Source organism: Theobroma cacao, chromosome 4 (assembly GCF_000208745.1).
Source record: "Theobroma cacao cultivar B97-61/B2 chromosome 4, Criollo_cocoa_genome_V2, whole genome shotgun sequence".
In the NCBI taxonomy this organism is placed as follows: domain Eukaryota; kingdom Viridiplantae; phylum Streptophyta; class Magnoliopsida; order Malvales; family Malvaceae; genus Theobroma; species Theobroma cacao.
The window spans coordinates 15,386,908-15,448,779 of NC_030853.1; the positions used below are offsets into that span (position 1 = coordinate 15,386,908).

Below are 61,872 nucleotides of genomic sequence, written 5' to 3' on the forward strand. Positions count from 1 at the left end.
TCTGTCTTCATGATATATTTGGCTGAAGCAGTCTCTGTCTGTTACAAACACAAAATAAGCCAAGAAGATAAAACTAGCAGAAAAAAAGTGAGACTGTAAGAACTTACCCCAAAAATGCAGATTGCTACAGTCTTCCAAGTGATAAGACCATAGTAGTCAACAAAAGGCATCAGCTGAACGTCTCCATATGTCTTTATCTCACTCCAGAGTTCCTCATTCACTATCTGGTTTTTATGCTGCAGTATAATGCAAACATTTAGAATACCTTTCCAATTAATAGAATGAACTAGAACCTTATGGAAACTAAAAATGCAAGATGACAAAACTCATAAAGTAGTTTAGCATGTACATTAACGGCCAGAATCAACTTCAACATTGTGAAATATATACCATGAAGGAAAACATATGCACCAAATGGTAATGAAATGAAAGCATAAAACTCACCAAACCAACAAAAAAGCGTACTGCAACAGCTCCTGACTTCACAGCAGGGTACTGCATCCATGTTCTGCGAACAGCCATCCTACGCTTGAAGTTGTTTGCTGTAGAAAAGACTCCAATAAAGAGGTCTAATGGCTGGTTTGGTAGGAGAGGAACCGCTCTCAGGGAGTCCAAATCATTAATGTGCTCTAGATCCTCAGATGTGGGTAAACCACTAGCCAGGACAGAAGTCAACTTTATATCTCCAGATATCCTCACTTCAGTGACAAGCCATGGCTCCAGACCCTATAATATCCTCTTGAGAAGTCAATTAACTCAGGGGAAAACAAAGAAAATAGCATTTTAGACATTCCTATATAAAAGGAAAATTAACTAAGAATTAAGAAAGAAAAGAGATATTACTTCACGGTAAGCCAATGATGTTATATGCTTTCCATCAACAGTCATCTGAAATCCTTCTTCTCCAACCCTAAGTGTCATAACAGACAAATACCCCAGCTTAAATGGAAAGTATTGCTTGCTTCTAGTTTTGTTTTCTGCCGTTGATGGCCATAGAGAAATGACTGAAGATTCATTGGTTGCAAACCTCCGGCTATCAACTTTACCCACCTTATCACTGCATTGTTTCAAATCATCCACTGTATATCATTAAAAAAAATACAGTAAATAGATATAGCTAGCAAAGGTCTCATAATGATGATTCAAAGTTTGCACAAAAATATAAATAGAGATTTTTACTTTTAGCAGTTCTCCCAAAGTTTACATGCCTTTGTTACAATTGAAAACAGGACATAGGTAATCAAGTTTGTATGCCTTTCTTTTACAATGTTACACCATTATGGAGGCTCTAAATGGCTTAAACAGTTGCCTAGCGAGACAGAGTTGACAAACAGAGAAGGCAAAGTACCTTTCTTTTTATTTCCTTCACCTGCAGACGGGCACCGCTCTTCTTCACCCCAACCACGATCAGCAGTCCATGTGTTTTGGACAATTACAGGATCCTGAGTAACCTTATCACCTTGGAGGCGAACATTGTAATGCAAAATAGTAGGAGGATCTGGCTTCCCTCGAATTTCTTCTCCTTTTAAATCAATTCGGAAGTTTCCCAAAAGACCATCTGGAATGCCAATTATAGTGATTGCAGAGCCTTGAATAAGGCCACATGGAATTCTTAGTTTGTAATCTCCATGGCCAATATTGGCAGAATTCATATTATTCAGGAAATAGGGACATTGTTTCTCTTTTACATTCTCAAGTGAACTTTCATTACCCTCACTTTGTTGCTTCTTTGCAACGGTATCCAAAAGATTTTCCCATGCAACCCGAGCTTCTCTAACAGCCTCTAGCGCATTAGGTAAGCCTTTAGTATGATTAACAATATGCTTCATCTGATTCGATGTCAATAAAGAAGCTTGAATTTCATGAGAGAAATTCCTCTCAAGAAAGATTCCAGACACAAACCTGTCAGCGAAAACTACTTGACTAACAGCTTCTGAATTTTGAACTGCTGGAGCAATAGTAGGTTGAATCCATTTAAGAGGAGGATCAGTCAAGTTTACGGTCATACTACGTTGAAGGGAATTCTTCCCAAAAGAGTTTTTGATCATCACATCATATCTCAATATCAGCAGCACAAGAAAGGACCCTAGTAATAGACCTCCCAACCACTTCTTCATTTTTGTCTGAACCACTTTGTCATGTAAAGCAATCACATAAAATGCTGATGAGAAAACAGAATTAAGGAAATTCAATCAAAAGTTGTTTCATTTCCTTGTAACATAGAAATAAAAAAAAAATGAGCCAAGCTGTAACTTTAAGAACAGAATCATCCGATTTAACAAGACAAAGCTGTAAGGCACAATTTCCAAGACCCTTAAGAAATCTTAACCAAACCTTCCACAGAAAGCAAACCAGCATACCAGTCAAAAGAAATCATTCAAGACAATGGAGAAAGTCAAAAAAACCAAGCACAAAGAATTTTCCAAACGCATCAACCACCACTAAGAATAATATATAAACAAATCTAACATGAACGCTTCAGAACAGACTATCATATTGCAGATGAAACAGAAAGAAAGGAAGTTATAGAACATAACAACAAAGATGAACCAAAAAAAGAGCTGACACTAAGCAGTCCAAAAGTAAGCAAATAATCATCACAATTCACACGCATGTAAAAGAATTATTAAAAACATACATATAGATAAGCTATATACTCGGTTACAAACCTGGATTCTTGATGGTTTCTATTTTGAATGGAACCTTGGTCTTGGTAGGTTTTGTGAGAAGAAGGGAAGAAAATGAGGAAAGTTGACAAGTGCAACGAAGAATAAAGGGAAGACGACGAAGTCTAAGGAGAGAGATTCGAGGAAAGCAGAGAGAAATGGAAAACAAGAATGTGAAACAAAAAGAAAAAGAAAGAAAAGAAAGGGAAGGATCTGTTATGTTGGTGGAGCTTTGAACTTTTGAACTTGAAGTATACGCCAAAATAAGAGGCGGTTGTATACATGGAACTATGCTGTTGGCTAGTCTTTGTTAAGGTCAGTGTTTGGACTCGAGCAGGAGTCTTGTCCAATATAAATACTGTAGACTACAAGAATCTATGATCCTCCGAATTACTGTTTGGACCCAATATTTTAGTTGCAAGCCCAAATTTCTGTATGCCCCATACAGTTCTGCCATATGTTACCTATCAAGAAGATTTGGTTCTGACACCTCTAAACCATTTTGTATTTAAATCTCTTCTTTTCTTCGGCATGATGATGATCGATAGCTGCATGGAGATTAGTCTTAGCTGGATTGCTTAACCAATGGTGCGACTTTCTTGAGGTATGCGTATGATGGATACTAAGCTGCTAACCCTTGATGTTTGTCTTTTGAAACTCTAGGTCAATGCCTAAGATTACTGTAATGTTTGAATTAAACTTTCATTAGAATTGTGGTATACTTAAATTGAATGACATAAATGATTTATTATTTAACATATTATGTAAAAGATGTTATCTAACACTTCATTCCATCATAGAGTGTCAGGAACAGACATAATAATTTTCTTAAGTGATGTCATAACTAAAATAAAAATAAAAATAATTAAAAAAATAAATATATTAAAATCCATAAATTAAAAGTTTTAATATTAAATGAAAGAAAATATTAATTCAATACATTCACTTACTATTGTAAAGTAAAAATATTTAAGATAACTCTAATTTTTCACATGGATTTTTCATATTTTGAAATCGATGCACGATATATAGCATTAGTAGAAACACTATCAAATTCATCCACAAAATAAATAAAAAAAAGAAACACTCATTATTTCAAGATATTATTTGACATGTAATATTATTTTTTATTAGTTAGATTACAATTATGAATCTAAGCTATCGAATTAATAAAAAAAATATTTAGACATGAAGTATTTAAAAACTTAATTTAGGTTAAAAAAATATTTACAATTGAAGCCTATATGAGTTATTTTGAGAGAGTGAAAAACGCAGCCCAGGATTGAAAAGAGGAAGGTCACTATAGGTCTTAATAGTAGGACTTGAATTTTTGGGGAAAGAGAATAGTTTAGGTTTTGACTTTTTTAATAAAATTTTAAATTATAGAAGGAAATTTTTTTTATATTTTTCATGTAGTATTAAATATTAATAAATAAATTACTTTTTATAAATTTACTTTGACTTAGAGTGTTTGATCCCACCCCCTACAAAATTGTAAAAAATTAACAGGTTAATTAGTATTATTAATTATATAAAACTATAATACAACTAGTATAACAAGTACAAATTTTTTATATTTTTTCAAATAACTAGTGTCATGTGACACTACTATATTATATGTAGGTCCGCCCATAAAGGGAGTCACTTGTTTACTGTGTAAGAAGCATTCTAAAAGTTTTAATTTAGTTGCCTTATACATGCCTTTGAAAATCCTTATACAGGGTTTTGCATGCCAAATTTGTGAATTTGGATGAAAGTCATGTCTTGGGCTACTTAGGTATTCTGTTTCTGCTCTATCAGTTCAAGTTGAAAGAATATACCCCTTTATAACCTACTACTAGTCTATTGATTAAGGCAACTAATGCTTAGATTTCCTTTTATAAAAATTGGCGACACAATATTTTCGAGGATACTTGTGATACATAAAACCTAAGCATAAATGCAAGTCATGAGAAGAGATAATTCGTATGATAAGAACCGCTCAAGACTAAAAGCTAAGAAGATAACACCTGATACAAACACCATATTCTTTAAAGCAGCAATTTCCATACCCCTAGCCATCAGAAACAGCATAAGCAATTTGGTCTTGCTTGTATTTTTGCCATGTGGATCTTAATTTTGCAAGTGCTTGATCTGTTCTAATTGATGACTTTGTTGAGCATATGTTCTAATTGATGACTTGGTTGAGCAGTTTGGTTTCTGTATCTTTAGCACTTTGTTCATTGCTATTTCTTATTACTTAGTTTATCTTTAGGCTATGCGAATTCTTATTGTAATTTTTTTTTATATATTCTTATATTATCCTTCTACATTTTTTCTTTTTTCTTTTTGTATTTTATTGGGAACTCTTGTATGTGTTAGAAACACATTGCTCATGGGCTATTCTTAATCTTTCTTTACTTCATACTTACAAAGACATCTCACTAACACCCCATTACTTCTTTTGTGGTATAGTGTACCATGAATCAAAACAAAGTGTTTTAAATGTGAAATAGTAGCAGAACTTGGATTAAGTAGCTCTTTTATAATAGGTTTCCACCAATCCTTTTCCTCATACGTTGGAGGTAATTCATTAGATGAACATGGGAGAGTTCTCTTAAGTACAACCATAAGAATACTTCATTCTTTCTCTGTCATATGGATTTTGGAAGCTAAGGTAGCAAATGCATCTGCATAACGGTTCACAGTTCTTGGAGTCTGTTCAAATCTCCTTACTTGAAATTTCTCTAACAAGGATTAAACAAAAGTTCTATAAAAAGCAACCATGGGCTCTTTCAGGGAGAACTTACCATTGGTCTGCTATACCAAAAGATTAGAATCTCTACGAATGCAAAGATTACTTACTCTAATTGTTCTTGCCGCATACAAACCTAAAGCTAATGTTTCCTCTACTTGATTATTGATGCATGGGAAATCTAACTTGAAAGCTAAAGAAATAAGTTCTCTACCTGACTCTAAGGAGTTTATCTTTAAGCCTGGAATCAAGGAGTTCTCCTTTTCACTTGACGCTTTGAATACATGAAGATCTTTTCACTCCAAGGAGATATGACTTCTACTCAAATGAGAGGAGATTAACTTAAAACTCTGTATCAAGGAGTTATTTTTTCTACTTGGTGGAATGAGAATTATTCCAACACCTCCTCCAAAACTGTTTGAAGAGCCATCAAAGTATAAATTTCACTTCCTTCTTCTGTATTCACTGAACATACCTTTTCATGAAATTCAACTGGAATGGCATCAAGAATAACTTCTTCAAATTGAGATGGGAAACATGCTAACAAATCCAAAAAAGCTTGAGACTTGATAACTTTTGGCTGAACAACTAATATATTGAATTCTCCAAATAGAGTAAACCATTTTACTATTCTTCCTAATAAAGCTGGCATAAAGAGTAAGAACTTGATGGGGTCTGACTTTGTCACTATTAAGAGCTTGTGAGCTAAGAAATGTTGTCGGAGTTTTTGAGTTGTGTACACTAAAGCAAGATAATACTTTTCCATAGGTGGATAATCCACTAAAATAGTACATAAGTTTTTCTTCTCTATCCACTTCTTGCACAAGAAAGGCACCTATTGAATATGGAGTAGGAGTCGGATATAACATCATTGGCTTTCTTTTAATATGCATGATCATCATTGTTGGAGAAACGAGAATCTTCTCGATTGTCTCAAATGCTTGTTGTTGTGGTTCACTCCATGTGAATGAAACACTTTTTTTAAGCAAGACTTGGAAAGGCACTATGATTTCTCCTAAAGTTGGAAGGAATCTCATATTAGAAGAGACTTTCCCCAACACGCTTTGAGTTGTTTTTGATTCACCCAAGATGGCATAGATTGAATAGTCTTTTATCTTTGCAAAATCAATATCTATACCTTTTCTATGAACAACAAAATCCAAAAATTTCCCAATTGTTACTCCAAATGCACACTTCAAAGAATTCATGAGAAGGTTGTACTTTCTACACCGTTCAAATACTCTTTTCAAGTCTTCAAGGTGATTAGAAGCCTTTTTAGATTGCACCACTATATCATCTACATAATCTTCCATATAATCATGCATCATGTCATGGAAGATTATTGTCATTGCACGTTGATAGGTTGCACCTGCATTCTTTAATCCAAATGGCATTACAATGTAGTAAAAATTATCAAATGGAGTTCCAAAAGCTATTTTCTCCACATCTCCTCGTACCATCTTTATTTGATTGTATCCACTGAACCTATATATGAAGAAGAACATCTTATGACCAATTGTAGCACCCACTAAAGTATCAATATTGGGAAAAAGAAAGTTATACTTTAGGTATGCCTTATTCAAATCTTTGAAATGTACACACACCCAAATTGTTCCATTCTTCTTTTTCATAAAAACTACATTTGCTAGCCAAGTAGTATAATGTATAGGTTTGATGAATCCAACTTTGAGAAGTTTGTTAATGTTAATCTCCTTCTTTATCTGACTCTCTATCTCATGAGGGAATACATAAGCATGTTACGTCATTAGCTTACTTTAATGAGAAATACGTAACTCATGAGTAATAAGGTTTTCATATAGTCCAAGCATCTATTCATAAGTTCAAGCAAAAATATCCCATAATTTTCTTAATAACTCAATTAATGTAACTCCTTGCTCACTAGAATGACTTTTGCTTATGAATAGTAGCTTATTCATCTTTCATTTTTCCACTATATTTATTTTCTAGAACTTATCACCTTGAGGCTTGGGTTGTTCTTGGAGCTGTTCCTCCACGATTAATACCTCTTATATTTCTTTTTTCTTTGTGTCCACTCGAAGACATAATGGTGATGCATCCGGTGGCTCCTAAAGTTTAAGGTTAAGAGAAGATGTTTCCCCAAACCTCGTGTCCCATCATAAGCAATACACAATTTTTCCATTTTCATGTGCATAGGAGGTTACCCTATTAGATGTCTTTTCGTCAATTACTTCCTTATCTATAGAGTGTTTCCTTTTCTTCTCTTCCCACCTCATTTTTTCTTCTTGCCACTATTCTCTCCCTTATTCCTAACATACTTTTCCCATTACAAAAGTGGAATACCTATAGGTCTAGCCATGGTAGGTTCCCCATCTTCTGCTAGATCGTCAAAGAAAGAAGCATTTATATAACTCACCTTAGGCTGTTCAAACAATGCTTTAGTGGTTGGAATGAAAATCAACTTCCCCTTCCAATGTCCCTTAATACATTGAAGGCATGAGGAAGGAATGATACTATGCATGTGCAAAAACTTTCTTCCAATTAAAGCATGATAAGCCACATTTGCATCAATAATATGGAAACATGGTTGATCTTAAATCAGCCCATCTTGAAGTTCATAGTCACTTGACCTAGAGTCATGATCTCCTTGTTATCAAAAGAAATGATGGTCATAGGACGACGTAGACTCTTCAAATCTATGTTTACAGCCTTTAAAATGGATAGAAGTATGAGTTTTATAGAAAAACCATCATTAATGAATGTTCTCTTAATAGGATATCCATTGATAGTGGTTTCTATTATGATAAGGATGAGGTGTACACATGTTTGCTTTTGTAAACACAATAGTATTTTGATATGTGCTAAGCATCTTCCCTATAAGTCTTCCTATTAAGTTGTACTTCTCATACTATTCTCTAGCTATATGAACTTGTTCTATAGCCATTTCTTTCCTTGCTTATTCTGAAAATCTAAACTAGTCAAAGAAATAGTTGAAGCTAGGTTTCTTCATGAGTGAGTTAGTAACCAATGAAGTAACCACAATAGCTTCACTTGCATCATTGAACTGAGTGTTTGAAGAAGAAGGGTCATTATGGTGAGTGTGAATTATTACGCTTACCTACCTTCGAGGATTTAGATGAGTGGGGAGAGAGTTATTTTGGACTCTATTTTTTTCAATCAATACTTCTCTTACTTGCATTCATCAATGAAACATTCTCTGAAGGTTTCTGCATTCAGCAAGTGGATGACTAACTACTCGATGATAATCATAGTACCTTGGATTGGCTTTCTCTTTTGTTGTTAGTGGTCATGGGGTGTAGGGTAAGTTTATTTGTCCATCCCTAATCCATTCTTGGAGAAAAGCTCTCATTTTATCTAGAAGTACTGAGAATGGTGGACAAAAGTCATTCTCTTCATTTGGTCTTCTCCTTGGGATATCATTTCTAGTACATAAATTTGATCAAAATGGACCTTTTGTTTTTACCTTCTTCTTAAATGGCATTTATCGTTAGGGTATTTGTTCTATCGAAACGAGTGATTTTGTTTTATCTAAGAACTATATTATTGGTCCTTCACATAGCTTCCACTAAGGTAGCAAAGGTTGGAAGAGGTAGATTCTCCAAGAATTGTTTATACTCATCAAACATCCCTTGAATGCACATATTTACCAACTTTTTCCTATCATAAAGCTCCTGTATGTCTAATACCTTCTTTCTAAAGTGTTGGATATACTCCATGAGATTTTCCCTAGATTTTTGGAACTCTCTTCCAAGATCAATGAGAGTAACTTTCTCTTGAGTAAAGAATAATCTCTTCCTAAACATCCTACACATTTGATTCCAAGACTTAATGGAACCAGGGGTGAGGTTAACATATCATGTATCAGCCTTTTTAGTGAGAGACTTAAATAACTCTTTCAACTTTAGGTCATCATCCACTCTAGCAACTCCAAGAGTCTTCACAAAATTTATGACATGTTCCCATGCTTCTCCAGTCTTTCCATTGAATTACCTAAACTTGGGGCTAGTATAATCCTTAGGATATGGTTTTGCAACTACACTGGCTAGGTCTTCCATTGCTACAAATCCTTGGGCAGGAACATGTGAGATTACTACAGTAAAGGTAGTTATTGGCGTAACTGTAGCACTAGAGTTGATTGGGTTTAGGTTTGCAACAACTACTACATTAGCTGCACCTTCGTCATTTCCTCCATTCCCATCAATATTTGCAACTGAGAGAGTGGCTTCTTCAAATGCACTCTCATTAAGGTACACAGGTTAGGCTTGAGAATGGTGGTAATAGAGGACACAAGTTAAGATATAGTCTCCATCATCTGCCTATTATTATCCTCCAATGTTTGCATCCTCTCTTGAAAAGCTTGGATCATTCTTATCAGATCTTGAATGTTAGAAAGAACATGTATATCTTGGTTACCAGTGGAACTCTCTATCTTTTCCATTAACACAAAGTTGTGATTGTAAGAGTCTTACTTAATGGAATCACTCATCCTCAGTGGAGTCACCAAAATGTAAAAAAGGTTCTTGTGATAAGGAGAGGAAGCGTTACAAACAAGTAAATGATGCACTAAAGGCGACGGATAGGAAGATCGAAATAGTTCCTAAAGTATTGAGTGTGATGGTAGATGGAAAATAGTAGGAAAAGAATAGGTAGAGAACTAGATAATAAAAGAGAATTAGAGAGAAAAGCTCTAGGTGAGAATGTTATGGCTCTAAAAAAAGTCCTCCAAATGAATTGTGAAGGCTCTATATATAGTACTAGAAATGGTAATTACTCAAAAATAAGCTTTAATGCACGAAATGAATATGTAAATGACTAGGTACATGAAAACAAGGTAAAAGGGAGAAACATTTATACTTCAAGAACAAGTTAAGAGGAAGACCTCTTAATTACCTCCATATTTGAGCCACCAAGCAAAACTTTTAAGAACGTCTCAAGATGAAAGTAACTTGAGAACCCTGTCACTTACTCCTAGGGTTGTCAATGGGTAGGGTACTTACTAATTTTGAGGTACCCAAACCCTAACCTTATAAGAAATAAAATCCCCGAACCCTATTAACTACCCAAATATTTTTGAAATTACTACCCTTACCCTAACCCTAATACATCCCAACTACCCTATAATTACCTTAACCCATTTAAAAACTCGATTATGTAAAAAAATTATTAAAATGCTATTCATGGGTATCTAATTACCTGAACTCCAATCCTTACCCGTATCCATATACAATAATATTTCTCTTACATATTTCATATAATTTACTAATAATTAAATTAATAAAAACAAACAAATAATAAAAATTAAATTTAAATAATACAAACAAATATCTCAAACATAATTAATAATTTTATAAGTTATAATTTTTGTAATGTTAACACAAAATATAAAGAAAATATGTTTATATTTAAGGGCATATATACTAAAAGTATTTTAGTATATATATATATAATAGTAATTATATTTCTTATAATTGAACCCAATGTATATAAAGTATATGTATTAAAAGATATTACAAGTCAATTAATAATCATAGTTTCATTAATTAATTTAATTAACTATATAGGCTTGGCTTTAATTATAGAAAATTAAAAAAAAATAACTAGGTTTCAAAACTATTCTAATCTTACAACTTCTCTTTAGATTTATATATAATAAATTTATATAAATAAAGGTATATATAGTATAATTAATAATTATATAAGTTATAACTTTTGTAATATTAACACAAAATAGAAAGTAAATATGTTCATATTTAAAGTACATATATATATATATATAAGTATTTTAATATATATATATAATAGTAATTATATTCCTTATAAATGAACCTAATAAATATAAAGTATATATATTAAAAGACATTACAAGTTAATTAATAATTATAGTTTCATGAATTAATTTAATTAACTATATTGGTTTGTCCTTAATTACATGAATTTAAAAAAAAGCTCAGTTTCAAAAATATTTTAATCTCACAACTTTTTTATAGGTTTATATATTTTAAGTTTATATAAACAAAAGGATATATATTATAATTAATAATTTTATAAGTTATAATTTTGTAATGTTAACACAAAATAGAAAGTAAATATGTTTATATTTAAAGTATATATATACTAAAAATATTTTAGTTTATATATAATAGTAATTACATTTTTTATAAATTAACACAATATATAAACTATTTATATTACAAGACATTACGAGTTAATTAATAATCATAGTTTCATAAATTAATTTAATTAACTATATGGATTTGTCCTTAATTTCATGAAATTAAAAAAAAATAGTTAGGTTTCTAAACTATTCTAATCTCAAAAGCTCTTCAAGTATATTTATTATAAGTTTATATAAACAATAGAATATATATTACAATTAATAATTTTACAAACTATAATTTTTGTAATGTTAACATAAAATAGAAAGTAAATATATTTATATTAAATATATATATATATATATAGTAGTAATTGTATTCCTTTATAATATGATATGGTATTCATATTATTTAAATATAATTAATAATCTAATATTTTTTAATTTAAATACATTAATGTCATCACATTAATAATTAGAGTAACCATATTTTTCATATATTTGTTAGTTTTTAACAAAAAGAATTGCTTGTAAAGTTGGTAAAAATTGCATATTTTTAATTTAATTATTAAAATAATAATAAAATATTTATAAATGGTAATCGGGTTCGGGGTAGTGGGTACCCAAGGGGTGGTATCCGAGCCTGATATGGGTAGTGAAATCACTACTCGAACCCATCCCAAACCCTATTATAGGGTACCTTAACCCTATATAACCGAGTCAAGTATTCGCAGGTACCTTGTTACAAAGTACCCATTGCCATCCTTACTTATTTCGGGTTATTTTCACTACTATCTATGTGGAGTGATTATTCTATATGAAGTAGTTGTCACATTTGCATTAGTTATTTCGCATGGAGTAGTGTTTTCTTTATTTTAATTGTTCTGTATAAAGTAGTGCTTCATTTTTTTTAATTGTTCTACATGAAGTAGTGCTTTACTTATTATAGTTGGACGAACTTCCAGCAAAACTGAAGAATCAAGTTTTTCCCTGAGAATGTTGAGTATATGGCACTATGGAAGTTGCAAAAATTGTCACAAATGGGATCATTGCAGAAGTTCATGAGGAACCTCTTTACTTTAAAGCTAGATATCAAAGATATGATTGAAAAGGATAGACTATTCTATTTCCTCGAAAGTCTGAAACCATGGGCGAATACGGAGTTACAACAATAAAAGGTACAAGATGTGACTTTGGTGATGACGACTACCGAGCACCTTACTGATTATAATGAAAACTCTAACAAAAGAAAAAACCCTTCATGCAGAACCAGTAGCTCTAGTTCAAACAATGGGGCAAATTTTCGAGAGTTTGCAAACCTGTGAGTGAGGGAGGCGATAGGATATCACCTACTAGAGACTCACCCCAATTGAGAACAAACAAGCCATGGAACTTCAAGCCACAACTTTTGATATCTTTTTTTCTATGTAAAGAACCATATTGAGTAGTTGATTGTCCTCACCAAGCAATTCTCAATGCGATATGCACTATCAATGTTGAGACACCACTACTTCACACCACATTGAAGAAGCCAAGGAAGAGCCAACATGAATGAGTTCCATTCGTTTCCTTAGTGCCTTACAAGTGCAATTAGAAAAGATGGAGAATGGCCCTCAATGAGGTCTAATGTACGTAGAGGTGTTGTTGAATGAGAAAAGAAGCAAAGCCATGCTCGACAAGGAGGCCTTAAACACCTTCATTACCTAGGGAGAGACAAAAAGATGCGATCTTAAAGTTGAGAAAGACTTTGGGTAGATGAAAGCAGTCAACTCACCAGCTTCAGCTATTATATGAGCTCTAAAGACATAAAGGTTAAGATTGGCTCTTGGGAAGGGAACGTATAGATGATTGTAGCCTTTATAGATGACTTTGATTTTGTCTTAGGCTTGGATTTTATGTCGAAAGCACAAGCGATCCCTTTCCCTACTATGAGCTGTCTAATTTTTTTAGAGAATGACCGTGTGTGATACTGGCTACAATTCTACCTAAGAGTGGGAAGATGATTATATCAGCTAAACAGTTTAAGAAGAGGATCAAGAAATGTGAGCCAACCTACGTGGCCATGCCTATTTACAAAGACGAAGATAACATGAATCCAATACCCAAAGAAGTGAAACTGGTTTTGGAAAAATTTCAGGATATAATGCCAAAATAACTACCCAAGGTCTTACCACCTCGACGAACCATCAATCACAAGATAAAATTACTCCCAAGAGTCAAGCCACTTACAAAATGGCCATACAGAATGGCTCCCACAAAGTTAGCAAAGCTGAAAAAACAATTAGACAAGCTAATGCAAGTTGGATTTATCTTACCATCAAAGGCACCTTTTAGGGCCTCAGTACTCTTTCAGAAAAAGTAGGATGGGAGTTTATGATTGTGCGTGGATTATCGAGCTCTGAACAAAGTCACAGTTAAGAATAAATATCCTATCCCTCTTACAGTAGATCTTTTTGACCAATTAAATTGTGCACTTCTACAAATTAGATTTGAGATCGAGATACTATCAAGTAAAAGTGGATGAGGGAGATGAACCAAAAACCATCTACGTAATGTGGTATGGCATATTTGAATTTCTTTTTATGCCTTTTAGACTAACCAATGCTCCAACTACCTTTTTCACATTGATGAATCAAGTGTTCCATGATTATCTGAACAAGTTTGTGGCAATCTACTTGGACGATATCGTGGTGTACAATTCAACCTTAGAGGAGCATCAACGACACTTGTTGCAAGTCGTTCAAAGGGTACATAACAACTAGTTGTATAAGAAAAGGGAAAAATATGCATTCGCGCAAATACGAATTCAGTCCCTTAGCCACATAATTGAACAAAGGCATATTCAGATGGACATGTAGAAGGCGAAGGCTATCAAAGAGTGGGCCATCCCTAATAATACAATTGAGCTTCGTTCGTTCTTAAGGCTAGCCAATTATTATCGGAGATTTATGGAAGGATATTCAAGAAGGATAGTAGTATTGACAAAATTATTGAAAAAGGAATAAAAGTGGAGTTAGATGTCGTAGTGCCAAGAAGCCTTTGAAGTCTTGAAAGACCAGATGATGATAAATCTCGTTTTGTCATTCCCGGATGTTGTAAAGCCCTTCGAGATACAAATGGATGCATCAAACTTTGCCCTTGAATAAGTGTTGTTATAAGAAGGACACCTAATTACATTCAAAAATTGAAAGTTAAATGAAGCTGACAGAAGATACGCAGCACAGGAGAAAGAACTACTAGTAATGAGTCACTATTTATGGACTTGGTGACACTACTTGCTAGGATCACAATTCGTAGTTAAAACCGACAACATAACTGTAAGTCACTTCCTCACACAGCCAACATTTACAGCAAAATAAGCGAAATGGTAAAAGTTCTTAGCCAAGTTTAATTTCTCCTTCAAGCACAAAGTTAGAAAGGTGAACCGTGTGGCAAATGCCCTTAGTAGGAAGGTCGAAAACGCAACTCTAAGGGTGATCGCACCAATGACAACTCACAAAATGACCACAGATATTCGTAATCTTATCAGGGAAAACTTGCATCTAGATCTTCAAGTAATGGCCATTATGAAGTTGGTGGAGAGTAGAAAATTGAAACACTTTTGGGTGGAGAATGGACTCTTACTAACGAAAGGACCACGTATATTGGTTTCAATAGTGGAAGAGCTTAAACAGAAGTTAACACGGGAATGTCATGACACTCCTTAAGCAAGACATCCAGGTTGGCAGCGAGCCATTACACTACTAAAACAGGGTTATTATTAGCCTCATATACGACAGGATGTGATGGATTATATGAAGACTTGCCTCATTTGCCAACAGGACAAAGTAGACAGACAATGACTGGTGGGAATACAAGAACCTCTACCAGTGCCAACCAAACCATGAAAAAGTATTTCTTTAGACTTTATTGTAGTACTTCCTAAAGTGGGAGACATGACAGCAATCTTGGTAGTGGTGGACCATTTCTCCAAGTACACGATGTTCATTTCAGCGTAAAAGTTTGGCTCTGTAGAAAAATGGCTCGTACAATTATTAAACATGTGGTAAAATATTGGGATGTTCCTAAAAACATTATCAGCGACAAAAATCCAAGGTTTACAAGCTTTTTCTAGAAAAAGCTTTTCAAGCTATTAAGGTCAAAGCTCAACATGGTTGGTTTACATATAAGCGTCCACTCAAGTACCGCACAAACTATCATGTACTTAAGTGATAGAGCGTGCTCCATAACACTATGAATACTTGTCGAACATCAATAAAATAAAATGTCTTTAATTTTATCAATGATAATAATAGTAATAGTAGTAGTAATAATAAATTAAATTTCAAATTAAATTAAATAATTTACTTTATGATATTTTTCTCTTTTTCCTTCCTTTATAAATATTAAGTCTAAAAGTTAAAAAAAAAAAAAACATATGTTCAATTGTACTATCAACACTTTAAGACTCAAGGGGTGACTGCAATCACTTCAAAACAGGATTTCCACCAAGTCAACCTACTCTGCTAGCAACACAAGGTCAAAACGATCTATGCTCCATTGACAACAAACAGAGCTCACCATTGGTATTTGGTAGCCAAAAGTACCTTCTCATACTTCTTTGTAGCATTGTCCTAGTTGAAGTCTTACATCACACCCCGTCTTTACAGTCATTCCTAACTCTTTTTTTACTTGCGATAAGTTAATAAGCAGTTCCCTAATGCATGTATCAACTTGTTTGCATCCGCACTATCAAATGTCCCACCCAACTTTGACTTTTCAAATGCTTTGAAGGGCTGCACAATGTCCTTCATTCCATTAATGGCATGAACAACTAGAATTGTCCTATAGTTCATAGCATACATTTGGTTTAGTCCACAAGGCTAAAATCTTGATGGCATGAGTAAAATATCAACCCCGACTGTTATTCGATAAGCTGTCTTTACAAAGAACCCAACCCATTCCCTCACACTGTCATAATGTTGGTTTTCAAACTACCTAAGCATCTCTTCTAGGTCAGTCTGCCAATGCCTAACATGATTAATTGCACATCCTGGCCCATCATCTAGGGAATTGTCTTAGCAATTAGATCAACACCTTTTGGTGATCCAGTCTCTCAATAAAACTAATCAGTCGAACATCTTCTTGAAGAGGTAGCCCAAGCTTTTTTTGTAAGGCTGCCTTGCACTATGCCTTGCTGATTTTCATTGTTTCCAATGAGTAGTTAGTATAACCATATGATTTGAAGTGAAGAACACACTGCAAATTTCAGTCCTTTGTATCAATTCTATTCACTATTCCCCTCAATTCCACTCACTTTCATTTATTATCCCATGCAAATCCCAACCATATTTAGAAATTTTATGCTCCCTAACATACCCATGACTAACAGTGACCACTATGTCAGTTGTTTTTAGTCCTGCCGTAAAGATATTGAAGTGGTCACCTTCAACGGGTTCATATAACTTGAAAAGGTCCATGTAGTGTTCTAAAAAATCCACATGGTAGAAATCTTCCACAAGCCCCTTCCCCTGGATGCAATTATCAGTTAGAACAAGATATAAACAAATTCAATTAAATAAATCTATGAAAGCATTTCTAGTAATAGTAGTCAAAATTTCTTCTCCAAATGATATCCAAAGTTTAAGCAGAATTACATTCTTGACTTAGAATGTAGTTGACTTAGAATGTAGGCATTTTGAGAGACAGAAAAATTAAATTATCTTTTCACCTCAGCAAATATTCCTTTTTTGGGAGATTAATTCATGCACTTAGATGCAACAAAGCAGCAAACAAATCATCCAAGTTCATGGAACAACCATAATTGCCTTAGAGATGACAGTGGATAAGGCATGTGAATTGTCGTTTGTGATTTAAAATAAGTTATATGCAAGTCGTTTTTTGTTTAATAGGTAATACAAGATGACAATTTGATATTAATATATAAAATTCTATCTGCATGCAAAAACCAAAGCGAAGGATTAAGATAAAAATGTGAGTACACTTGGACATCAGTTGTTTATTTTAACGAAGAGTAAAGCATAAATATCAATGACCTGATTCCTTTTTACCTATAAAAGATCACATCAAGTGGCACTAAGGACACACTTGGTGAGCAATCTTATGGATAACGAGAACGGATCTAGTGAACGACATCAAACCATTGTCTCGATAATACGCCTTCAAGTACATTGGCAACAAAGCAGTTTGCCAATCATTAGCAATGAAAACTAGATTTCCATCTCCATAACAGGCACCCTTACATGGAACATGCCAAGGAACTTGAAAAAACCAACTTTTTCCTGTTATGACACTAATAAGATAATCAAACAATAAGTTACCTGTCATGTGGGCCTTAAAGACCATCTTGATGAATAATTCTAGAATAAAGCAAACCTATCTGTTTTGGCAATTGTTTCTAGCAGCTGTTCTGGAAACATGCCAATGGCAAGGTCAATAGATGAACTCCAAATTACATTCACCGCGGTTTATCTTAATCAGAAGAATTTAAAGGCTATTTAAAACCTTACATGATCAACAATCCCAATCGTGTGATTAATTGTTTTAATTAAACTTCCACATTAAATGTGTGATGCTTTAAGTAACACTAAATTACTTTTCCAGCTACAACTTTGATCCATCTATTTTCTCAATCATATGTCTATCCTACTCCTATTACAGGTTGCAGGGACCAAGTAGATATGTGTAATTAAATGATATGTGCAATCCAACTTTTAAGGTATGGGTTTAGCTCATTATTAAACGATTTGAACTTGAATGTTGGATTACTAAGATTTAAGCTATTTCTTTAAGTTAGGTATTTTTTGAAAGTTAGGAAATAATTAATATTTTGATGTTGGATGTGCTTCAAGGGGAAATTGAGCTATTTGACTCGATGGCAAGATAGAAGATGATCGAAGGCTGAAGTTGAAGCTTGGCAATGGGAGCACCTCCACTTTGTCACTATAAGTGTGTTAATTTAAAATGCATGTGATGCATGATGCTTGTTAAAGGCATTGTCTTGGTATTATATTAGAAATATGTAGATATGTATATAATTGCCTAGATGTATGTGCCTAGGCTTGAGAACAAAAATGTGCATTGTGTGTGATTTTGTGCCTTGGTTCAAGCACTTAGGTGGCCTATATTGTATGAACCTAAACTAAGATGTCTAGAGAATTTGATGAGCATCTAGGAGTAAGTTACCTTAGACAACAGATCGCTTTGATAAATTATGAGCACTTAATGCCTTATAAAAGTAAAGGCACCTAAATGAGATATTGAGCATATAAATGATTGAAGCTCATTAAGTGTGATTTGTGGTGTGATGTGGACACATGGGATGTCAAAGGCATGATGGCCTTATTTATGGATTTACATTACGTCCAAGGAATGAATTTCGAACGTCAATTTGATTTGAGGTTGAGTGGTGTCCAAACCATTGTGATTGTTTATGTGCTTGTAGGGATGGTGATAAGTAAGGACGGTAGTATTTGTCCAGCTAGTGATTCCCACCTGCAGTACTTTGATGCCACCATTTTGAGAACATTCCAAGTGATGCCAATAGTTAGGAGATTAGCCCGGTCGATGGCATTCTTTCTCTATCAATTGCTTCGGCACTAAGCGTGATTCGATTCTCCACCTATTGCTTCAACGAATGCATGATTTGTTCTTCGCTAGCGACTTTGCCCTGAGCATGTTTTGTCTTCGTTAGTTGGCCACCGCGTGTGATTTGATGATGTCCAAGAAATGACCACTCTATGATTATAATGTGAATTACGAATGATGTGATATAAGCTTATATCATTTGGTCATTTCTTAAAGGATGAGCCAAATGATTTGTATGATGATATTCGGAGACTTTAGGGTTGATAATATAACCCTAACTTTAGAGTTGTTTTTTTGAATGATTAGAATGCACCAATAGTACATTAAATAATTATTTGTTTACTAAATATATATATATATATATATATATACACATATGATTTTGATTATCTGCATCCCTCATTGAGTATTAAATGACTCACTCTTTATGTACCATATACAGATAAATGGGCCATAAGACTATGTGGCAAGAGTCGCCTAGTGATAAATCGATTTTGGCATCCAGTAGGTCTCCACCCGATATGTCCACTTTGTTGTGTTTATTGTGAGCTTTCGCTCCACATTTGGTATTAGATATGTATGTAGGCACGATATGCCATTTGAACTTGTGTAAGCATTGTTATGAATGAACCCGATTTGATAGTTAATGTATGGCTTTATAATTATTATGTGAACTATAAGCCAAAGGGCAAACTAAATGTATTTGAATTTAATTATTATTTGATATATGGAATTGAGGACCCTTAGCTATATATGTTTGATTTTAAACTCTAAGACTTGCTTAAGTCTAATGGGCTTACTTGTTGGGCTCATGCGCCAATCATGGACCCTCAAGCTGGGTCGTGACACCTTGTTACCCTTCCTTTCAACATCTTCTTCGAAAACTCATACTTCTACTCGTCTCAACTTTGATAAATCCGCTTCCAATCCAAGGCGCACCGTTCTTGACTTTAACCCTCTCATGGCTAAATCTAAATTCTTTCTCACATCATTTTCAAAAACTCCTTTTGCCCTTTTTCGCCTCTTCCAACTCCATCCACCCATAATGCTTTGCCTTTTCCAACTTTGTCACTTGTTCTTCCCAAATTATCCTATAAGTTCAAGAACATTGTCAAAAATATCAAGAACTTAGTCAAAAACATGTTCAAAAATCAAGATCTTAAGGAAAAAAATAGAACAAACTATCAGAAGGATCGATAAAGTTTTACGTTATAGGCATGATATCAATGCTAGTATTCGATAGATAAATGTTACCCTTCGTGCCATTTTAAATGTACTTAAGTATAGGCAACTGAATCGGGTCAATGCTACTTCCCCTACCTCAAGTGATGCTATGATCCTACCCTACCTCTAGTGATGATCTTGGCTCAAGTGATGATTGGTTTTCTATAACTAAAAGAAAATTAATTATACTGGCTGTAATCATATTTATCAATATTGTACAACACATATCATACGATATGATACTAGTAGAAAATAATACATATCAATAATTATATCACATTTAATCAAAGTATCGAAAGCATATCGTAAGGTACATTCCATACATTTTTTATAAGCTTAATTTTAACTGATTATTAAAAAAAAATTTTGAGCTAAAATATGAAAAACTATTTTTTATGAGCTTTCAATCTTTAAGATTTAGATTTTAAACAAAAAATACTAAAAAAATCAAATTCCTTTTTTATTTCAACATGCTAAGTGTTTTTCAATTTTTAATTAATAAATTAATATGAAAAATATATATTATTAAGGAATATGTTGAAAGATTAATCATCTATTCAATTTACGCCTTATAATATTCAATTTTATTAAAACATATAACATTTTTATTTTTTTATTTTACACATATAAGTATTATTTATAATTAATTTTAAAAACTTTTACAATATCTTATGATATTCGATACTCAATACTCGATACTAAAAAATAAAATTTCAATACACGATACATATATCGATTTGACCACTATGATTTTAATACCTCTAAAGCATTTTGTATTACAATATTGTTATTTATTGAATTGTTATCAATTTATTAAAACCTTAATCCTTTTATTTTTATGGACACAATTAACTAAAGTAATTTTTATTCTTATGCTAGCTTTTTTAAATGGATCAGTCATTAACAATTTATTAATTGTATTATGATATTTTTACATCGCTCGAGTATTTTTATAAAGACGTTCTAAATCATTAATTCTTCCCTTAACTTTTTTTCACATATATTATGCAGTGAATTATTTATGTTATTTTGCTTTGGATTTTTATATATAATTTTAATTCTCAATTTGCTTAACAGTTACACTTTCTCTACACTTTTCTTAAATTTTATTTATTATTACATGTTAGTATTTCAAAATGTACTCCAATCTTACTCTTCATATTTGTAATGTATCTTGCTTTACTTGATTACAACACTATCTCTTTGATAAAGAACTCCTTTGCAATTTGTCACACTACCTCTTAACAATTCTATTTCGTCCTCTAGAGAAACCCTCGTACATTATTAGTGTACTTAAATGGAGTGAATTAATGGGACAGGAATGATACATCCTGATGCGATTGTTTAAAAATTAGGTGTTTGGACATTATCAACAATTTGTTGTGGTATTGGATGATTCTTTAGCGTTTGTTACACTTGATATGAATTGGTATCAGGGGCGACCCAATAAGTTCAAAGACTTAAAGCGAAATATTCAAATGAGGGTTTTTTTTATTGAAATTTAAAAAATTATTAAAATTTTATTCTCCTAACTTTTTGAGATGCAAAATTTTTAATTAAACTTTTATAATTAAGTTCTTCTAATATTTCTTTATCAATTGATAATATAGTCGATCCATTTAATCTTTCTTGAGACATTGTTGATCTTAAATAAGATTTTATTAATCTTAGTTTTGAAAAACTTCTTTCTCCTGAAGCAACACTTACTGAAATTGTTAACATTATTCTAAAAATATTTAACTATTATAATTATCTTATATTTTTTAAATGGCTAATATAAAATCAACAATCAAAATTTTTAATTCAAATAAATCAACTATCACATAAAATAAAAATAATATAACAATATAATATAAATCTAAATTAAAGTAAAAAAATCTGTAAAGATTAGAATAATAGTACTTAATTGTTGAATGCTTATTGCAAACCACAAATGAGGATAACAACTTCATGAAGATAATAAAAGAACAGACTTATTGTGTATTCTTTGGAGAAAAATAAAGTTAAAGGAAAAAAGAGCAAATAAGAAAAGAAGATTTCAAAAGTAGATATTATTCATTGAAAAAAATAATTGGTTTTATATATAAGAAAAAAATAGTTGTTGAAAATCATTAAATGCTTTGATTGGAAATAAGAGAAATAAATGAGAAAAAAAATAGTTGTTGGAGATAATTAAATACATACGACTGTTAGTTTATTAAAAATAAGAGAATATAGTTGAGAATTAATAACATTCTAGAAATAAGTAATAGAAAATTAAAATTTATTAGGCACATAATTAAAAAAAGATAAAAGAATAAATAATTTTATGAATTATTTTTTTTTATATATATTTTTAATATAAATAATTATATTATAATTATTATAAAATTATAAATCTTCCTTAAAATTGAGACCTCCCCAAATTGGGGACCTAAAGCCTTTGCTGGGGTGGTTTCAACCAAGGGCCGGCCCTGATTGGTATGTGGAACATTATTGGTTTGATATATGGTTGATGAAAGGAAAACAATGGCACAAAAACATGGAGCAAAATGTATTTTGAACAAGTGATGGGTTCTGGGAAGATTATTTTGTTGTACGAGTTTGGCAGGGGCAGTTGATATTATACAACCCTAAAATAAAAAGTTTAGAATGATTTTTGTTCATCATGTTGCAGATGAGTTTCAATTAATTAGTTAAGTTTTCAGTTTCAATTTTTCTTATAAGCCATATTTATTTGTTTGTTTGTTTGTTTGTCTGAATTTCTTAATGAAGGTATATATGGTCGTTTTCTTTGTCTAAACCACCAACCAGATTTCATATCATTTATAAAGACCACAGATCCATATTCTGTCAGATTTGCATCCCATGTAAATATCCATTCTTCGCAGTTTTTATTTTGTTTTTTAATCGCCGCTGGTTTGGAATGGTCATGATAGGAACTTCCAATCATCATCCTTACATGTGCTAATGCTAACATGACCAGACTTTGATCAATTGTTTTTCCAGTTAGGTTTGGTGGGATCCTTCGGAATGAGGTGTAAAAAGCCATTGACTTTGTTAATGTTTATCCAATGGTGAGGTAAGAGCTGATTGAAAGCAAGTCAAGATGCATGACATATTAATTACCAACACGGTTTTCGGCCACTGCCTGGGAAAGCTTTGTCATTCATTAAAGGCATACTTGTACCTTCACGCGTTAATTAAGCTTTCATCACGTCTTTGTTATCATCGTGGACAAAATGATAGGCAAAATTTAATAATATGAACTCCTTGCCCGAAAGACAAGCTCTGCTAACTTTCTAACTTGAATAGAACATTAACAGCTTTTCCTCAATCCGTTGGTTCATTTGCAGCCAAATGGCAGATTCACCCTTGATCACTTCTGTCAATACTCAAGACAGGAGAGGAGAATAGAGGGATTTTAGGCAAATTTGGTCATACAGTCAGAATCATTAGACAATTGTTCAAACGGATAGGATCCAAGTAGGCAAACAAGTTGTGTATTTTAATGCATTAACTAAAAAGTTAGTTTATTGTATCACAAAGTTTTTTCTGAGACAAGTTTGCTCTCTTGAAGACAGTGAAAGTTCCTTCTATATTTCCTGAATTCTGACCCATGAACTACTCTTTTTTCTATAGTGATTGGAGGAGAATTTTCCAATCTTGGCTCTTTCCTTGTCGTTTCATTCATTTGTCAGTGACCCCCCGCCTCCACCAAGTTTATATATGCTGTTGAGGGAATTAAGTTAATCAACTGCTAAAATCCCCCACAAACCACCAGGAAACAACTATCAGGCCTTCCTGGCATGAGTGTTCGGAATTAACAGGCCATGAAAAAGTACTGACCCTGACGATGGCTTACCTTGCTTCCTGTTGGCTTCTCATCGAATCTATTGTCATCCCTGATGGATATTTTCTGAAGTGGTTTTATTTGAGCTTCTATATCCATCCTGCTTTTCTTTTTGCTTGCCAGATTTTTCTATGGCTTAAATTGCTGACAAGATGTATTTTAGTTGTATTCATTTATCCTTTTAGAATCATTTCTTTTGTGTGTTCTTATGTTTATAGATTTTGTAGAAATTGTATCATCTATATCTTCTCCTTTTTTAGAGTTACCAACTTGCAAGTAGTTGAAGAGGTTGGTTCCAACTTAGAAGTGGTAAAATTTTCAGTTGGTAGTCAATATCAGCTTGTTAGCTTAGGTATTTCTTCCAGCATACTACCTTCAATTCCATGCAAGACTGAAGTGGTTGGACTTCAGAGGGATGAATTGGAAGATGCTAATGGTTGTGAAGATAATGAAATTCTTCCTGGAAGAGAGAACTCACATAAGGAAGACTGGAGCTTTTGTCTTCACAAAGACTTGAACTCGGACGAGTATTCATCGTCCTTTTGTATCTCTTCTCCATCCATTGATGAAGCATACTTGAATGAATATTCACCACTGTTTAGTTCCTTCAGCTCACCATTCATGAAAGAATATTCATTACCACCAGCAGCTTGCAGCTCTGGTTCTCCAGTTTCGGAGAGAGAAGTGATAACCAGAGCAACAGATGAGGTTGAATCAGAAGAATTCTACAAGAAATACTCTGAAAGAATGGGATGGTTCGATGTGCTAAACCATGACAGGACCTGTGGAATAAGTGGGTATCTTTTACTATCTTTTTCTATTATCCCATATATAGGGGGAAAAGAAGCATAAAAATTTATTGCAGGAGCTGCATATACCTTGTAGGCCATGTCATATATTTAGGCAAAAATGGCATGGCTAATTATTTGGTGTCTGATAAGCCAAATTTTTAAATGTTGAGTGGGGGAAAAGCCCTTGATCTTGAATTAACCTAGTAAAAATTCCAATATGACATAAGTTTTTCTAATAGAATGCATCTTAATGAGATTCAGATGCACTGACTGCAGTTCATGGTTGGCTGTTTTAGGTGCAATCTTGAATAAGGAAGAGGGAATACCAAGCTCACTGGAGAGCATCAAGGCGAAGGATTTCTCAATCCCCTACATATCATGGAGCAAAATAGATAAGAAAATGCTCTTAAGAAGTATAAAAAGTGATTTTGAGCTGGTCTATGTGGCTCAATCATGCTTAACCTGGGAGGCCCTCCACCATCAATACAGAAAGGTCAAGTTTCTCACCTTCTCCAACTACTTGTTTTCTGATGATGTAGCAGGGGAATTCCAAAACTTCCATGTACTGCTAGAAAGATTTATGGAAGATGAAAGGTGTTATCAGGGAAAGAGAGTTTGGAATTATGTTCAAAAAAGATTTGCTTCCAAGAGTCTTCTTCAAGTTCCAAAACTGTCAGGTAATTTTTAAATTCTTCACCATTTCCTCTCTCAATCTTAATTTTTATGTGATCCCATTTTAGTAGTTCATGTTTCCCTAGATTAAAGCTGTTAATCACCATGAATTTACTTATAAAACTAATCTGAGATTATCCACTTCTAACCATTTAAAGTACCATCTTTATTATATTGTAGGACTTTAATATAGTAGCCAATGTTCTTTCAAAAAAAAAAATAGTAGCCAATGTCTGTAAATTGGTTACGATGATATGGTTGTCATTTTTCTATTGGCTGAGACCACAATAGATTGTTTTCACTTTTGTCGATGTTAGATTGACTGATTCAGATGATCTTGAATTTGTAAAATCCGCACACTTGTCTCAATAACTATGTCAATTTGTCATCTTCTGTGAATGACATTAAATTCCAAGACGAAGACATTCTGCTCGAAAAGAAAAAATTTACCCACTGATGCCCCGTTGGATAAGTACATTGAGTAACATCCCAATCAATGGTTATCAAGCTATCTTTTCATACACTCAACTTGATGTATTAATTTACTTTTTGGGGGTCTTATTACAGGGTTCCTGGAAGATGAAAAGGAAAGGATTAAAGGAGAAACAGTGCATGCAAAACATGTGCTGAAGACCATAGAAGAATGCATCCGGGCTTTTGGAAAATTTGTTGCCACTGACCGGAAAAGGCTTTGGTGGAAATTTAAAAGTTCATCATGGACTTATCCCCCGGTGGAGGATCCAAGAGACTTAGAGCTCCTGGCTGACGTCACCAGAAGACTTCAAAAGGTATAGGGGAATATCTGAGTGGAAATGGTGTAAAAGTTTCCTGACAAGTTGATGTTTGACTAAGACTTTTTTGGGTCTGGGTCTGGGTTTTGGTTTTGGTTTTGGTTTTGCTGCAGAAGGAACTAGGGTTGAAAGAATTGCAAGGGAAGCAAAGGTGCTGGTTTAACAAAGCTGTGAACCCTGTGGAAGAGTCACAGAAAGAGGCAATACTGTTGACAATGATAGAAATGAAGCTGGTATCAAGGGTACTGCAAATGTCAATTCTATCCTCTGCTCAACTCAAATGGTGCCGGGAAAAGCTGGAAAACATTGAATTCAAAAGAGGGAGGCTCTTCAGGACTTCGAGTGGCCCTTTATTTCCATCTTGTTGATTTTCAGGCTGAATGAAAACAAAAAAAAAAAGAAAAATTCCCAATTTTAGGGGTTCTCATTTAAGCTAAAATCTGGTCCACATTTAAAAGACAAGCCTGAGCTTTTGTGGATGCGTTAATATGTGTATATGTACCATGTGTAAACAACAAAAGCCAAAAGGGTGTCGTGTAATAATTTCAGGTTTTTGTAACAACACCAGGGCCTGTTTTCACGGACACGTTCCCTGCTGGCTTTGAATGTAATTGAGCTTCAATTTGCTTCAGACTCTTTGTTCATTTGCACTCCCTTAACATCATATTTTTCAACTTAATAATTGGAAAAGAAATGAGCAGATGCAGATCAAAGAAACAAGGTCCTAAATCTACCTCATCTTAGTCTCATTTGATATAATAATCATTGCAGCCCCTACTGCACCATTTCTCTTAAACCATCATTAAACTCCTAGTTGTTGTAAAGCCATGTATGAGTACCGTCATTTCCACCATTATTAAATCTTCAGTAAACTTTTCATATTAAAATTTGAAAATTAAGATTTTTAAATAATAACGTATGCAAAACTATAAAAAGGAGATATCGATTGAAGTATCAAGTGAAGATAAAAAAGATTTTCATTTTGATCATATAATTTTAATAATTTATAAAAAAAATTACCAATTCTTTCCTCTTTCTAAAACATGTCTCCAAACAAAACTTATCTTATCCAAAAAAAAATATTGCTAAGGAAAACAAACGTTCTAATTTGAATCACAATACTTTATATTAAATACGTAAAGTTTAAATCATAATCAGAAGAAAAAAAAACAATTGAAAAGTGTTGCAGTTATAAAGTTGCATTCAAAATTAGAAATCCATGAATATGGCTTATGCAAATCAAAGGGGTCATTTGCTCCTGTTGATATCCCACGTTTTACATTCTTGTGAAGACTAAGTGACCCCGCTACTTTTGTCTTAAACTTTGGTATTTTTTCCAAAATAAAGTCACAGAAATTTTTTTTAAAAAAAAAGTACTCTTAAAAGGCCCAATTTTTTTGTGGTTAGCTAAGCAGAGTCAGATATCTAGTAAACTCTCCAGTTTCTGCTCCCAAATTCTCAGCAATCATAAAACCTTTATGCTCTTATGATTTCCCAATTTTTGGGACCCACTTTACCTACAACTCTCCACAGGCATTTTGCTCTTTCTTTCCATGGTTTTTCCATCAATTTCTGGTGTAAAAATCTATACTTGTCCACTTTGTAATTTGTCAATCACCCTTTTCTTGTGTTGGGAATTCTCCAATCCTATTTTCCTCACTTAGGTTCTGTTCATTTCTCATAAATCTCATCTGGGTTATCTCACTCTCATTCTTTCACTAAAACTCGTTTCTTGTTTTCTAAAGCGAGATACTTTTTTCTTGGATTTTAGTTCTTTCCACTTCCCAAATTATCTTGTAGTTGCTAATAAAGAAACTTTCTTTTTTAGATCTTTTTGGTTTATTTTCAGACATAGTGTCTAGCACCGGAAAATGGCTTACATTGCTTCTTCTTCTTCACCTTTTATCATTGAAAGCAAACGAGAAAATAGACCCGTTTTCCCTTTCTCAACTTTTAGGCCAAGAAAGAGTAAAAGCTTGGCTGTTTTGAATGTTTCGACATGTGGGTTTTCTTTGTTTTCTAATAAAGGACTGCTTTGGAGGTTTAAGCCTGTGAGAGTGGCAGGCTCTTTGGATGGTGTAGGTGGCGGTGGTGATGACTCGGAAGATACATTTCAGGCTACTATTGAGAAGAGCAAAAAGGTTCTTGCTATGCAGAGAGACCTACTTCAGCAGGTACTTTTTTGGCATACTTCTTGTTTTCCTTGGAAACCTTAGTTTTGGATTGTAAAGGTTATGCTTTCATTGAGATGTTGCTTTTGGATTAAATATGAGTCGTTAATGTAAATGATAGCTGTTTTATTTTCTGGGTCGTTACTGCTTCTTTGTTGCTTTCTTGAATGGACTTTATAAGTGTGAGAGTTTGCAGAAGATAAAGATTGCCAAATTTTGAACTCTGAACGTCATGTTGCTACCGCTTAACAAAATTTGGCAATGAAAACCTTTTAGCTTATGGAGTAATGTTAACCAGCTTTATGAATGAGTAAATTTGTGATGTCCATTCTTGTTCACTATAATACTATTAGTCAAATCTTATCTTTCAAGAGCTATAATCACTTCATCTGGCTGTTTTTATTCATAAGAATTGAAATCTTAATGGTGTTATTGGTTTTCCTTATCCATGGCAGATTGCAGAAAGAAGGAAATTGGTTTCATCCATAAAAAGTAGCATTACTGACCAAGATGAAGATGAAGTTTTTCATGAACAGAGGGATGACTATCTTCCCAAGGTGGATCTTGCTTCAAGCAGCTCTGACGGAATGGATGAAAACAAAAATGGCAGCATTCTTTTAAGCAGTCATGTTAATCTAACTATGAAGGATGTACCAGAGATCCCACCTTCTGATGAAGTTGGACAAGAACCTGAACAACACTTGGCTCCAGAAAAGGCTTCCTCTAATATAGGTCCTTCCAAACAGTTGAAAACCACTGATCATAAACCATTAAAGTCTGATGTGCTTCCTTCTTATCTCTCAAGTTCCTCTGACACTGCCCGACTTGCAGTTGAAGAGAATGAAAATTTGACTGAAGCAGGTTTGGAAGAGGTTGGTGAGGTAGATGGTCCTGCAATTGAAGATGAAAAACCCCCACCACTAGCCGGTGCAAATGTCATGAATGTTATATTAGTAGCTGCTGAGTGTGCCCCGTGGTCTAAAACAGGTAATATATCTTTGACAGATAATCTAAGATGACAGTCTCTCTTTTCTTTTCTTGATAGAGGGATGCCAGTCTCATATACCATGCCCTTTTTGTATATAACTTGGAGACTGATGTAGTCTTATTGTAGGTGGCCTGGGAGATGTTGCCGGTTCTTTACCAAAGGCTTTGGCTAGACGTGGACATAGGGTTATGGTAATATGTTTTTCTGCTTGTCATGTTAAATTGAATTTCTTAGCATTGCAACATATGAAGTATACTCTATATACTTCCAAGAGGTCTCATTAAATGAAGCAAATCATTTTTAATTTGTGGCTTAGTTGAGTTGACCTTTTATATATGTATCTATTGTTTCTCTAGTTTCTCCAGTAACCATTCTTTTACGCTGTTAGTTTATGATCCTCTAAACAGTTTGAGTTCGGCACTGAAGCATTTGCTTTATGTTTGGACCCAATAATGAACCTACATATGCCCATGACACTTTATATGGCATGATTAGTAAATTCCTTTCTTTTTTGCTTAGGTTGTAGCACCTCGATATGCTGATTATGCTGAACCTCAAGATACAGGAGTTCGAAAGAGGTATAAGGTGGATGGTCAGGTATGACAGAGCTAGTACATATTGTTGTAAATTACTTCGCATTTGATTGTTAACCAACATAAGCTAATTCCACAGCATAATCTTGATGATATGTTATTTGCAGGATGTGGAAGTATCATACTTCCAAGCCTATATTGATGGTGTGGATTTTGTTTTCATGGATGGTCCTATGTTTCGCCATATGCAGAAAAACATATATGGAGGAAACCGAATGGTAGGATATCTTTTCTTGTGTTTTTGTTATGATTGGTTAATAATTAGGATAATCATTATTGTAATGAGGCCTTGCTTTAGGTTGATTCCAGAATACATCTGCTATGTTCTTAACGTGCCAAATCTATTACAAACCTGAGAGAAAATAGAACTTAGAAAATTGGCCACAAAGTGCTTAATTTTAATGTTAATGTAAGAGTGATTATAACTTATAAGTTTTCTAAAAACCCTTGTTTAACTTCTTTAACATTTTATAATAGTGTGATGAGGTGGTTGCAGTGCTGTTAGCATGAATTACTTGCAGCACGTTAGTTGAAACATTATGTTTTTTAATCTATATTTTTGTATGAAAACAGAAGTAGCCTTACTGATTTGGGGTTGCAATAAACTCGATTGCATTTCTTGGATTACCATAGTTAGTATTTTGAATCTTAGATAACTTTAGTATTGTGGTGCAGGATATTTTGAAGCGCATGGTATTGTTTTGCAAGGCAGCTGTTGAGGTAAATTTTCTAAAGTTCCTTAAAAATTATGTAGAAATTGAATTATTCCATGGTTCAGTTTGGTAATCTCTGTTACTCCTATTTCATTTAATTACACATATCTGCCCGGTCCCTGTAACCTGTAGTTGGAGTAGGATAGACGTATGATTGAGAAAACAGATGGATCAAAGTTGATGGTAGCTGGAAAAGTAATTTAGTGTTACTCAAAGCATCGCACATTCAATGTGGGAGTTTAAATAAAACAATTAATTACAAGATTGGGATTGTTGATTGTGTGAGGTTTTAAAAGCCTCTAAATTCGTCTCATTAAGATAAACCGTGGTGAATGTAATGTGGAGTTCATCTGTTGAACTCACCATTGGCATGTTTCCAAAACTGCCAAAATTGCCAAAATTATATAGGTCTGCTTAATTCCAGAATTATTCTTTAGGATCATCTCTATGGCCCACATGACTGGTAGCTTATTGTTTGATCTCATATGGAAAGAGTTTTTTATATGGCTTCAGTCAAAGAAACATATTATAGATGGGTGTACCATGGAAAGTAAATGATGCTTCTTTTTTCCCATTCTAGAATGATCTTGCATAGATAATTCTTGGTAAACTTTAAGGTCATCTTGTGACCACTTTCTTCTTTTCTGGCATAGCCTCATTTTTGGTTAAATATAATTGATTGATTATCTTATTAGTGTCATAACGTGAAGAAACTGGTTTGTTCAGGTTCCTTGGCATGTTCCATGTGGGGGTGTCTGCTATGGAGATGGAAATCTGGTTTTCATTGCAAATGATTGGCATACTGCTTTGTTGCCAGTGTACTTGAAGGCATATTATCGGGACAATGGTTTGATGTCGTTCACTAGATCTGTTCTTGTTATCCATAATATTGCGCACCAGGTGTGTCCTATGTGCCATGATAATTCACTTGATGTGATCTTTTATTGTGACAAAGGAGTCAGGTCATTGATATTTATGCTTTGTTCTTCATTGAAATAAAGAACCGATGTCCACGTGTATTCACATTTTTATCTTAATTATTTGCAATCAGATAGAATTTTTGTATATTAATATCAATTTGTCATCTTGTATTGCCTATTAAACAAAAGAGGACTTGCATAGAACTTATCTTAAATCACGAATGACAGTTTACATGCCTTATCCACAATTATCTCTTGAAGTTCGTTTACATCAAGGACAACTATGGTTGTTCCATGAACTTGGATAATTTGTTTGCTGCTTTGTTGCTAAGGCATGAATTAATCTCCCAAAAGAGAGATTTGGAGAATGAGAATCCAAAAACATTTACTGAGGTGAAAGGTAATTTAGTTTTTCTGTTTCTTACAATGTCTAACATTATGAGTCAAGAATGTAATTCTGCTTAAACTTTGGATATCATTTGGAGAAGAAATTCTGACTGCTATTACCAGAAATGCTTTCATAGATTTATTTATTTGAATTTCTTTGTAGCCTGTTCTAACTGATGAGTTGTATCCAGGGTCGGGGGCCTGTGGAGGATTTCTCCTATGTGGATCTTCCAGAACACTACATGGACCTTTTCAAGTTATATGACCCCGTTGGAGGTGACCACTTCAATATCTTTGCAGCAGGACTAAAGACAGCTGACAGAGTAGTCACTGTTAGTCATGGATATGCTTGGGAGCTTAAAACTTCTGAAGGTGGTTGGGGTTTGCATGGGATAATAAATGAAAGTGACTGGAAATTGAGGGGAATAGTGAATGGAATTGATACAAAGGACTGGAATCCACAGTATGATGTTCACCTCAAATCAGATGGTTATACTAACTATTCCCTGGAAACACTGCAAACCGGCAAGGCACAGTGCAAGGCAGCCTTACAAAAGGAGCTTGGGCTGCCTGGTCGTGAGGATGTCCCACTGATTGGTTTTATTGGGAGACTGGATCACCAAAAAGGTGTTGATCTAATTGCTGAGGCAATTCCCTGGATGATGGGCCAGGATGTGCAACTAGTCATGTTAGGCACTGGCCAACCTGATCTAGAAGAGATGCTTAGGCAGTTTGAAAACCAACATCGTGACAAAGTGAGGGGATGGGTTGGGTTCTCTGTAAAGACAGCTCACCGTATAACGGCCGGGGCTGATATTTTACTCATGCCATCAAGATTTGAGCCGTGTGGACTGAACCAACTGTATGCTATGAACTATGGAACAATTCCAGTTGTTCATGCGGTAGGTGGATTGAGGGATACTGTGCAGCCCTTCAAGCCATACGAAGAGTCAGGGCTGGGTTGGACATTCGGTAGTGCGGATGCAAATAAGTTGATACATGCATTAGGAAACTGCTTGTTGACTTATCGCGAGTACAAAAAGAGTTGGGAAGGACTGCAAAGACGGGCTATGATGCAAGACCTCAGCTGGGACAATGCTGCTGAGAAGTATGAGGAGGTCCTTGTTGCTGCCAAATACCAGTGGTGAGCTCTGTATGTTGTCCACGGGGCGTACATAGTTTTGACCTTGTGTTGCTAGCTGAGTAGGTTGACTGCAGCAGCGCCTGAGCCTGTTCCTGTTCCTGTTCCTGAAGATGCTCAACAGTTTTTTTTTCTTCAGTTTTATGTGTTAAAAGATTTGCTGAGTATTTCATTTGATACCCTGTTCCTCTTCTGTTGTACAAAAGATCACCTGACCAGAGTTTGAATACAAAATCTAAAATAGTTTGACATCACCATGATGAAACTTGAATTCGAATTATAATTAAATGATTCTGTTTAAAAATGAATAGCTAAATAAATAATAAATACTTTGTTAAAGTAAACAATTTTAAAAGTTTAAAAATATTATTATTATTTGTAATTAGTACACAATTATATAAATCATATTTTTCAACATTAAATATTTGAATTGGATTATGAAACTAATTTAAAGATACACTAAATACGAATATCAAATGATTTTTGTTGCTAACCCTTATTATTTATAACAACTTAGTATAGACATTGATGTTATTAATTTGACATTTGAATATTTAATTTCACATTTAAATAGTAAAGTGAGAATTTGGAAATTGAAAATGTTTGGAGAGTTCTTTTTTTATGTTTGCCGCACGCTTTGTTATTATTTTAATTTATTTTCTTTTGCAACTTTTACACTAAATATTTATAGAAAGAAGAGAAAAATATCATAAAAGTGACTTATCTAATTTAATTTGAGATTTGATTGATTTATTATTATTATTGATGATAAAATTAAAGACTTATTTTATTTTATTTATGTTGGGCAAGAATTCATAGCGTCTGCCTCCTTAGTCAGCAATGTGGCTTGATAATAGTAACACCTCAGGTCCCACCATTTCTATCTTTTCATTTTTCTTTTTTGGAATATTTTTATTTTCTCTTCTACAATTTAAATTTTTCATTACTATCACATTAACTTCCAATAAAAAATTTAATGTCACATATTATTTTATACTTATTAATTTATTTTAATATAATATTCTTATTAAAAGAAATACGAATCAAATGTAGCATAATTCTTTTATTAGTTATTGGATTACAACAGAAGAGGAATGTAACATGCATCAACCAAGGAATGACAGCACCCCACAAACGTAGGAAATTAACCCACAAAATCATAAAACCCCCAAAATCATACGACTCGCAAAGCATATTTTCCCATAATTCTTAAACTCTCTCGGGTGGGAGCTCTATGTATACGAAACTCTTCTTTCCCGATCAAACTGCATATACGAACGACTTGAGAAGAGCCCTGCGAAACCCTTTGACAGGCAACCTTCAACTGCACATGGAGACTTGGAAGAAACCATTGGACTACTGTGTTTAACAACTTCCATGCAGGAGGCATCAGATGAACTACGGGTACGATTATCTTCCCTATTAACTGCTCTGTGCGTTATCAACCTGCTTCTCTTAGAACTCAACAAGTCGGCAGGGTTGGAGAAGTGTGGATCTGAGGTCTCCATTATGTCACTGTGACAACCGGGCAGCTTCCTCTTCAACCCAGGAAATACCCGTAATCCTGCCACATTATATCATTATAACATTAATTATCACTTGCTGTTTCGGTATAAGTAGGAAACTTATTTAAAGGTGAACACAAAAACTAATATTTGACATACCCGGCAATGAGTCCTCATACGTGCACGACTGGGAATCTGAATCATCACAGCTGCAGAAAACATTTGAATCTTTATTGGACCCAGAAATCCTGCAATGGAAAGTAGGGGGGTTTAAACGTCTAGCCAAAACATTACCATACAAGAGTCATCAATAAAATACAAAATTGAAAAGAAAAATCATACAAGGATGATATAAATAAATACTAAAAAAATTACAATAAGAATTTGCATAGCCTAAAGATAAACCAAGTAATAAGAAAGAGCAATGATCAAAGGAAAGTGCTGAAGATACAGAAACCAAACCTGTACATATGCTCAACAAAGTCATCAATTAGAACAGGCCAAGCGCCTGCAAAATAACCAAACTAAGATCCACATGGCAAAAATACATGAGAGCCCATAAGACAGATTTAGGAAACTTAATACCTTCAGGATCATACCCTTCCAGGTTTTCATGCACACACCGACTAAAAGCTAAAACTTGCTGCCAGGTATCCTCAGAAATATTGTGTCGCTGATTTTTCTAAGAGGAAATCTAAACATTAGTTGCCTTAATCAAGAGATTAGCAGTAGGTCATATGCAGTTATTCTTTCAACTTAAACCAATAGTGCAAAAACAGAATACATAACCAGCCCAAGAGACGACTATCATTCAAATTCACTAACTTGGCATGCACGGCTTCACATGCCCTGTATAATGATTTTCCAACATGTATAAGGCAACCAAACTAAGACTTTTAGAATGCTTCTTACACACTAACAATTGAAACTGGAACAGCAGAGAAGTGACTCCCTCTATGATGGAATGAAGTACAAGATAAAATCTTCTACCTACTATGTTAAATAATAAATCATTAATGTCATTCAATTTAATTATAAAGTAACAACTAATGCCACAATTCTAATGAAAGATTAATGCAAAGATTACAGTAATCTTATACGTTGGAACAATAACCAAGAGTTTCAAAAGATGCCTCTGAGACAAACATAAAGGGTTGGCCACTTAGTATCAGTCATACTCATACCTCAACAAAGTCGCACCACTGGTTAAGCAATCGAAACCTGCCAGCTAAGACTAATCTCCATGCAGCAACCGCCCTGTTTACAGCTATCAATCATGCCACAAAAAGAAGAGATTTAAGCACAAGACCAAAAAAATTTATCATAATTTACAGCTTACATATCCTCAATATTTATTCCAGGGATAAATCAATAAAAGCATTTGCATTTAACTAAGTAGTATGAGAAAACTTACTAATATTCTTTTGACCATTTTCCCGGCATACAAAGAAAACAAAATCATAGAAGCACGAGAATTCAGAAAAGTCTACCTACAAGAAACAACAGCAAGTCAAATTTCAGTATGGAAAACATGATATCAAAACATAAAACCAATGTAGAAAAGTGAAGAACTGCAAAGATACTTCATACTGGAGTCTAAAATTCTAGTTAAATCTGTCCCTCAAAGAACTTCAATGAAGAGGAATCTCACCATCAAGTCTAGTTGTAACATAAGCTTGAGAAGTTCATCAAAGATTGCAGTCCTGTCAAAGGAAACAAAATAAAATATTGAATAAATGCAACAATCACTAGTGTGCAACTGAATTATGACTGAATAACCAATAAACAAGACTGGCTACAGAATCTTTTTTCTGCCATCCACCTTCCTTTTGAGAAAAATTCTGTCTTGGGCCATAATATATTTTTCATTCAAATATTAGATTAAATTTTTCCTTGGTTTACACATTATCATTAATGATAGAGTAGTAGTCTACGCACATGCAGGATGTGTAACATGGTCTACAAGGGATTATTGCAACTCAGGATCAAGCTGGAGTCTTCAAAATTCAACCTTAAGATGTGATTTGTAGTTTCCAACAGTTGCAGCTAAATCAAATGTACCTAAGACAAGAACTACCTAAGAATGATAGTTCTCACATGGCATCCCTTCAATATCATACTGGTTTGTCCATGAGAATAATTGTCAAGTCTTTTAACACTAAAAAACCAATTCTCCAATCCTCCTAAGGGTAAACCAAACTCGATAAACTCCTATATACAGATTATAGATATGTGTACTACCTTGTGTGCATCCTTGACTCCACCATTTTCAAAAGCTGATTCAATGCATCCCTAGAAAATTTAGCTCTTTGTGAATTCTCATCTTGTCGATAGCCTTCTACACCACAAACATAATCATTTCCTATTCTAAGTTCTGCAAGACAGTTCAAAAGTTAAGTAAATGACAGCAAGAGCCCTTTCGAGCCTCAACCCCCTCCCTCCCCCACCCCCAAAAAAAAAAAGTACCAACCAAATAAAATTTAAAAAAAAAGAAAAAAAAAAGTGGCATCCCAATCACAGCACAAATATTCTGAACAGTTGAAAACTGTGAACATTTAACCAATTGTTTAATCAAATCAAATTACTAAAAACAAATTAACCTTGCTTAAAATTTGTTAAAACCCAATTAAATTACCCATATTTTCTTCTTCTCTTTTATTAAAATTTTCTGGATGCTAAATTACATTAATATTTTCACAATTATTCAAATCAACTAAAGTTTAAACTTAAAGAAAAAAAAACCATTTCAACTCCCTTCCCCCATAATTATTAAACCCAAGAACCCTTATACAGTTTTCGGTCTTTTACACCCAAAAAACCACCAAAAATATAGAAATTTTCAAATTCTCATTTTTTACATTACACCAAAACGCTTTATTTGTTTTTTAAAGGGATACAGCAAACGAAGTAAAATCTGGAGAATAAATAAAGAAAAGTTAAAAAAAAATTACCACAGAATCGCCTGTAAATCTCGCAGATATCAAACCCATTCGGACCCAGAGAGTCCATCGAATTCTCAACCGGCCTGGAGCTCCGGGGTGTTATGTTTTCTTCTTATTTATTTTTGTGAGTTTCAAAGAAAAACCCACAAATCTATTTTCCGGCGTCCTTACAAACTTATAGTATCCTCTCTTTCTCTCTTTGAACGTTTACTGTATTTTAACAATCAGATTTTTAAGCTTTGTCCTCTAGATTTTGTATTCAGAGAGAGAAAGAGAAGAGAGGAAGGAAAGGAAAATACTGGTTTTCGGTGAAATTAACAGGGGACTAAACCGGATCTTCCTTCCGGTTCAGGTGAACCGGGTACTGAAATGGCATGTGCTGTATCTTATTCTTTCCCCCCCCCCGCCCGCTCGCATTTTCTTTAATATATAAATAAGAAAAAGCAAAACTTTTAAATAAAAAGGATTTTGGTTTGAAACTCTTTTACTCTAACCTTGAATATATTCGTCTTGAATTTTTATGTATTAAATTAAAAGATAAGTAAATAAAAGATAGAATTATTTTTTAAAAAAAAGATGAAATAGTATTAATTAATTATAAATTATTTGGGATAATATTATTTTATTTTTTGATATAATATAACCCACCTAAACTTTTTAGGCTGCATGCCAAGTTAGCAGGTGGTCATCTCTTTCAGGCATGTGATTGTAAACCTACCCTTAGTCTAACTTATTTTACATTCATAATTTTCTTGTTACCAAGAAAACAACATACTATACAATGTATTTCAAAAGAAAAAAATACAAAACGACAGAACAATTTTATGAAATGGATATTTTAATGATGTTAGTGGAGTGCAACAACTTCACATTTACAAATAAATGTGTTTGGTACATAAGATGAAAGCTAAAATTGGGTAAAATAAAATAAAGTAGTTAATAGGATCCATATATTACTAATTAATTTCAAAATTTAATACCTACCAATTACATGTATGTAAGTTCAATTGTTTTGATGATGCTTAAATTCTTAAATTATTTTTTTAAAATTCTTAAATTATTTTTTAAAAAAATTAAATAAATTTTTTTTATTTTGGATCAAATATGTAGACTCTGACTAATAATTATTAGTCAAAATATGGCATTTACATGGTATTAATGTGTGGGGTTAAATTGTCACATGGACATGTCTCGTCACCATTTATTATGATATGACAGCATACCACGTTAATATCAAGTGACATAAAATAACAAGTAACGACTTGATAAATAATAATTAATCAACCATCAATTATAAGGGTCTATTTGATTCAAAATATAAATATAATACTTTATTGAATGCAATAAAGAAATAAAAATTTATTTGACTTTTTGTGAATAATTTTAAAACATTCTTATGTATTATGCCGAAAATATATTATGATACGAATTTAAAATTTTTTACCTAACTCTCACCCACTATTTGGAAATGGTTTCAATAATCTTTTATAATGTAATTTATCAGTTTCATAAACTTTACAACTTTATGATACTTACAAATTGTGTAATTTTAACTATTTACACATGTGATGCATGAATGACTCCTTTTTTTTTTTTTTTTTCAAGTCACATGCCTATTGAATAAAAAGGAAAAAGGAAGAAGAAGATGGAGTGGCTTAGAAGGTACTTACTTAGAATACCTTGCTTTCTCCACTTTACTATTAATTACACTTGAAAATGGAAAATGCCAAAAATAAAATGGAACAAGAATATACCATGCATGTGGTGAGCTTCAAACTAGAAAAAAATTTATTTAGAAGCTAAGTAGATATGGAAAGTCTCATCCAATAAAAGAAAAAGGAAAGTTATAAGTTGTTTAATTTAACAACTGATTTGAAAGAAAGATATGATGAGACAACTAAGCAAGAAACTTAAAACACAATTTGGGGTTGATTTCATAATTGTATAATATAATTTGAAAACAAAGAGATGAGTCAATATACAATATTACAGTAATTGCAATCAAAGCATTTTCATGCAGCAATTGCTATATATATGGAAACTTAAGATTGTATATTTGCATTCAAAATTTTCAAGCCAATTCTCATTTATTGTTGAATCAGAAAGAGGAATTAGGTAAGCAAACTTGAAGTTTATAAAACATCTTTGCTCTTTTTCCCTTTTCAAGGGAAGAAAAAACCAAAACTCAAGAGTTGGTAAACTGCTAAATCCTTTGAATTTTTTTTTTCTCACTTCATCAAATGGTAATTTCCTTATTTCCATACCAATAAAAACCTTCAAAACCAACTAGTCAAAGCGACAATTACAATTTGCAATACCTTGATGTATACCAAGTTAAATAAGCCCTTGATTTGCCTACTTAAAACCTGGGTTATATACATTCAATCTCCTATCAAGTCGAATTCTATCTTCTAATTCAATTCCCTTTGTAAAGGTGCTTGTAATTAAGCCCTACAAATATCTTCCAAGCATAAAAAACTAAAATCCTTCTTATTCAAAAATGAATTACTTATAGAGATTTTTTTATTCATGACAAGGTTTTTAGTTAGATATATATCTATATATATTTTAATTAATCTTGAAATTATAAAATCAAATTTTAGACTTTAGAATGGATAATCACACAAATAAGAATAAGTTATCCAATTTGATTTTGCAAATATAAAGCAAATTAGTTAAACTTATTAATATCTGACAATGTATAGCTTTTATAGATGAGTAGATCCCAAAATCCTGACACCTCATTAGCAAGCTATCATTTTGAAAGAAATAAAAAGTTGATATTAATTTTATGAACTTTTTATTTCTTTTAAAATAATATCCCAGGAAGAAGATGTTAAGATTTGGAGTCAATGTATCAAATATTTTTCCAAACATATGTGCTAAAACTTTAAAGCAATTCTTTCCTTCTTAGACAATATCTTCGATCAAATATATGAAGCAAACTACTTACATATTAAGTACATTCCTTTCTCGTAATTTCGTAACAATATTCTTACCATATTTTTATTTTTACTTAAGAAACTCATTATAATATGAAACAAATATATAAACAAAGTTGGCAAAGTTGATCCGAATTGAAAAAACCATTTGACCTGTCCAATTCCAAATCTAACCCAATTCGAATCAAAAAAAAAATCAACAACTCAAATTCGTTCAACCTGAATTCAAATTGATTAAAATCCCAAATAAATTGAATACAAATGATTCAAAAAATTATTCTAAAATAACTTAAATATGAATAATTCCTCCAAAACCAAATTAATTTGGTTTTTAAAAAAATAAAAATTTAAACTTAAAATAATTCAAATTAGAATTAATCAAATCCGAAATAATTTTAACTCGAAATCATCATCTGAATTCAAAATGATACAAGTAAAAAATAATTCAAATCCAAAACCATTAAAATTTTATTTAATTCAAAACAACTCGACCCACGCAATTATCGTCTTTATATATAAATAAATAATCTTTTAGTATATCTTAGGAGTTTTTTACTATCACAAATGTAAAGAAAGTTGAGTAACAATTTATGATTGAAAATTAATAACAATTCCATGAAAAAGAGAAATCATCAAGCCGTAATGTGAAACTACTTATGAGTTAAGATCACAAACTATATACTGCTCATAGAAATCAGAAATATCTTATCATTTAGTTTGAATTAAAATTGTCACGAATTCAACCCTTTTTTTTTAAAGAAAAAAACCACATTATAACTTCTAGTTGAAGTCCTTTAGGATTCCACACATCTGACTTGTCACCTCTTTGCCACGTCCCCAAATCTTCCCCGATTCCCCCGCCTTTGTCCCATGAAACTTCAACGTAATCTCGTACGACATCAAACATCCTCGTATCTACATTGTTCGAACTTTCCAGAACCGCCTCCAATCCTATATGAAATCTTCTCTCTTCTTCCAGTTTTATTTCATAAAATTTTCTTCTTTTTTTCTTAAATCAAACAAGTGAAAGAAGTCTCTTGTTTCCTCTTCTTTGTTTGCTCCTACATTCAAATGGCGGATCTTACCCAAATCCAAAAACCTCCTCGGATTGTCTTCCTCGTAATTCGCCTTGGCGACGGCGGCGCCTGCCCCGGCTTCGAAGGCTTCCATTGAAGCCATGCCGAGGATAAAAGTGAAAGAGAGTGGCAAAGATTGCAGTATTTGTTTGGAAGAGTTTAAAGTTGATGAAGAAGCTAGGGAGACCCCATGCAAGCACGTGTTTCATTCGGGTTGTGTTGAAAAGTGGCTCCGGATACACGGGTCATGCCCGGTTTGTAGGTTTTTGATGCCCGCTGAGGAGGAGGAAAGCGGAGGCGATCGCAGTGGCGGTGATCGTGGTCAGGAAAGTTTGGAAGGCGGGGAGATTGGTTCAGGATTTGTACGGTCGGTTTTAGCTTTTACTAGTTTGATGGCTATGGCGGGTTTGCATGTGGGTTCGGATCAAGTTGATGAGGATGACTGTTCAGCTCAAGACATGGATGGCAACTGAAACAAATCAGCTTGCTTTTGTTATTTTCTTTTTAAAACGAATGTATTTTTTCATTTTTACCCCTTGAAGATGGGGACTATAATGTACAAAGAATTAGAGATCAAAAGGGATTTTAGTTTCTGTTAGATACAAAAGGGAGTTCAATTATTTTATTTATTAGTCTCACTTTTTATTTCATTTTTTACAAATTATCTCCAAACACCCCCTAAATTATTTTTAAAATTCAAATAAATTTTTATTATTTTACTATTTGTAATTTTTACGTTGAACCTATTAAGTAATTACAATATCACTTATCATTCTATATCATGTGACATAACGAGATATGCTGGCATGTCATAATGAATGATATTAATATTTGATATGGCATGATCATATGATATTTTTCACCTATCGCATCAGCGCACACATTAATGTTATGTCAATGTTATATGGATATAAAATGACAAATGACATCTTGACTGATAACAATTAATCAACCATTAATCACAAAAACTTATTTAACTCAAAAATAAAAGTATATTGACTTAATTAAATGTAATAAAAAAATAAAAATTTATTTAAATTTTTGTGAATAGTTCAAGGATCTTTTCAAATATTATGTCTTAATTTTTCTTATTGGAAGAAGGAAATCATTTCACTTAAATTAATTGTTTTACTAGCATTTTTATTACCGTATTATTTCTTCAATCTTTTTTGATCATAGGGGAGAAAGAAATGAAGTAGTCCCCTTTCCTTTCTCCATTCTTTTCTCATTTTCTCCTTTGTGTTTTTCCTTTCCCTTTACAATACAGTGTTAGTGGCGAATTCTGTGGGCAGTGTGAGTTTTGGGTTTGGTTTTTGTTGGCAAATAGACGTGAGCCACTAACAAGGCTTATTCTTTAGCTTTTCTAGCAAGGACTAGACTATGGTTTTAGGCAAGTTGCATAATTGTTTGTTAAGTAATCACCATCATCTCCTGTCCTTACAGCTGACGGATAAAGGGGAAATGAACATGGCCCTTTCAATGTTTTTTTTTTCTCTGACAAAAACTGTGGCCAAAGTCTCATGGAGGTCGGCTAGACATTAACGGATAGCATGGGTATGTTCACAGGCTGTCCTAGGACAAAGACATGTACAACACGGGTTTGAGATCCCTGGAGAAAGGGAAACACGCGAATGCACATATGAATAGTGATGATAAGTGTATGGAATCATCCAAGTACTGTTTGTGACCCAAAGCAAAAGCTCTTATGGATCCACATATGGAGACATGTCCTGGAAATTTTAGTCTCCCAAAACCTGGAATTTATGCTTCATGATTGACGTATGGATCTGAGTCCTTTTTTATTCCATGAGTGCTGATCTCAGTATATGATGACTGATGAGAATCACTTATAACATGAGAATAGATTTTGATTCTCCAACCGGGATGACACAAACCAAATCCTAATTTGGTTGCAGAGTTAGATGATAGTAATAATAGCTCCAAAACAAGCAACTCTATACCTGGGATTTCATCTATCGGCCTAATTATAAAGTCAGAACTTTGACTTTGTCAGGGAAAGAGCTTAGGCTAGGGTTTTGTCTATGGTATTCTATCACCATCATTCTTTATTTTATACTACCAGCCTGAGAACAATGCAACAGAAAAGAGAAGCTACCTACTCTAAACTAAATACAACAGCCATTGAAAAGTAAGATCTTGTAACAATCTCTGCACTAGTTGTTTTAAGAGTTAGTGTCCGTCTCATGCAATTCCTTGAGCACTACCACATCTGACTCTCGGCACCTGCCCCCCAAAATCACAAGGTAATAAGGAAGCATGGAACAGACACTAACTGAATCTTATCTAAACATAATGAGTTCTTACAATGATTTAAAATTTCAGGAGAGAGAAAAACCTCCTTTCAACAATTATAAGGATTGTCCAAGTTGACATGTCTATCTGTCTGAATGGACTCTGCATTAGCAGAATACATGGAACATTACCACTCACACAGTTTTCAGCCTCTGGAAACCCCACAAAAATTGTAGCAAGGCACTCAAATCCGTGAAGATGAAAATTTGCTGCTTCCAACTCTGCCTATCCTTCACTAATTTGAGAACTTTTAGCTGCCTTCAGTTATCACTATATATCTGAAAACTAGCAACGCCTATGTTGGTTAACACAGAGAGGTGGTAAAGTTAGGCATTCTGGTGCAAAAGGTAGAAAGAGTTTAAAATTTGAAAGCATAATGTAAAATCGGATTCAATACAGAATTATTATATAAATAAATAAGGAAAGCACACAAATTCACCAAATCTTTAAAGCTTCAACAATACTTGGCTCTTTCTGCTTCTTTAGTTTACAACAACCATAAACTAACAACCATTATTCAATTGAGAAACTTTGATAAAGAAAAATATTGTTTGTGAAGTACATTTTACTTGAGTGATTCAATATAAAGATGGAGCTTTGCAATTTCATTCACTTCTGTATTCCCCTACTTTATGAGATAAAAAATTGCTTGGAATGGTATCTAAATCATTTAAGTTGGCAAAAGTACATAGCATTTGGGTGATTCAACATAAAGATGCGCTTCCCAATTTCATTGACTTGTGTACCTATCCTGCTTTATGAAATAAAAGATTGCTTGGAAGCGTATTTTTTAAATCATTTAACAAGGCAAAAATTTTGGTGTTGCATATAATGTACAAATAGAACAAACAAGGAATTTACAGAGGCTAGTCCATAAATCATATAACACTAACAGATTTCTGGTATTATGACTCAACTACAGCTAAACTCAGGTCATCTAAGCCTTAATTTGCATTAAACCAGTAACTATTACCAGTATGTTAGCGAAGACGAAAAAAAGCACTTTTGGACTTTGATAATCCATTCCATCAAATTGTTTGATTCAGCAATATCTTTGCTAAATCAAATCAACCAGCATCTTGAAATAATTATACCAAGTTAAACCTATTTAATTATCAATTATCTAAAATTTAGCAGATTTTACATTGATCAATAACTCTCTTCATGGAAAAAATAGAAAAGAAAAACATCATACTTACACTCACAAGGTTGAACTAAAGTTAAACCACGACACAAAGCAAAATTCGTTTACCCTCTAATGCTGAAAGAAAATTGGGTAAAGATATTTAAAATCCAATCCTGCTTTTGATTTTTTGTTCCAGAATTGTCACTCACAGCTAAGACTAATAAGAACCAGCTGGACTACAACAGAGTAATAAAATGCTGTTTAACCATAAAAAGGGAATAACTGAAAGGAAGCAAGTGAAATTACCTTTGCCATACCTCCACATGCTTGATCATCTTGCCCTTTTCTCACTTTAAAATATTCCAACATGACGAAAGGCAGTTTTAGCTTAAACAAAAGGCTTCGGTGACATGAAAGAGGAGACTTGTAAGCAATATAACAATCAACTTTCTTATATGGTGGTCCATTAAAAGATATGTAACTAACTAAAAAGTATGGAAGATGGATTTAGATGTGAGAATAAGAGAAAGCGCAAGAAATCAATTAGTTAATGTCCGACCAGGATGTGAAGAGCAGAATTGCTGCACTGGTATAATATGATATTCACATATTTGTTCAAGTAGAAAAGAATATGTTCTACCAACTTACATGACAATTGAACATGAAGATTTGGTAGATAACACTAGATGGACTATCACAAGAGACATTTAATCTTCTCGAAATATCTGTTCAGGAATTTACAATGAAGTTATTGTTATTTGTGAAATACTACAACGAAGCTCGAAATGTAGGCAAAGTTATGGTTTCTATGCCTCAGATGTATCTGATCAAACGAGTCTGGCATCTGTGCCAAAAACTAATTCCTCAGAAGTGGCAAAATATTGAATTAGCCGGTAAACATTGTTAGGTTTTAAAGTCTTGCACTTCCTAACAAAGATAAATAACATAGCATGAAGTTCTAGCAAGGAGAAAAGAAAAAAGAAACTAAGGCTTCTCAATTCTTGCCAGAATTACCAGAAGGAGTTCAGATCTATCAAACATAAGTTGGAAATGATGCAATCTTTGAGGAATGATCATAGGACAATAGACGCTGACTATCTGCATCGACAGTATAACACTCTCTATTGTGAGTAAAACAGATTAAAAATCATGATGCTTAGATATTCAAAAGACCCTATGAGCCCTATAGTATACCTTACTTGTTTTTATCCTGATTAATATAAAGGACAGACTACCATGAGGAAAAATATTCAACACCATGGGCTATATGGTACACCAAAACAATCACTATTTCGTCTTAGGTAGAATCAAGCACTTTCAAATATGTTTAGTTCAATAGTTACCTTAAGAATTTAACAATCTACATCTCAAAGGAAAAAAAAGTATTTGACAATCTTCTTCTTCTTCTTCTTCTCATAATTTAACACAAGCACCAATCAAATAGTTCAACATAGTGCATAATAATTTAATATCTTTTAAGTGTCAAACTTCAACAATCACCAAAATCAATAAAAAAGAAATTCTAAAAACTATAACTACATAAAATAAATTGCAACATGAAGAACCCAATACATAAGCTTTAAGAAGTAAATTACCATTAAATAGTGATTAAAATAAATGAACGAAAGGATTCTTATATTCTCCACTATAACCAACTGTATATAATCCTTACAACTTATTGCCAAGAGAGCTTATTTAAAGACAACATAGTTTCTGATTAAACTAACCAGAGAAGGCACTCCTCTCTGCATTATGACTACTTTCTGTATTGCTTTAATTCCTCTCTATATCATATCCCAAAATCCTATTTCTTGATCTTTCTTTGCTTCTTAGGCCCTGGAACCTCCAATCTGCCAACAGAACAGCCACACCTAGCTCGAAAAACAAGCACTGCTCTTCCATTAACCGGCGCCATCTTCTTTAGCTCAGCTTCCAATTCCTTATGATGATCTCGGGGCAACTCAAAAAGTCCTTTTTTAACACCATCTTTAACCAAAGTGCTGGAATTCTTCACACACTCCTCAGTTTCCAACTGAATATCAAACTCGGCTGCCTTCCTAAGCCCTTTACAATTAGGATTCCCACATTTCCTAGTTGTACACAGAAGCAAAACCCAAGCAGCTATTGCAGCACAACAAAAACCAAGTCCTATAGATCCATATATCATTGGAGTTCTCATCATTTCCTCTTTAACCAAATAAAAGGCAGTTCCAATGAATTCAATCAATTTCAGAGATATGCACTTTATAGTTGGAAATAACAGGAACCCACAAGCAGCAATCACAGCAATTAAGATAACAACATCAATGGCAGCAGATCTTGATCTTTCACAAGATGGAATTTTTAAGCAACTTGGTGAATTGAATACCTTCTGTTTCTTGTAAAAATTGTTCCTTGATGATGATGATGATGATGATGATGATTTGGTATTCATAACAAAATCATTTGAATTCACAGAATTTGCCATGCTTGTAGCTGAGGAAGCCTGGTCAACCGACTTGCAGACTGAGATTGAGCTATGGAAATAGACCATTTCAAATCAAACCCAGAATTTTAAAGCCAAAAGTAAAAACAACCCTATAAAGAAAAACGGAAACTCTATCAATTCTCCTCCAACCCAAACTCTAAATCCAGATCAAACCCACCTCATAAAAGCTCAAAAAGGAAACAACTTAATTATTTCCACCTCAAGATCAGGTGATTTTATTAGTACCCAAATGATTAAATTCCTTTCAAAGCACCACAAAGATATTGAAACTTTCAATCTCAAATCTCAATTTGAGATTGAATTATAAGGAGAAAAAGAAGAACTGGAATTGAATGAGCAAAGGCCGGCTATTGAGATTTGAGAGAGAGAAGAAAGACAGAGAGAGAAGGAAACAAAGGAAGAGTCTTTTTTAACCTTTTGGCATTGTTATTTCTTTTATCACAAAAATTTCTTGAGCTAACAAGTAAGAGCTGTGGCTTGTTTTTGTGTTATGTTTTTGTTGTAAAAGGGAGAGTCCGACACGTTTGAGGAGAAAACAATTAAAAAATAAAAATAAAGAAGTTTATTCGGTGGGCTTTTGATGATTACAATGGGCTTGGACTTTGCTTTTTGAAGACTTGAGTGTTCCAATCATATATTCATGATTTTGTGGGGTATTATTCTATGGGCTTTGGTCCACCATCTCTCTTTTTTACCCTTATTTATTGGATTAAAAATTTTCACTTACATTGAAATTAGAATTGTTTTATTAAATGAAGCATTAGAATTCTTTTAGTTAAAGATATTAACAGGTAGGGTACCTATTAATTTTGAGATACTCGAACTCTAATCTTATTAAAAATTAAATATCTTAACCCTATTAACTATCTGAATAATTTTAAAAATTACTACTCTAATTTAACCTTAATACATTTTCATTACCTTTTAATTATCCTAACCTGTTTAAATATCTGATTAGATAAAAAAATTATTAAAATCTTCTTCATGGGTACCTAATTACCCAATTAATTATTCTAATTTCATAACTTTCCTTTAGATTTATATGTTATAAGTTTCTACAAATAAAGGTATATATATTATAATTAATAATTTTATAAGTTGTAATTTTTGTAATGTTAACACACAATAAAAAGTAAATATATTTATATTTAAAGTATATATGTATATATACACACACGCATACATAAAAATATTTTAATATATATATATATAATAGTAATTATATTCCTTATAAATGAATCTAATATATATAAAGTATATATATTAAAAGACATTACAAGTTAATTAATAATTATAGTTTCATGAATTAATTTAATTAACTATACAAGTTTGTCCTTAATTATATAAAATTAAAAAAAATAACTAGGTTTTACAACTATTCTAATTTCACAACTTCTCTTTAAGTTTATATAAGTTTATATAAATAAAGTTGTATATATTATAATTAATAATTTTATAAGTTATAATTTTGTAATGTTAGCACAAAATAGAAAGCAGATACGTTTATATTTAAAGTTTATATATACTAAAAATATTTTAGTATATATATAATAGTAATTATATTTCTTATAAATTAACACAATATATAAACTATATATATTAAAAGAAATTACAAGTTAATTAATAATAATAGTTTCATGAATTAATTTGATTAATTATACGGATTTGTTCTTAATTTCATGAAATTAAAAAAAATTAGATTTCAAAACTATTTTAATCTCAAAAGCTTTCTTTAAGTATATATATTATAAGATTATATAAACAATGGTATTTATATTATAATTAATAATTTTATAAGTCATAAGATTGTAATGTTAACACAAAATAAAAAGTAAATATATTTATATTAAAAGTATATATATAATAGTAATTATATTCTTTTATAATATGATATAATATTCAGATTATTTAAACATAATTAACAATACAATAATTTTTGAATTTAAATATATTAATGTCATCATATTAATAATTAGAGTAACCATACTTTTCATATATTTGATAGTTTTTAACAAAAAAAAATTGCTTATAAAGTTGATAAAAATTGTAAATTTTTAATTTAATTATTAAAATAATAATAAAATATTTATAAATAGTAATCGAGTTCGGGTAACAAGTACTCAAAAGGTGGTACCTGAACTCGATACAAGTTGTGAAATCACTATCTGAATCTATTCCAAATTCGATTATAGGGTACATTAACCCTATATAATCAGGTCGAATATCTGCGATACTTTATAACTGGGTATCCATTACCATCTCTACTTTTAGTTTAGGAAAGGTTGAAGGAGATGGCAATCTTCCTCCTCCATCTTCTTGATAACTTGTTAAACAGATAACGCTTCTAATTTTGGATCACAAGTCAAATAATGGAAGAGAGTCAACCTTATATAAACTGGGTTTTCCTTTTTGTCACAAAATAGAAAAGAAGAAGGTTCATGTTTTATCCTACAAGCCATGCTTTGGAGTTTGAACAATTTCTTGGGAAAACTAGAAACTTGTACTTTGTTAGATGCATGAACAAAACGTTGAAATATATTCAAAGGGAAAAGATATATTCAATAAAAACAGAGCTTAATCAAGAGAAGGGACAAAGTCAAGATTTTTGGCTTGGGGGACGCCATAATAATAATAATAATAATAATAATAATAATAATATATTTAGTTATACCTCTAATAACACAAAAATTATAAAGAAATTGTCATTGATGCAAAAAAAATAGTAAAAATTAAGCATATCAAATTCAAATAATGCAGTACGTAATTAATGTGTAAACAATATAAATATCTAATTTTGATAATTTAAAAGAATATATATCATATTGCTTCGGAATTGTATTGAAAGTATATGTAAAATTTACTCAGTGTCATCGAATCATTATTGAAACATTTTATCTAATTTTTCTAAAGGGTTTGGTGTTTGATATTTTCCTGCATCTAATCTAATGACACCCATGTCGTCATTAGCCCTTCTACCTACTTCTTTTTTGAAAATATATCTAACATTGATCGAATCTAAATTGAATTCGTTTTGATATCACTTTATCACATTATTATTGTATTTTTTTCAAAAGACTAATTTACTGAAAAAGAGATTGAAAATCTTTTATATAATTTTTTTAAGGCGCTTGACGTGACACCAACACCACTTGAATTCCCTTATCAAGACCAATAAATTAAATGAGAATAGCAGGGTAAGAAAGTTTGAAAATTTATTATTTAAAAGTTGCATGTATGTTACGTTAACGCCGGTAAAATGTAATAAGTCCAAGTAGATGCGTTCGCACTAAAAGCCTTGGCTAGAAAAACAAAACAATTAAGGAGAAACGAAAGCATACAGCCAAACTTTTTTGACTCAAGAATATCAACAGTCTGAGCACATCCATTACGTTTGGGTTTGGAGCTTATTCAAAAGAATAGAAAACAAGGAAGAGATGTTTGATTTTTTATTCGTACAAATGAAGGAGACGAGCATTACATGGTGGGAATGCCTGTGCACACAAAAGTCTTCCGAAACCCTAATGCAAGTCTCCATTTTAGTCAACCCTAAATTCTGTGGAAAGAAAATTTTTCAACGCCATCATGTGCTTGCAAAGACCCCAAGCATCAAACACCACATCAGTTTTGGTGGTGGAAAATCTGAATGGGGGTTTATAGTCAGAGAGAGATATATATTTATGTCACAGTTACCCCATCATAATATTTCTTTTAAATAATTAAATAGATAAATAAAAAGATACATATAAATACATGTGTATATATATATTTATATATGTATGTATACATGATTTCAATATGATAATTCTACTTTCTTTTTAGATTTTCAAATTTGAACAGATATATATATATGATTAACTGAAATAAAAAATATTTATACATGCGCTCGATTATTTTATAAAAATTCTCGTGCTTGTAGAGAAAATTTTCTTAGAGTTGTTTTGATATATTTGATATATGAGTTTTAAACCTAGGAGTAACAACAGTTGGTGGATAATTAACTTTGTTTAAATTAGATGCCTCTAATAAACTATTGAAAATTTTTAAATGATTCAATCTTTAATTTCGATGCATATTTGCAAATCCCCTATTGGACGATTTTCAATAAAAATGTGTTGAAAATGTTAAGTAGCTAAAAGCCAGTAAGTTAGTTGTTGTATTCTGTCAATTCATTCAAGGAAAAATATGTTATTTAATTACATTAAATTTTTTTCTTTTTAATCATATATTCTTTCCTTTTTAACTTTCATAACAATGCAAAATATTAATTATAATTAAAATTATAGCTCTCTTTTACAAAAAACAAAAAATTCAAAAAGAAAATATATTTCAGTATTTAATTTTAATATCGTAAATTGATCAGTCTTTAAAGTTTTTCTGAACTAAAAATTGAATAAATTAATATATAACTTTTTAGGGTTTGATATGTAAAATATAGCATGGATTTTCATCTTTCCGGCCATGGCTTTTTAGTTGAAAAGGGATTTCAATGATTATACTAATTTCTTGGTTAGGGTATGATCAACATATATATTATATATATATATGTATATACTCAAAAGTATGTACGTAAAAGGCAAGAATTACTTAAAGTAATTAACAAGAAGAAAAGGGTTATTCCCATGACCAAACTTTTTGATGAATAATTAACCAAATTAAGCAAGCAAATTATGAATCATGAATGGAAGTTAATTAGAAAATCACAAATGCAAATATTCCTCTCATCTCTAATGGAAAAACCGCACGTACTGAGCGGTAGAAAAAAGAGTTGTGGGAAGGAAAATGAAAAGGATATGCTGGGAATGCATGCCTCATTAATTAATTAATGCCTGCCTCTAACTTCACCTAGTTTCTTTTCAATCAAATTATCATTATAATTAATTACCTAAAACACTTTTTGTTTAATGTGCTTCCCTTCTTTAATTTCCCATGATGCCTGCAATTCACTTTTCCATATGTCATTTCATATCATATATGCTTATGCTCTAAACTAGTTAACCCCCTAAGTGATTAGTCTTGGTTAAAAACATTGGGTACCTTTGATGTTTTAGACATTACTCCAACAAGAACAAAAATTGTACAAATGCTAAAACATATAGCATAAAACTATGCCTTACACATTGTTAGATTATCAAACTCTAATTTCAGATTCAATGACTTTAACACCTGAAACCTCCACCTAATTACTATATGGAGACAAGTCTGAATGAATTCCAAACTACAGTACATGAAGAAGTAAAAACTTCAAATTGATGTACCAAAAAAGATAAATTAAGAGTTCAAATTGGGCTGATTGGATGAACTTTTAGGTCCAAAAAAGTGATGCACATGGGAAACTCCAATTCCTTAAATTTGGGGTTTGAGCCCATGATATTGCTGAGAATGAGCTTTTAGGTCCAAATGTGATGGGACATAGGAAACTTATGGGCTTGTGACTTTAAGAACTTGGGCCCTTTACGAAACTTGGTCTCAACTCCCAAGTGATCCATGAGACCAACTAGTGCCTTATTAGTAATGTAATAATATCTCTTTCATTTTCAAATAAAAAAAAAAAGGTCTAAAATCATCAAAAGGTTTATCCACTTGGGAATCCACGAAAATAACTAGAATTATCCATTTCTGGCTAACAAAATATTGATGATATAGACACCCCAGCCCACTTGTACATTTTAACTAAAAATTATTTTTTCATCGAATTAAGAATTAAAAGTTTTTGTAAATTTATCTAGCATTTTAAAAAACAAGGTCCATATAAAATATTATATAATTAATCTTTATTTACATATAATTTTAAATTTCATCATAGAATATAATTTCAACTAAATTTTAGATTCTTGACTAAGAAAACACTCATATGTTATTTTACTATTATGTGTCGAAAAAAAAAAGAAAGAGAGAAAAAAAGCAATACAACAAATTGCATCATAGCTTATTGTTTTCACAAAAAAACAAAAAGAAAAAAGAAATGATAAAATATCAAATTACATTTTATATAATTGTTTTACTAAAACTTATCCACGTGTCAACAAACCTAGAAAAGCAAAGGTTTCAGAAAAAAGTTTAAGTCGTATGGGTGACCTGTTAGGGCCTTTATTAATATTTTATTACTCCTAATTTGCTTCACCAAATCAAAATGTCACGCGAGTGAAGGCCAAGAAAAGACATGCTCTAACTTTTTGTCGGGTCACACGTGTCAACTCCTCAGCCAACCTCCACCCAACAAGGGGAATGCTCAGCCACTAGAAGAAAGATTCTTCATAGGCTCTTTTTCGAGTTTCTTATTTTCCAAAAATTGGTTCACATGTGTGGAGAAAAAACTTGACACGTGCGAGCACACCAGAGGAGGGATTTTTTTTGGTGAGAATCCGTTGGGGTGGGCTTTTTTTTTTTTTTTTTTTTTTTAATTTTGCCAATTTAGAAAAAAAATTATGGCATTTAATTATGTCCTGTTCACGTTTAGATATACTTACGGACTCACACGTTAATAATAAAAAATAATTTGGCACATGTCAGAAGCTTTTTTACCTCTTTATTATTAAAAATAGCTAAAGCCAAACCAATTTCTTAAAAATTTTAATATTTTGTTTTTATCGATTTATGAATTTTTTTATCACTGATAATTATACTTTTTATAATCTTATGACAAATATGTTAAATATACCAAACATGTTTAGCTCATTAAGCAAATTCGGATTGGTATCAGAATCATGGAAAGTACATATAGCATTTTCATAGCTTTTTTCTTAAGGTAAAATACTCTGATTTTATTAAGTTTTAATTGAAATTATATGAAAATTTATTAATTTTTGAAATGAACATTCCGCTTTAAGATTGCCTGTTGAGCTTGATTTTTTTTTAGTTTAAAAGCTATTACAAAGTTTTTATGAAAAATAATAGTTTTTAAAATTAAATTGAAATTGTTTGATAAATTTCTTTTTATAAGTTATAATTTTGATTAAAATTACCATAAAAGGTATTTTTTTAAGAAGGTAATATTGTAATTATTTTTAATAGATAAAAATATTTTTAAAATAAAAATAAAAATTCTCTTGCATTTTAAAAAAATATAAAAAAAAGCTCCTCATAGCAGTTTTTCTTAAAGCTTTTTTTTTAAAAAAATTTTATTCTTTAAAAAAAAGCTACTTTTTTTGTGAAGAGCTTTTTAAAATTTATATTTGGCCTGACTTTTGCTTTTAAGATGTAGATAAACTGAAAAAAAGTCAAACCAAACAAGCACTAAGAATACTATTAACAAAAATAATAAAAAATTAAAATACTTTTTTTTTATTAATTTAAAAATTATTTTTATATTTTTCAAAAAGTTAAAAAAATAAAGAACACTGATCGATACTCCCCAACTCCCCAAGAAAAGGGAGCACAGATGATCTAGTGCTCCCCTTGGGAGCTCGATTTGAGGCTCCCTTTGTGCTCCCTAATGGGGAGTTTTTTTAATTAATAAAAAATAATAAAATTATATAATTATAATTATAAAAATTAATCAAGAGTAAAATTTATCTTTTTACCCTTACCACATCAGTAAGTTGACGAAAGTACTAATGGTTGACTAATGGCTGGACCTATATGTCCAGTAAAAAATATTTTTTTGTACCGGAGTATCCATTTTAAAAACTAATGAACTTTCATATAATTTCGATCAAAACTTAAAAGGGTCAAGGTATTTTACTTTTTTTCTTATGGTAATATTGGAATGATATGGTATGATAATGCATCTATATTACTATACAATGAGTAACTGAATTAACATCAGAGTTAATTATTGAATACTACCCATACCTGTTTTATTATTATATAATGAATAATTGAATTAACATTATGAGGTAACTATTAATACTACCCATGTCTATATTATTATATAACAAATAACTGAATTAACGTCACGAATTAACTATTGATGCTATCTATATCTATATTATTATATAACGAATAACTGAATTAACATCAAAAGTTAACTATTGATGCTTCCCATTTATCTTATTGTATAACGAATAACTGAATTAACATCACGAGTTAACTATTGATGCTACCCATATCTATATTATTATATAACGAATAACTGAATTAATGTTACGAGTTAACTATTGGTGCTATTTATATCTATATTATTGTGTAATGAATAACTGAATCAACATCACAAGTTAACTATTGAAGTTACCCATAGCCATATTATTATATAACGAATAACAGAATTAACATAAAGAGTTAACTATCGATGCTCCCCATTTATCTTCTTGTATAACGAATAACTGAATTAACATCACGAGTTAACTATTGATGCTACCCATATCTATATTATTATATAACGAATAACTGAATTAATGTTACGAGTTAACTATTGGTGCTATTTATATCTATATTATTGTGTAATGAATAACTGAATCAACATCACAAGTTAACTATTGAAGTTACCCATAGCCATATTATTATATAACGAATAACAGAATTAACATAAAGAGTTAACTATCGATGCTCCCCATTTATCTTCTTGTATAACGAATAACTGAATTAACATCACGAGTTAACTATTGATGCTACCCATATCTATATTATTATATAACGAATAACTGAATTAATGTTACGAGTTAACTATTGGTGCTATTTATATCTATATTATTGTGTAATGAATAACTGAATCAACATCACAAGTTAACTATTGAAGTTACCCATAGCCATATTATTATATAACGAATAACAGAATTAACATAAAGAGTTAACTATCGATGCTCCCCATTTATCTTCTTGTATAACGAATAACTGAATTAACATCACGAGTTAACTATTGATGCTACCCATATCTATATTATTATATAACGAATAACTGAATTAATGTTACGAGTTAACTATTGGTGCTATTTATATCTATATTATTGTGTAATGAATAACTGAATCAACATCACAAGTTAACTATTGAAGTTACCCATAGCCATATTATTATATAACGAATAACAGAATTAACATAAAGAGTTAACTATCGATGCTCCCCATTTATCTTCTTGTATAACGAATAACTGAATTAACATCACGAGTTAACTATTGATGCTACCCATATCTATATTATTATATAACGAATAACTGAATTAATGTTACGAGTTAACTATTGGTGCTATTTATATCTATATTATTGTGTAATGAATAACTGAATCAACATCACAAGTTAACTATTGAAGTTACCCATAGCCATATTATTATATAACGAATAACAGAATTAACATAAAGAGTTAACTATCGATGCTCCCCATTTATCTTCTTGTATAACGAATAACTGAATTAACATCACGAGTTAACTATTGATGCTACCCATATCTATATTATTATATAACGAATAACTGAATTAATGTTACGAGTTAACTATTGGTGCTATTTATATCTATATTATTGTGTAATGAATAACTGAATCAACATCACAAGTTAACTATTGAAGTTACCCATAGCCATATTATTATATAACGAATAACAGAATTAACATAAAGAGTTAACTATCGATGCTCCCCATTTATCTTCTTGTATAACGAATAACTGAATTAACATCACGAGTTAACTATTGATGCTACCCATATCTATATTATTATATAACGAATAACTGAATTAATGTTACGAGTTAACTATTGGTGCTATTTATATCTATATTATTGTGTAATGAATAACTGAATCAACATCACAAGTTAACTATTGAAGTTACCCATAGCCATATTATTATATAACGAATAACAGAATTAACATAAAGAGTTAACTATCGATGCTCCCCATTTATCTTCTTGTATAACGAATAACTGAATTAACATCACGAGTTAACTATTGATGCTACCCATATCTATATTATTATATAACGAATAACTGAATTAATGTTACGAGTTAACTATTGGTGCTATTTATATCTATATTATTGTGTAATGAATAACTGAATCAACATCACAAGTTAACTATTGAAGTTACCCATAGCCATATTATTATATAACGAATAACAGAATTAACATAAAGAGTTAACTATCGATGCTCCCCATTTATCTTCTTGTATAACGAATAACTGAATTAACATCACGAGTTAACTATTGATGCTACCCATATCTATATTATTATATAACGAATAACTGAATTAATGTTACGAGTTAACTATTGGTGCTATTTATATCTATATTATTGTGTAATGAATAACTGAATCAACATCACAAGTTAACTATTGAAGTTACCCATAGCCATATTATTATATAACGAATAACAGAATTAACATAAAGAGTTAACTATCGATGCTCCCCATTTATCTTCTTGTATAACGAATAACTGAATTAACATCACGAGTTAACTATTGATGCTACCCATATCTATATTATTATATAACGAATAACTGAATTAATGTTACGAGTTAACTATTGGTGCTATTTATATCTATATTATTGTGTAATGAATAACTGAATCAACATCACAAGTTAACTATTGAAGTTACCCATAGCCATATTATTATATAACGAATAACAGAATTAACATAAAGAGTTAACTATCGATGCTCCCCATTTATCTTCTTGTATAACGAATAACTGAATTAACATCACGAGTTAACTATTGATGCTACCCATATCTATATTATTATATAACGAATAACTGAATTAATGTTACGAGTTAACTATTGGTGCTATTTATATCTATATTATTGTGTAATGAATAACTGAATCAACATCACAAGTTAACTATTGAAGTTACCCATAGCCATATTATTATATAACGAATAACAGAATTAACATAAAGAGTTAACTATCGATGCTCCCCATTTATCTTCTTGTATAACGAATAACTGAATTAACATCACGAGTTAACTATTGATGCTACCCATATCTATATTATTATATAACGAATAACTGAATTAATGTTACGAGTTAACTATTGGTGCTATTTATATCTATATTATTGTGTAATGAATAACTGAATCAACATCACAAGTTAACTATTGAAGTTACCCATAGCCATATTATTATATAACGAATAACAGAATTAACATAAAGAGTTAACTATCGATGCTCCCCATTTATCTTCTTGTATAACGAATAACTGAATTAACATCACGAGTTAACTATTGATGCTACCCATATCTATATTATTATATAACGAATAACTGAATTAATGTTACGAGTTAACTATTGGTGCTATTTATATCTATATTATTGTGTAATGAATAACTGAATCAACATCACAAGTTAACTATTGAAGTTACCCATAGCCATATTATTATATAACGAATAACAGAATTAACATAAAGAGTTAACTATCGATGCTCCCCATTTATCTTCTTGTATAACGAATAACTGAATTAACATCACGAGTTAACTATTGATGCTACCCATATCTATATTATTATATAACGAATAACTGAATTAATGTTACGAGTTAACTATTGGTGCTATTTATATCTATATTATTGTGTAATGAATAACTGAATCAACATCACAAGTTAACTATTGAAGTTACCCATAGCCATATTATTATATAACGAATAACAGAATTAACATAAAGAGTTAACTATCGATGCTCCCCATTTATCTTCTTGTATAACGAATAACTGAATTAACATCACGAGTTAACTATTGATGCTACCCATATCTATATTATTATATAACGAATAACTGAATTAATGTTACGAGTTAACTATTGGTGCTATTTATATCTATATTATTGTGTAATGAATAACTGAATCAACATCACAAGTTAACTATTGAAGTTACCCATAGCCATATTATTATATAACGAATAACAGAATTAACATAAAGAGTTAACTATCGATGCTCCCCATTTATCTTCTTGTATAACGAATAACTGAATTAACATCACGAGTTAACTATTGATGCTACCCATATCTATATTATTATATAACGAATAACTGAATTAATGTTACGAGTTAACTATTGGTGCTATTTATATCTATATTATTGTGTAATGAATAACTGAATCAACATCACAAGTTAACTATTGAAGTTACCCATAGCCATATTATTATATAACGAATAACAGAATTAACATAAAGAGTTAACTATCGATGCTCCCCATTTATCTTCTTGTATAACGAATAACTGAATTAACATCACGAGTTAACTATTGATGCTACCCATATCTATATTATTATATAACGAATAACTGAATTAATGTTACGAGTTAACTATTGGTGCTATTTATATCTATATTATTGTGTAATGAATAACTGAATCAACATCACAAGTTAACTATTGAAGTTACCCATAGCCATATTATTATATAACGAATAACAGAATTAACATAAAGAGTTAACTATCGATGCTCCCCATTTATCTTCTTGTATAACGAATAACTGAATTAACATCACGAGTTAACTATTGATGCTACCCATATCTATATTATTATATAACGAATAACTGAATTAATGTTACGAGTTAACTATTGGTGCTATTTATATCTATATTATTGTGTAATGAATAACTGAATCAACATCACAAGTTAACTATTGAAGTTACCCATAGCCATATTATTATATAACGAATAACAGAATTAACATAAAGAGTTAACTATCGATGCTCCCCATTTATCTTCTTGTATAACGAATAACTGAATTAACATCACGAGTTAACTATTGATGCTACCCATATCTATATTATTATATAACGAATAACTGAATTAATGTTACGAGTTAACTATTGGTGCTATTTATATCTATATTATTGTGTAATGAATAACTGAATCAACATCACAAGTTAACTATTGAAGTTACCCATAGCCATATTATTATATAACGAATAACAGAATTAACATAAAGAGTTAACTATCGATGCTCCCCATTTATCTTCTTGTATAACGAATAACTGAATTAACATCACGAGTTAACTATTGATGCTACCCATATCTATATTATTATATAACGAATAACTGAATTAATGTTACGAGTTAACTATTGGTGCTATTTATATCTATATTATTGTGTAATGAATAACTGAATCAACATCACAAGTTAACTATTGAAGTTACCCATAGCCATATTATTATATAACGAATAACAGAATTAACATAAAGAGTTAACTATCGATGCTCCCCATTTATCTTCTTGTATAACGAATAACTGAATTAACATCACGAGTTAACTATTGATGCTACCCATATCTATATTATTATATAACGAATAACTGAATTAATGTTACGAGTTAACTATTGGTGCTATTTATATCTATATTATTGTGTAATGAATAACTGAATCAACATCACAAGTTAACTATTGAAGTTACCCATAGCCATATTATTATATAACGAATAACAGAATTAACATAAAGAGTTAACTATCGATGCTCCCCATTTATCTTCTTGTATAACGAATAACTGAATTAACATCACGAGTTAACTATTGATGCTACCCATATCTATATTATTATATAACGAATAACTGAATTAATGTTACGAGTTAACTATTGGTGCTATTTATATCTATATTATTGTGTAATGAATAACTGAATCAACATCACAAGTTAACTATTGAAGTTACCCATAGCCATATTATTATATAACGAATAACAGAATTAACATAAAGAGTTAACTATCGATGCTCCCCATTTATCTTCTTGTATAACGAATAACTGAATTAACATCACGAGTTAACTATTGATGCTACCCATATCTATATTATTATATAACGAATAACTGAATTAATGTTACGAGTTAACTATTGGTGCTATTTATATCTATATTATTGTGTAATGAATAACTGAATCAACATCACAAGTTAACTATTGAAGTTACCCATAGCCATATTATTATATAACGAATAACAGAATTAACATAAAGAGTTAACTATCGATGCTCCCCATTTATCTTCTTGTATAACGAATAACTGAATTAACATCACGAGTTAACTATTGATGCTACCCATATCTATATTATTATATAACGAATAACTGAATTAATGTTACGAGTTAACTATTGGTGCTATTTATATCTATATTATTGTGTAATGAATAACTGAATCAACATCACAAGTTAACTATTGAAGTTACCCATAGCCATATTATTATATAACGAATAACAGAATTAACATAAAGAGTTAACTATCGATGCTCCCCATTTATCTTCTTGTATAACGAATAACTGAATTAACATCACGAGTTAACTATTGATGCTACCCATATCTATATTATTATATAACGAATAACTGAATTAA

The 61,872-nt window shown here is 31.8% G+C and overlaps 6 protein-coding genes and 1 pseudogene across 7 annotated transcripts in view; 3 read left to right on the top strand and 4 right to left on the bottom strand.

The window, feature by feature from the left end:
* The window catches only part of LOC18601526 (beta-1,3-galactosyltransferase GALT1), a 4,250-nt gene extending 1,406 nt beyond the window's left edge, over positions 1-2,844 (bottom strand). Inside the window, exons 1-6 of one of the 2 annotated variants that reach the window (XM_018118849.1) lie at positions 2,670-2,844; positions 1,349-2,161; positions 844-1,079; positions 445-726; positions 108-236; positions 1-38 (exon numbers count right to left, since the gene is read on the bottom strand). The exon at positions 1-38 is cut by the window's left edge and continues 142 nt beyond it. In XM_018118849.1, the coding sequence (XP_017974338.1) occupies positions 1-38; positions 108-236; positions 445-726; positions 844-1,079; positions 1,349-2,117 (1,454 nt within the window). In that variant the 5' untranslated portion in view covers positions 2,118-2,161; positions 2,670-2,844. The remainder of the gene's footprint in view (positions 39-107; positions 237-444; positions 727-843; positions 1,080-1,348; positions 2,162-2,669) is intronic. The other variant, XM_018118847.1, reaches the window with a different exon arrangement.
* Positions 16,051-17,821, bottom strand: LOC18601527 (annotated as a pseudogene).
* On the top strand, positions 23,817-27,022 carry LOC18601528. Its single transcript, XM_007032492.2, has 4 exons — positions 23,817-24,930; positions 25,225-25,605; positions 26,168-26,388; positions 26,505-27,022. The coding sequence occupies exons 1-4, from the start codon at positions 24,141-24,143 to the stop codon at positions 26,757-26,759; spliced, it is 1,647 nt and encodes a 548-aa protein (XP_007032554.2). The 5' UTR covers positions 23,817-24,140; the 3' UTR covers positions 26,760-27,022.
* Positions 27,786-33,558, top strand: LOC18601529 (granule-bound starch synthase 2, chloroplastic/amyloplastic). The gene is made up of 8 exons (XM_007032493.2): positions 27,786-28,565; positions 29,018-29,549; positions 29,677-29,741; positions 30,070-30,147; positions 30,251-30,361; positions 30,819-30,863; positions 31,583-31,756; positions 32,355-33,558. Exons 1-8 carry the CDS (start codon positions 28,263-28,265, stop codon positions 33,309-33,311), a joined length of 2,265 nt encoding a protein of 754 aa, XP_007032555.2. The 5' UTR covers positions 27,786-28,262; the 3' UTR covers positions 33,312-33,558.
* Positions 34,342-38,152, bottom strand: LOC18601530. Its single transcript, XM_007032494.2, has 9 exons — positions 37,761-38,152; positions 37,051-37,183; positions 36,461-36,512; positions 36,224-36,299; positions 35,994-36,076; positions 35,395-35,491; positions 35,272-35,317; positions 34,969-35,057; positions 34,342-34,868 (listed from the first exon to the last, which is right to left on the bottom strand). Exons 1-9 carry the CDS (start codon positions 37,816-37,818, stop codon positions 34,537-34,539), a joined length of 966 nt encoding a protein of 321 aa, XP_007032556.2. The 5' UTR covers positions 37,819-38,152; the 3' UTR covers positions 34,342-34,536.
* On the top strand, positions 41,712-42,343 carry LOC18601531 (E3 ubiquitin-protein ligase RING1-like). The gene has a single exon (XM_007032497.2). It carries the CDS (start codon positions 41,871-41,873, stop codon positions 42,240-42,242), a length of 372 nt encoding a protein of 123 aa, XP_007032559.2. The 5' UTR covers positions 41,712-41,870; the 3' UTR covers positions 42,243-42,343.
* Positions 46,782-48,173, bottom strand: LOC18601532 (uncharacterized protein At5g19025). Its single transcript, XM_007032498.2, has one exon. It carries the CDS (start codon positions 47,739-47,741, stop codon positions 47,013-47,015), a length of 729 nt encoding a protein of 242 aa, XP_007032560.2. The 5' UTR covers positions 47,742-48,173; the 3' UTR covers positions 46,782-47,012.

Coding starts and splice junctions, on each gene's coding strand:
- LOC18601528 (XM_007032492.2), top strand. CDS start 24,141: ATGGCTTACCTTGCTTCCTGTTGGCTTCTCATCGAATCTATTGTCATC. Junction 24,931..25,224: donor TGACAGGACCTGTGGAATAA/GTGGGTATCTTT, acceptor TGGCTGTTTTAG/GTGCAATCTTGAATAAGGAA. Junction 26,389..26,504: donor TCACCAGAAGACTTCAAAAG/GTATAGGGGAAT, acceptor GTTTTGCTGCAG/AAGGAACTAGGGTTGAAAGA.
- LOC18601531 (XM_007032497.2), top strand. CDS start 41,871: ATGCCGAGGATAAAAGTGAAAGAGAGTGGCAAAGATTGCAGTATTTGT.
- LOC18601529 (XM_007032493.2), top strand. CDS start 28,263: ATGGCTTACATTGCTTCTTCTTCTTCACCTTTTATCATTGAAAGCAAA. Junction 29,550..29,676: donor TGCCCCGTGGTCTAAAACAG/GTAATATATCTT, acceptor GTCTTATTGTAG/GTGGCCTGGGAGATGTTGCC. Junction 30,362..30,818: donor TATATGGAGGAAACCGAATG/GTAGGATATCTT, acceptor ATTGTGGTGCAG/GATATTTTGAAGCGCATGGT.
- LOC18601532 (XM_007032498.2), bottom strand. CDS start 47,741: ATGGTCTATTTCCATAGCTCAATCTCAGTCTGCAAGTCGGTTGACCAG.
- LOC18601530 (XM_007032494.2), bottom strand. CDS start 37,818: ATGGACTCTCTGGGTCCGAATGGGTTTGATATCTGCGAGATTTACAGG. Junction 35,492..35,993: donor AGTGGTGCGACTTTGTTGAG/GTATGAGTATGA, acceptor ATTTCCTCTTAG/AAAAATCAGCGACACAATAT. Junction 34,869..34,968: donor GTATGAGGACTCATTGCCGG/GTATGTCAAATA, acceptor ATAATGTGGCAG/GATTACGGGTATTTCCTGGG.